At 60.4% G+C, this 69015-nt stretch overlaps 1 protein-coding gene across 1 annotated transcript; it reads right to left on the minus strand.

The window, feature by feature from the left end:
* Nucleotides 1-3216: 3216 nt before the first annotated feature.
* On the minus strand, nucleotides 3217-54678 carry Runx3 (RUNX family transcription factor 3). The gene is made up of 6 exons (XM_027936971.2): nucleotides 54212-54678; nucleotides 28633-28901; nucleotides 26645-26801; nucleotides 19297-19401; nucleotides 9744-9902; nucleotides 3217-5832 (listed from the first exon to the last, which is right to left on the minus strand). The coding sequence occupies exons 1-6, from the start codon at nucleotides 54267-54269 to the stop codon at nucleotides 5309-5311; spliced, it is 1272 nt and encodes a 423-aa protein (XP_027792772.1). The 5' UTR covers nucleotides 54270-54678; the 3' UTR covers nucleotides 3217-5308.
* Between the last annotated feature and the right edge of the window lie 14337 nt (nucleotides 54679-69015).

Consider the following 69015-nt stretch of genomic DNA (forward strand, 5'->3'; position numbering starts at 1 on the left):
ATGCACCAATTAAAAACAAGTGTGTGTGTGTGGTGGGGAGAAAAGAGTCAAACTGAAAAAAGTCTGAAGGAACCTTAGGGTACACTATAAAAAATAATAATAAAAACCATAATGCATGGAACTTGGGAACCTTGGGTGCTGTCTCATAACTTTATCTCCTCAAATCCCAGAGGAGAGTGAGTGGCCAGCCAGACTGTGAGCCCCAGGCTCTCTAGGCTGAGGCTGCCTGTGACCTCGGGTGTGGTCAGGGGTTGTCCTAAAGAAATTGAGGCAGGACCTAAGGCTTCCCCCAATACTCTTGGGTGGGGTGGGGGGTTGGTGCAGGCAAGAGCTGACTGTGGATTAACTGGCTACTATTGAAATCTTGTCCCCAGGGGCTCCTTTTGAAGCCACTACCCACGAGGGAGTGGGAGGCATCTACACGGGAGTTTGGGGCACGGTGTCCTTCCTGAGACCCGAGTGCTAAGGGTCTTTGAGGCCACGGGAGCTCCTTCTCCTGTCAATTTGCACTGATGTCACACTCCTGTGCTCCGATTGTTGCAGTAGCCCGTGACCAGGTCTCCGCATGCCCACACCCAGGCCTGCGCCTGCACACTCTCCTCAGCTCGGTTCCCCGTGCTCCCTGACCTGGACTTGTCCCTTCCTCTTCCCCACAGTCCCTTACTCCTCCCGGCCCCACGCCTCCAGCGCGGGCCCCACTCAGGCTGCCCAAGGCCCTCTTGCCGCTTCCCTGCTGGGCCGATTTCGAGTCACCTCCTCCACCTTGTCTGGGGGAGGACGCCTCTTCTGAGGAGCCTCCGGGCTTGCTCTGCCCTGGCCTCCTCTTCCTGCCTCTGGCACCCGGGGTGAGTGAGTGAGTGAATCCTGGCCAAGGTCTGGCGCGCAGAGGAGGGCTGGTGGCCCAGCAGCTGCCACTGTTGGGACACCAGAGCGCTCTCCTGCTTCAGCAGTGACGGTGGCACATGGGAGGCCGCCGCCCCCTCCGCAGGACGGCTCCTTTGGGCCGGGGTGAGGGGCAGGCTCTCGGTGGACGTAAAATGTCTGAAGCCATCAGCGGCTCTGAGCCCCCAAACTAAAAATAGGAAGCCGGGGGCCTCGGGGCTGCGGTGGGCCTGGACCACACAGGTGCGGCGGCGGCGGCGGCGGATGTCGCGGGCTGCGTCCCCGCCCCCCGCCTGCGGCCGCGGAGGCGGAGGGCTCCTGGACTTCTGCCAGGACCGGTCACTCCGGCTCGCGGCCTCTGCCTCCGCCCTCTCCTGGGTGACAGCTCGTTTCATTTACGACCCCAAAGTGGGGGGCAACCGGCCCACGAGCTGAGGTCCCCATTCAGGTGGCCGGGCGAGGGCTGCCCCTGGGCTTGCTGGGGCTGCTGTGTGGGGCAGGGGAGGGGACAGGGCTGGTGAGGCGCTCCAGGGGCACACGCCTCGGCCTCCGCGCGCAGCCTGGCCCTCCCCTGCTCCTCCCGCGGCTCCCCGCGGTGTGTGTCGCTGTCACGGACCGTCACATCCTGCCGGGGTGGCCCTTCCCAGAACAAGAGCCAAGGCCGTTCCCGCGGCCAGAGCCCAGCCGTCAAAAGGGGGCTGGCTCCGGTCTCGGGGCCACGTCCCCCTCGCACGCTGCCAGGCCCAGGCCAGCCCAGCACTGTCCCGCTCCGGGGACCCCTGGGGCACGGCCGCTCAGCCTCCCACCGGGTCAGCGCAGGCTGCCCAAATCAGAGGGGTCCCTGTGGCCTCTGAGATGGAATTCCCGGGTCCCAGGGGGTGGCAGAAATGGCCTCTTCGCCCTGGACTGGCTGCCGGTGGCTCAGGGGACTCTGAAGCCAGCCCTCCCCTCTAGCCAGGTAAATCCCGGCCTGAGGCGGGGGCTTTGGGGTTTAGGGTCCTGTGACTCAGCCACAGCCTGGCACGCGGCAGTGAGTATGGGAGTAAAGAGGGCAGCTGGCGGCCTCCCCAACCCTCCTCCAAGGAGGCTCTTTCTGGGCCTCGCAGGGACTCTGGCGCATGAGGCGGCCTCTGCTCACCCTTCTCTGGGGGTGTGTGTGTGGGGGGGTGTGTGTGTGGGGGGGTGTGTGGGGGGGGGCGCTGGCTGCGGCGCCACCTGCGACCCTGCGCTGCTGCCCCCTGCAGGCAGCGGCGGCTACTGCGGCGCTTCCTCCCACAGGGGCCACCTCCAGCAGCCGGGGCTTCTCTGGGCTCCCGCTGCCGCCTGGCAAGTGGGACACAGGGGATGGAGTCAGAGGCTCTGGAGTCCACAGCCTCTGCCATCAGCTGCGGGGAGGGCCATCAGCTCCTACAAAGTGACCCCCCTCCCCCAGGAGGAAAAACCCACTATGGAAGCAGCGCTGGCCACGTGGGCACTGCGCAGAACCCGCTCTGCTTACCCCTGGGAGGTGCCGCGGGACACGCAGAGAAACCGCAGCTGTGCCAGGACCTGCTCAGGGACCTGCTGGTCCCTGCATGCTGGGGTGAGGGGTGATCAAGGATTTAGGTTAGGGAAATGGGAGCTTCCTGTTGGGTGCTGCGTTTAGGTCTCAACCCACTGAACAGGGCAAAATTTTGGGATTAGTTTTAAAGTGGGCATCATTCAAAGGTCTGTTTATGAGCGTTCCCTCTGCACATCCCAAATGGCTGGCACAGGGCTGCTGTTGGGTCCTGGGTGGGGGAGGCTGGGCTTCCTTGCTGGCAGGGCCAGTAGGGGTTTGTGGAGCCAGGTCCCTTCACATTAGCCCTGCGGCCCCAAGCAGACGTGAAACCCTAAGCACTCCCTCAGAAAACTTCAGGCCCTTCTTCTACAAAATCGGGGTGCCCAAGAGCTGCCTACTCTGCCATCTCATTGCTGTGCACTAGCCACAAATCCCAGAGGGGGCTCTCCCCAGGTGCCCCCTCCCTAAGTCTGCATCTGGGGAACAATCTGGGACAAAGTGCAGTGTCTTCTATGAGGTGAACACATGCCACTGAGAGGGGAGGAGTGGTGGCACCTTGAAGGCTTGCCTGAGGTTCTTCATGGTCCTGGCCACACCCAAAGGGCTGGCAGCTGTCCTTGGGCCGCAGGGAGTCTCTGCCACCATTCCTGAGAGAGCTGGATGGGAACAAGGCGTGGGCCCCAGGCTCCCCTGAGCAGCAGCCTTACCCTGCTTCCTCCTGGCCAAGGACAGGAGGCCCCTGCCCACCCTACCCCCCATGCCAATGCCCACAGCCCTAGAAGCCTGGCACCGGATCCTTCAACATATCTGTTATATTATTGTAACAAATCAAAATTCCATTTTACAGTTAAATAGTACAGAAGACGGACAGTTTACTGTACAAGCAAGTTGTGCATGAAAAACAAACACACCAAGCAAACAATAGTGCAAAGCAGTTTCTCTCCCCCCACCCTCCCCTCCCATTCTGGGACAGTTTTACACAAGACATGAGCACAGCAGACACCAAGGCCTCAGCGTGACAATATGTCACAAAGGATCTGTACCCGCTGCCCACGCGCTTACAGTAACATTGGCTCAACCCCTTCCCCTCCTTGTGCTTTCCAGTCAGTGTGTTCTCGCCCAGCACAACTTTAAACCAGCCTTGCAAATAAGGACCCATCTCTGCCAGCCCGGTTGTCTGTACCCATTGTGGGCTTGACAGATTCCACCTGGCTGCCGGCATTGCTCGTCAGGGGTGGGGGTGGAGATCAATTTATTTCCTGTCCCTGCCCCACTCGGGGCTTGGGTACCAGGAAGGGGTAGTCACTTGGGGTGGGGCTACAAAGTGCTGGGCACTGGGAACCCAAAGGTGCCTCCCCCACTGACCTGGGCCAGTTTATGACCACAGAATGGGAGTGAAGCAGGTAAGAGGGCAGTGGACTTATAGCTGCTTCCTGAGAAGGGGTGGAGAGGCCCCCCTGGGTGCAGGGAGTTTGTAGGACACCCCCAGTCACTATTCGAAGAGATGGAGAATGCCTTTATTCTGGTGAGGGCAGGACAAGTGCTATGATAGAGACCATCACAAAGGAGCAGGATAGGGGACTTTTCACATCCACAGATGATGTGGCAGAAGCAGTCATGAAAAATCACCTGCTCGCCAGCCCTTGTATGCTTCCTGTTCCTTTCCTTGGTCCTTTCCAGAACTAAGGAACTCCGATGTGAGGACCTTGCAGCCTGAGCCCCTGAGCAAGGCCTGCTTCCTGTCTGCAGATTCCAGAGGTGACCTCCTAGCACAGGGTGGCTGAGCCAGGACTGGGGAGTCGTCCACCACTGTTCTGCTGTCACACAGCCAGTGCCACCCCCCCCCCCCCCCCCGCCTCCTCCAGGACCAATGTCTTTGAACACAGATGTGAGATTCCAGCACCTTTGGAACTTCACCGGGTTCTCGCAGGGACCCCCTGGGGAAGGTGCAGCTGTAGGATCAGGACATCTGCAGGTGGTAGGATCCCAATGACCCCACTCAGAAGGCAGACAGGGGTGGGGGTGCTGTTCCCAGCCACAGTGCTTCATCTGTAAGAGACCTTCTGTTTGAAAATGTTTGACTAAAGCTTTTTTCTAAAATCAAGGTTAAAAACTGGTTTTTGTTCAAGACTGTTCACTTCTGCAGTGCAACAGAGGGGCGTGGCCGGGCCGTCCCAGACCCAGCTCACAGGGCCGCGAGGCTGACCCTACCGCCCCTCTCCTCAACGCTTGCTGCTAGGACCTAGGACCTATCTGGGCCCTGAGTTCTCTCCAAAAATGGAAATTATGAAACCAGCCACCAAGAGGGCAGAGGGTGGTTGCCTTGGGCTGGAAAAGTGCACCAGGGGCCCGTTTGTAAGTGCGTCCCTGTATAAGGGACCTGCTGCCACAGCTCATCTGCTCCCTGGGACCCAGAGGCAGCTGGGACCGGACGGGGCGGGGGTGGGGTGGGGGTACTTCTCGGCTGTAGGAATTCCGGGAAGCGGGGTCGGGGCACTGGCTGGGGTGTGTTCTCTGCTCCCTGCCCGCGAGGTCCAGCCCCTCCAGTGGGCAGTGAGGGGACCCTCCGGCGGGGGCGGGGCCTCCAGTTCTGACTCCTGTTAATGCCGAGGGCGGCCGGGCCTGGGGGGCGGGTGTGGAGGGAGGCCGGCCCGGGGCTCTTCCTCTGGGCAGGGCCCCCCCACTTTTCTGGATCGGAGATGGCCTCCGGCCCAGGAGCTAGCCCTGGGCACGGCTGGAGCCGGGCGGTGGTCCCGGGAGACGCAGGAGGGCGAGTCGGCTGGGCCTGGGCAGTGTCCGGGGGTCCCCGCCCCCTCTGTACAAAGCCGTGGCTGGACAGGCGCGCGGGGCCGCGGGCCAGCGAGGTCCCGTCCCCCGGCGCGGCGCTCAGTAGGGCCGCCACACGGCCTCGTCCATGCGGCCCGGCGTGCTGAGGGCGGTGGGCGAGTTGCTGTGGCTGCCGTCGGCCTCCACGCCGTCGCCCTGGCCGCCCAAGCTGGGGTTCATGAGGTTGCCGGCGGGCGCGGCGCCGCTGGGGCAGGAGGCCAGCATGCGCGTGGGCGAGCGCTCGCCCGCCACCATGGAGAACTGGTAGGAGCCCGAGGAGGCGCCGTAGTAGAGGTGGTAGGGCGCCGCGTTGGCCGGGAAGGGGCCGCTCTGGCTCTGCGGCGCCCCGGGGTAGGGCGGCGGGAGGTAGGTGTGGTGGAAGCGGCTGGCGGCCGGCATGCCCGCCACGCCGAGGCCGCCCAGGCTGGAGCCCGAGGGCGCGGCGCTGTAGGGGAAGGCGGCCGACATGGCCCCGGGGTAGTGCATCCGGGGGTCGGGGAAGCGGCTCTCCGAGAGCGGCGGCAGCGCTGAGAAGGAGCGGTCGAACTGGCGCGGGTCGGAGAAGGGGGTCAGCTCCGAGGTGCCTGGGGAACAGCAGAGGAGGGTCAGGCGCGGCCAGGCCACCCGGGGCCTCCTGAGTGTGACCCGGGCTCTGGCTCACAGGGCTCACTAGGGGACCCCCGCGCTGGGGATCCCTGGGAAGCGCAGGGGGCGGGTGCCTGGGCCGCAGCCGAGGACGGGGCCTTGCCTTCCCTGAGCAGGTGGCCACTGAGGACCTGGCTCGGGACGGCTCCCTGTCAAGGGCTGACAAGGCCGCGGGGATGAAAAGGGCCTGTGACCCCCTTTAGGGGTCTGTGAGACTCCGATGGGAACCCTGCTTCTGAGGATAGGGAGACTGAGACAGAGAGACACAGAAGGAACTGGACCCACCCGGAGGCCCCAGCCCTCGGCATCCCGGGGTAGTGTGAGTGCCCAGGTGCACACTGGGCTCTGCGCCCAGGCTGCGGGCCTCAGCTCACACCCGGGATGGAGCTGGCGCCCTGCAGCTGTGGGTTCTACCTGCCCGCTCTGTGCCCCTCTCCTGCAGGCTGGAGCTGACCGTGGCCACACAATGACCAGCAGCTACCCACACCTGCCTCCACAGCAAAGGAAAGGCCAGTTAGAGGGACCTTGGGGTCCAGGCCCCCACTGGGCAGTGTCCAGCCTGGTCCTGTGCCGGCTCCCCTGGGAGTATGGCTCCTCAGTGGGCTGGAAGACAAGGGCTCCCAGCCTCTACCCTACTTTTGTGGTCACAGGCTGTGGAACCTCACATTCAAATGGACTCTGGGACTGAGTCTAACCCGACTGGTGGAAAAATGGAGGCCCAGAGAGGGCGAGGCACGAGGACCCCACAGTACATTGGTTCTGGCATAAAACCCCAGGGTTCCTGGGGCGGAGCCCCAACATACGCCTTCTCATGATCAAGGCAGCAGAGCTGAGACATCCAGCTGTGTGTCCCTGGACAAGTCACTTAGCCTTCTGTACCCGTTTCCTGGGGACCACAGCCTTTTGTAAGGTTTCAGTTGATAGAGCCCTTAGAACAGAGCTGGGCACAGGGTAGTTCCTGTGGGGCTTTGCGCTGCTGCCATTGCTCGGACATCTCTTGCTGGCCCCCAGGAGAATTGGCCTTGCAGGACCCTGAAGAGAAGGGCCTGACCCAGACCCTTCCTGCACTCCAGCAGCAGTGGGGTGGGGGAGCCTGGGAGTGTCCAGGAGCGAAGCCCATTTGGCGCCCGGCCCTCTGTCTCACCCACCATGGCAAAAAGCCAGGAGAGGGCCCAGGAAACCAAGCTCTGTCCCCTGGCCCAGTGGGGCTGGTGCCACAGCTGGTGGGCACTGCTGACCAGGACTGAGGCCTGGCTGGGGACAGAGCGCTCAGGCCTCCTGCTTCCTCAGGTGAGACTTGTCCCTTCTGAGGCTTTGGGGTCTGCTCAGGCAGTTGGGTACACATCCCTCGGCAGTGTCTCTGGGCAGCTGGAACCTTCTGGAATGTCCGACACCCTCCCCAGTGGTCACTGGCTGGTCAGTCTGCCTTGGAGCCTGGGAGGTCAGAGGAGCCTGGTGGCAGCTTGCACCTAGGACCCCAGGGGAGCAGGCCCTCCAGACAGCATGAGGTGGGCTCCTCCTTGCTGAACAGGGTGGAGGTAGTTCCCATCCTCAGGGCAAAGGAACCCCAAATGGAGCCCAGTAAGGGACAGCAGGTCTGGGGCTCTGGGAACACGAGGTCCTGCAGTGGAGGGCCTGGGCCTGGAGTGTGGCATCAGAGTCCACATGCACGGACGACAAGCTGGGCCTGCCTGGACCTGCCACTATCCGCCCTGCCTCCCTCCTCAAGGGGTGGGAGGTACCTGCCCTGGGCACGCCTCGGACCCCCCAGCAGCTTCCTCGAGTCTCCTGTGCCACCCCCAGCCTTACCGCCCCGGGAAACCCGAGCTGGCGGCCACTGTCCAACAGCCAATCCCAACAGTGGGAGGAAATGTTTATTTTTTTCTCCAAATTGCCCCAGCTGCTGCGTGGAGGCTGAATGGGCCCTTTGAGTGGTGAGAAGCCCCCATTGTGGGTGGCTGTGGCTGGGGGGCCAGGCTCAGCACTGCTCCCCGTGACCAAGGCCAGGGGGTCAGAGCTATTAACAGGCACCAGGGAAGTGGTGGGTGTCCTGAGGCCATCCCAGGATGCCTGAAGGGAGAGGCTGGTCCCACCCCAAGGGAGGGCCCATGAGGGACAGTCCTCATGCCTGGGCTGCCAGCATCCTTCTTTCCACTTTATAGATGAGAAAACTGAGGCTCAGAGAGGTTTGGTGACTTGCTGAAGAACACATAAGAACACAGAGCCAGTGACAGGCATAGCCAAGCTCGTAGCCAGGCCCACCTGACTGCACCGGTCCTGTCCCTCTGCTGGTCCTGGTCAAGGGCTCTTTCTCTCACCCCAAAGGGGACAAACCTGAAGAGGGGGACTTTACGGCCCAGTGTTATGGGTGGCTAATGAGGGGCCAGGGCCCTATTTCAGGATGTGGCAGGAGGAGAAGGATGGGTCAGCCACTTGCCCTGCACAGTTTGCTGACCTCCTCTCCCCCCGACCCCCCGAGGAGAGGCAGGGGCTGTGCCTGCTGCGGGGCAGGCCAAACCCCTTGGGGCTGCGTGGAGGATGGGCAGGTCTGCTTAGGGACCCATGGGCACCGATTCCCAGACAATGCCCCTCCGACTGTGGCAGGGCAGATTCGGTCCCCAACACGTTAGGCCAGGCTCTGCCCGAGGCAGGGAGAGGTCAGCTGGGTTGGGGCTGCTGTGACGTTGAAGGCGCTGGCTCAGGGGGACGTGAGCAGAGAGAGCGACAGGGCAGGGTGTGCAGGTACCTAGCAGCCCATCTGGGGGCCAGACCCGCTCCTGTGCTCCCCAGGGCTCAGGGGCTGAATGCTGGGTGGAGGGGACTGAGTCCAGGCTGGAGGGGCCGCATCCAGCCCCCAGCTGCTGCGTCAGGCCTAGAGCACAAAGCAAGGGCTGGGCCAGGCCTCTGGCTCAGCTGGAGGAGGAGGAGGAGGAGGAGGAGGAGGAGGAGGAGGAGGAGGAGGAGGAGGAGACAGGTGGGAGCCAGTCTGCAGTCCTGCTGCAGCCCCTTTCTTGAGGCCTCCTGAAGCATAGACCCTCCTGGGGGCAGCATTGTGGAGACTAGACCTGGTCACTAGTGGGTCGTGTGACCAGGGTGACTCTTAACCTCCTCAGCCTCAATTCACTCGTCTGCCAAATGGGCCTCATGCAGCTCTGCTAACTGGGAGAGAAGGCCAGAGTGCTGTGGCAGCTCGCCCCCGCGCCCTGCTCTCCAGCCAGAGTCCTGCCCCTGCCCGGCCAGTGCCAGGCGGCAAAAGCCCCCAGCCGACAGCAGCCCCCAGCTGACACGCTGGCTGAGTCCTGGAGGCCAGGACAGGCGCCCTGTCCACTGCCTGCGGGCAGCTATACACTCTGGAAGACCTACCTGCAGTCCCCAACTGGGCAATGGGGACAGAGCCCCGGTCCTCAGTGCCCCTGTTTGGGGTAGTCTCTGGGCAGGGGGGAGGCCTTTCCCCGACAGTGCCACGTGTCTCACGGGCTGGCGACTCATGTCACAGTCTGAGTGCAATTGAGTCCTGTGGCCTGAACACCCCCCAGCCCTGGGAGCCCCCTCACCTGACTTTCAGATGGGAGGCTGGGGCCAGGGGAGATTCCTCGGGGCACAGAGGGGACACATCACCCCAGTTTTCACTGGTCCTCTGACATTAACCCCATATCCTGGGCTGTGTCCGCTCACGCTGATCCCGGGGATGTGGTTTGCCAAGTCAGGAGGTGGGTGCTGGGTGGGGGAAGGGGGCCCCGGGGAAGCACCCGCAGGAGCGAGCTGCCCAGCGCCTCCTCCGTGAACCAAGAGCAGCCAGAGCTTCTCAGAAGGGCCTGGCTGGGCAGGCAGGCCACGTCCCGGTTCCTACCTTGGATGGGGGTCTGGCCTTGGCTGCCGAAGTGGGTTGTGGTGGTGAGTGAGCCTCGGGGGCTGGGTGTGCTCGGTGTCACCCGCATGCGCAGCCGCTCCAGGTCCCCAAAGCGGTCAGGGAACGCCTTGGTCTGGTCTTCTATCTTCTGTCGGTGCCCTGGGGAGCATCAGAAGCCATCAGCCACTGGCTCCCTGGAGTCTCAGGGAACACAGAAAAGCCTCGCTCTCCTGGGAAGTTCTTCCTGAGTTCTAACCTCAGGTCTGCAGAGAGAACCCTGAGGTCACCACCAGCCTCCTCTGGGGTTTTCAGAAGACTCTCTGAACAGAGCATGGTGGTTCCATGCCACCTGGGGCTGCCAGGAGCTTGCCGCTAACTGCACAAATCAGGGAGGTATTCTAAAGCCACCAGTGGGGCCTGGACGGGGTCAGTTAAGCTGTGAACCCAAGATCCAAACTCAGGGTTCACATCAAAGTCTGTGGCCTAATGCTCCCCACCTACTGTGAGGCAGAGGGGGACACAGAGGCACCAGGCGCGGGAGGCCTCCGTTCCCAAGGGTGGCAGGGAGAGAGGTCAGCAGTGCCCACCTCCGACAGATCAAGAGGCCCTGCTCCAGCCCCAAGGCACAGGGACCCCCTCGTCCCTTCAGCCTCAGGCAGAACGCAAAGCCACCAGGATGCTGGGCAGGGCTGGCGCACCTGAGGGAGGGGCAGGGCTGAGCTCCTGGAAGCTGGGGTCAGGGGACCAGCACACCTGGCCTGGGGCGTCACACTTGGAGAAAACTGCGGGCGCTTCCCAGCACCCTCTGCTCTGGGCCACAAGGAAGAGCCCCAACCTCACCTCCCAGGCCCCAGGGAGCTGGCAGGGTCAAGGTGGCCATGCCCCTGCCCTCCTGCAGCCTGCTGAAGGCCAAAAGAGCTCTTTTTGAATGACATCAAGCCTGTGGGGACCTTCCCCATCACACACACACTTTTTCAGTCACTCATGTTACATTTCGCAAGCAACAAATCAAGTTTCCAAAAGTCAAAACACTGCAGATGAGGCGTTTTGACCCATCCCAGGACCCCTCCAGAAGCCCCCACTGTGGAAGGTTTTCTACCCACTCTTTGCTTTTGTTTTATGTGCATGGAATACAGGAAGACTCTCATGGAATTTTCTAGAATGATGTCACCTTGGACATATCATAATGTCCCTTCCTTTTTGAGTGGAATGTCTGGGAGGACAAGCTCAGTTTCCTTACCTGTGAAATGGAGCATAACCAGTCTCTCGGAAATGCCCGATTCCCTAGGGCCTGCCCTGGGACTTTAGCCTCAATAACTGTGTGAGGACTGCTGTGCCTACGGCTGTCCCTCGCTCTGTGTCACATCTGTCGGAGGTGCCCGTCACCTCCCTGATGAAGGTGATCAGGTCCTCTCTTACAGATCAGAGCACTGTGGATCAGAGAGGCACGCAGGCTTGCCAGAGGTCACAGAGCAAGAAGGGGTGGTGGGATCTGTTGGACCTGGGCCCCTTTAGAAAAGTGGGGAGAAGGGGGGCTGGGGTTGTGGTTCAGTGGTAGTGCAGTCGTCTGGCATATGTGAGGCACTGGGTTCCATCCTCGGCACCACAATAAAAAAATAAACTAAAGGTATTGTGTCCATCTACAACTAAAAAAATATTTGAAATAAAATAAAAGTGGGGAGAAGGGAAAAGACAGAAGAAGTTTGCCCGAGTCCCGAAGTGACGTGGAAGTTTTCAGGTTGACAGAGGAGAGAAGTGGGGGGGGTATGACAGTCCCCTGCTGTCCTTGCCGGGGGCTGGGAGTGGGAAGCAACCACCCACCACTGCCGGGAACTGAGGGCAGAGCCGGGAGCCCCAGGAGAGGCCTCACTTCTGGTTTTTAAGATAGGGACACAAGGGTTCTGGTCCCTGAAGACCCCTGAGCTCCCTCCACAACCCTGCCACAAGTTCCAATGGGCATCTGCGAATCCTAGGGGCCCTGGGGGCTCAGCAGGCCACTGAGACCCAGGGAACCCTGTGTCCTGTGACAAGGCCCTTTCCAGAAACCGATGGGACACCTGGTGGCAGGAATAGGACCACCTGGCTTCTGGCCAGACCCTCTCACAGCTGTCCCCTGTGCACAAGGAAGGGGAAAGCAGGGCTGGGGCCGAGATTGGCTGGGGCTGCGAACTCAGATGCCTGGGCAGGGCGCTGGGTGAGTCACGGCAACGGGGTGAAAGGGATGGGTGGGGAGTGGGGCAGGTGGAGAGGGGGCCGCGGGAGGCACCTGTCGGGTGGCCACTGTCAGCCAAAGCCCTGACAGGGCTCCAAGAAGATGCCATTGCCCGGCTTCTGAGGCCACTGGACATGGCAGGGAGGCACGGATGAGGTGGGGGACAAATGAATTCAGAGTAATCTCAACAGGCAGGAAGGCAGCCGGATGGATGTGGAGACCGCAAACTGACCTGACAGCAGCTGGGTGCGAAGGATCTGGGTGTCTCAGTCAACCACAAGCCTGAAGTGAGCCAATGAGGCTACACAAAAGCTGCTGCAAAACCTCAGGCCATGTCACTGTTGTCACTGGGGAATAAAGTCCCCGTTTTCTGAGTCACACCATGTACAGAGAGTGCTTACAGGTACCCTGTGGCTGGCGGAAGGAGGGCAGGGTTCACAGCAGCCCGGGTTTGAGGCCCGGCCCTACGGCCTGCAGCCCGGGGCCTGCTCAAGGCGCATGCCCACCCCAAGCTGCAGGGTCCTCACCGTGCCGCCCTCCTGGGCCGAGGTGCTGGCCTAAAGGCTTGGCTACCGTCCACTCCCCAGGGTCCCTGCCCTCACAAGTGTCCCTTCCGCCCCTGCTGGTGTACCGAGGGGGTAGGTAGGATGGAGACAGCCGGCCCAGGCCAGGTGCTGCCCATGTCTGGAACGCAGGGCGAGGAGGCAGGACCCGCCCGGCCTCTGCGCCCAGCTCTGAGGCTTCAGAGCAGGACCAGTACCAAGTGGCTGGTCAGCTGGGAGCCGGTGACCTGGCCCCACAGTGGGGCTGCTCTGTGGCTGTCCTGCCTTCGCGGAGGAAGGACTTCCTGGGGGAGGACTTTCCACAGCCTGCGGGACCTGCTTCCCGGTGCTGGGTGGCACTGCCGGGGAGGGGCAGGGGGCAGTGGGGCGGCCTCACGTGGCCAGGGCGCCAGAAAGTCTGGGAGCCATGGGGCTGGGGCCCCCGCACTGGGAGCCAAGGAAACGGAAGTGCCTGAGCCCGAGGAGAGGACGGGGCGGCAGAAAGGGCTTCTTTCATCGAGGTTCCCACGGTGGGAGCCGGGCAGGGGCTGGCCCTCGCCGGGGTCACCTGGGCCCTCCCCCGGGGGTTTCATGGGCCCGCGCTGGTGCCTCAGTCCCCCTGCGCAGCCGCTCGCCGAGCCCCCTCTGGCTACCCCGACTCAGGTCTGCATGGAGCAGCCCCTGGTCAGCTGCCCAGAGGCACCCGGGAAGAGGGCGGGGCTGCCTCCCAGGCCCCTCTCCTGCTGCTGCTGTGGCCAGCTTCTAGAATGTTCTCCACCCCACCCTCCAGAGCCTCAGCTCAGAACAGCAAGGCCCTCTTGACTGTTGGGGCCAGACCCAAGAGCCCTTCCTCCAGGAAGCGCCCTTCCTCCCGCCACGGAGCCCGCGGCGGCCCTGGTGTGGGAGCTGGAGGAGTGGGAACCCCACAAACTGCAGCCGCTGTCCCCCGAGTGCCTGTCCCCACAGCGGGTGAGCAGCCCAGCACTGCCTGCCTCGTTCTGCGAGGTCCTGTGAGCAGTTCCGCCACCGTCCCTGACGGCCAGTCCTGCGCTCAGGGTCACACAGAGCCACCCGCCCACCTGGTCTCCCTGGAGCCTGGGGCTTGACAAGGGGTGTCGGCCCCAGCCCAGGCCAGGGCACGGCTGCTTCTGCACATGCAGGAGGACGGGCCTGGGCAGGGCACGCTGGGCTCTCTCAGGGGACCCACCAGGGCTATGCCATGCTCTGAGGCCCGGGATGGAGAGGCAGGTCCACGGTCACACCCGGCTCGAGCCCGCCAAGTCCCCCACTCTAGGCCTCAGTTCCGACATCCACAGTCGGACCGCGGCTGTGGGGGAGCAGCGCACAGGGGCTGCCGAGTGGCCTCGGGTGGGCAAAGGCCTGGCGACTGGGGCTCACTGTCTTCAGACGACAGAGGAGGAGCCTGGGTTCAGAGCACAGCTGTTTAGAAGTCGAATTCCTGGGGAAGACAGAGACGCTGGGGAGAAGCCCCCGCCCCAGGGGCCCGGGTGGGCTGCCATCAGCAGCCAGTAGCTGGGCTTCCCCACATGCCTGGAGTAGTGCCCAGGGGCCTCCCAAGGGCCTGTGGCAATCTGCTCGTCGTCCTGGGCAAGGCACCTCCCGCTCTGGGCCTTGGCTACCTCATCTGTGAAGTGGGATCATGCAAACTGAGCCCTGAGGGGGACGATGGGTCCAACAGGGGACAGTGAGCCAGGCATTGGCTTCAAGGGAGGCCTCTGTGGCCCCAGTTCTGACAAGGACACCTTCTCCAAGGCAATTAGGTCCGCTAGGATACAGCTGGACAGTGGGGTGGCCAAGGTCACAGGTCTGTGATAAGGGTCAAGGGTGGGGAAGAACACTGGGGCCCTGCAGGCTGGGTGACTCGCCAAGGGTCATGTGGGGTCCTGACCCTGTCCCCAGGACTCCGCTCATCACCACCAGTCAGGCCAGCACGGGGTCCCACTCCCTGCCGGGTGTCCATCAAGGCCAGCCCCCTGCCTCCGTGCGGCCCAGCACACACCCCTGCCAGGGAGGCACACGGCCCACTCGTCTTAGGACGACTCAGGCAGTGTCCACTGTGGCGTCGCACACGATACCTCCGCAGCCACAGCCCTCGAGAGGTGGTCACCGTCACCCCCTCTTAAGGACAGGCAAGTGGAGGACAAGGTTAAGGCCACACAGTGACATTCAACCTGGAACCACAGCTCGCCACGGCGCTGGGCTGGAGCAGAGGGCCTGGCTTCCCAAGGCTCAGCCAGGTGGGAGGGGCGCAGGAAGCCGGGGAAACAGGGTTGAGCAGGGCCCAGGGGACCAGGGGACAGAGGGAGCCGCAGTCGCCAGGCCTGTGCCCACCCGAGGCCACTCGCAGCCTCGGTCGCTGCGACCCAGACACAGCGGCCACTGTCTGCGGCGGGGCTGCGGCCTGTCAGGAGATTTACACGGGACCCTCTCAGCCGCAGAGTCGAGCGGCGCTGCCCGGGGTGGTCTGCCGTGAATCGGCCCCCTGTGAGCAGATGAAAGCAGGCGGCGGCTGGCGGGGGGCCAGCGGGCAGGGAGGCGGTGGCGCCCTCCCAGGGCTGCCATGGGGCTTCCAGCGGCCTGGGCTTGATTAGGGGAACCCGGGAGGTCTGAGGTTAACCCCTTCCCTCCTGCGGGGCCGGCGCCCTGGCTCCCCTGGGCCTGCCCCAGCTCCTGGGCTCCGGTGGCCTTGGTTCCTGGGGTCCCGGGGGCACTGGCCTCTCCCAGCCCAGGCCTCCCTCCCCCGGTCCCCACACCCAGAGTCCAGGATGAGGCTGTGGCCACTTGAGCCTTTGCCAAGGCCTGGCTGCAGGCTCAGTCACTGCTCCTGCCCCTGCCGAGCCCCCCGGCAGCCACACGGCCCCCCGGAGGACCCCCGGCCACCCCTCTGCCCGGCAGCTGGCCCCGGCTTTGCTTTTCATCGTGGGGTCTCTCGTTACCTGAAATTAAATGAAGAATTTACAAGTTTTGGTTCATTTATTCGCCAAATATTTACTGAGCACCTGAAGTGCTCCTGTCTGCACCCGGGGGTCTCAGCCAGTGCCCGGCAGGACAGAGAAAAGAGCCCCTCCTCCACAGCGAGCATCACCCAGGGTGGCATGGAAAGTAAATGACACAGATCAGTGAGCTGGAGGGCACAGTGGAGGGTGATGAGTGTCCGCGGTAGGATTAAGGCTGGGCAGGACCCGGGCAGGTGAGGACAGCTGGGTGCATGGCATGTAAGATGGGGCAGTTGCTGAGAAGGTTGAGCAGAGCCTTCAGGGTGGGGAGGTGGGAGCCGGGCGTCACTCTGGGGGTATCTAGGGAGCAGCAGCAGTGCAAAGGCCCTGAGGCAGGAGTGTGCCAGGCAGGAGGCCAGGGTGCCCAGAGTGGGGGAGGAAGAGGGAAAAAATTAGGTGCCATGGTGACAGCAAAACTGTTTTCCACCTCTCCCCTCTGGGGCGCAAGTCCCAGGAGGTGGGAAGCCATCAGCCTGGGTTCCCAGTAGTGTCCCCAGCACATGGAATGGCACCTGACGTGGCATGGGTGGTCTGGTGTGGGTGCCCAGGGAAGCATTTGTTGGACTCATTTCAGGTACGACTTGGGGAAGAGGCGGGTCCTGGGGGAGATCCTGAGTACCTCGACCCGCAGCTTCCGGGAGGATTAGAACTCGGGTCCCACCCTTCGAGGGCCAGCCCTTCTGAACAGGCAGGGGGTCAGCTGTTCCCAAACTGTGGTTCCCAAACTGTGGTCCCGGCCCACAGCTGCCACCCACCCGCCCTGGACCCAGCTCAGCAACCTGTGTTCTCACCAGCCCCAGCGACTCGGAGGGACACCAGCCCCGAGAACCTCAGAAACCAAGGCCACACAGGCAGGAAGCCACCAAGCCAGCCTCAGACCCAGCCGGCCACCTGGCTGCAGGTCGGGCACGCTCTGCAGGGCACCAGAGGGGAACGACCCGGCCACAGAACCCACAGCCCGGCCTCAGGGACGGCAGGCTCCTGCCCCCTGGCCCCCAGGACCAGCCCCGCTCCTGCCCGCCGCCCCACAGAAGGCCCAGGCCTCACAGGGCTCAGGGCTGCAGAGCAGAGCCCAGAGAGGAGACCCCGGCACACGAGGCTGGTGACAACCCCAGGGCTGCTGGCACTTCCTGTGGGCCAAGCGCCGGAAGCTCGCGGAACCTCGCAGCTCCCCAGAGCAGGAGAACACCACACCACCCGCGGCAGAGCCAGCGCTCGGGGTGGGAGGGCCGGGCGGCCCACACCTCCCGGCCCCAGCTGAGCCCCGGGCACCAAGGGAGCTGGCTCTGCCTCCCTGGGCCCGTCCCCCGGCCATGGTGAAGGACATCCATGGAGCCCAGCACACAGAGCCACGGTGGCCAGCAGCTTTGGAACTGGCCTCTTTCCTCTTCTAGATGGGGAGACTGAGGCCGGGGAAGTGGGAAGGTGTGTCCAGGGCCCCAGACTGAAGGCCAGGCTGGGCCAGGGCCAGGGCCAGGGGCAAGCCGGGCCCGAGGATGGGGACCTGGAGAGCTCGCCCCTCCCACTTCCTGCTATTTCATAAATGAGCTTCTGCTAAGATTTTGTTTGAACAAGTCACATTCACACTGCCAATCTGGCCCTTGCTCTGGCCCAGAAAGGGATACCATCTGCCTCAGGTCACACAGCAATCCTGGCCTCTGACGCCCTCTCAGCCTGCTTCTTTCTCCTCTTTTTGTCTCCCTTGAACTCAGTGCTCTCTTCTGGGCCACTCACCCAGAAGGGGCCATCTCAGGCTGGGGAGACCCCAGGAGAGAAGTGCAGGCCAGGGACTCAACTGGGGGCTCCCTGGGACAGGGCTGCGCCTTTAGCTCATCCAGGACCTCAGTAGAAGAGAGTGGGGGGGGGCAGGCTGAACGGGGATCTGAGGGATGCCAGGCCCCCCCCAGGGGAGTTTCTACCAAACCAAGACCCCAGAACGGGGTGCTTCCTTCTTTTAGGAGTGGCCCTAAGTGCTGTGCACGCACACACACGTATGCACACGCATGCACACGCACGCACACGCATGCACACGCACAGAATCCAGCAGTGGCTCCTGTCCATCTGATCCTGCCTCTGGGGACTTCAGCAGGACTGTGGCCACCTTCAATGGAGGCTACTGCGGCCCCTCTGAGCAGGGCCTGGTTCCTGGCAGCCGCCCTATGGCTCCTGGGGAGGCTCACCATCCAGCGATGGTGGAGGAGGGGGTCAGTGGGGGTGGGCACCAGGAAGAACAGAAGGCCAGGGTCCTGGTGACTCATGAGGATTCTGACAGAGCCATTTGTTGTTCACATGTTGCCTATGGGGGGTGGGGGGAATCGTCCCACTTCACGGGTGGAGGCCCAGAGAGATCAGTGACTTTCCTTAGGTTGCACAGCAGATGGAAGCCCTGGCTAAGGCAACGGAATACCTGTCAATCCCCTGTGAGAGCTTTTGCCCATTAACCCGTTATCTTCCCACAAGAGCACCATGAGGTAGCTGCCTATGTGAACCCATTTTTCAGACAAGAAAACGGAGGCATGGAGGTAACTGGCCCAGGGCTCGACTAACCACACAGGCTGGCTTGGACTCTGCTCTCTGCACCATGGAAGACCAAATGGGCTTCCCAGTGACCACTACCCTGAGACTGCTGGGCTCACTGACCCAGTTCACAGGAGACAAAATCAAGCCAAAAAAGAGACGTGACTGGCGGCGGGTCATGAAGCCCAAGGTCAAGAGCGTCGACCTGTCCATGTCGGATCCCAGCAGGCAGGAATTCTGCCAGAGCCGCGGGGAGCTTACCCTCCTGCCCCGGACAGCTCAGCCAGCCAAGGGAGCTGCCCTGGAAGCCTGAGGCCTGGCACGAGCCCCTACCTGGCACCCCACCTGCTCGGGGCTGCATCTTCTCCTCCTGGAACGAGCTGACCCTTCAGCTCAGCTGTCATGAGATGCCGTGCAATAAGGAGCAGGAAGGGCTTTGCTAAACTGCAGAGGACCATGCTTACAAGAAGGCGAGGGACAGGCCAGCTTTCCACACCCCGGGTTGAGTGTGCCAGGGAGGGGCCGTGAGCAGAGCTCGGGAGCAGCCTGAGTTCACTCAGAGGCGGGCTATAGTGCATTCACTCATTCAGCAAACACAGACCCTGGCCTCCCACCAGCTTCCCCAGCTACCCGCGGACTCCAGGCCCTTCAGCAGGCAGAAGGAGTCAACCATAAACTCTGGGGGACCGAGACCCCTGGACACAGCAGATGTCAAGACATATCTGCAGAACATATCTGCACTGGTCTCATCTGGGTGGGTGGGTCCCAGGACAGTGCCTGGGCTCTGTGACTTGAGAGTCAGATGCTGAGGTTTCAAGAAACAGTTTGAAAGGGGCACTGGCCTCGCTGCCTGCCTGACCCCTGCCTTTGGGTCACTTGCCCCTCAGCCACTGGTAGAGGAAGCGGGAGTGGGGGAGAACCTGGCCAACCTGTACCCCAACCCACCCGGGCTCCCACGTCATATCTGAAGCCTCCTCCGAACAAATTTTCCATTCCTTGTCCCCCTGCTGTCCACCCCTGGGCAAAGGGTCACCCAGCTGGTCCTTCGTCCAGCCCCAGCCTCCCATCTCCTCCCCGGCCTCCCACAGCCTGGCACTGTGCCCACAGGGGAACTTGCCGGCAGATACACCGTGTGTGGGGCATGTGTAGAGCCGGGGACCCCGGCCCCACCTGTGCCCCAGGGGCCCAGGGACATCTGTCTGACCCTGCTGCTGCCTTTCCCCCACTGGCCCTTGCTCCCGGGCCTGGGGCTCAGTGACACTTACGTCTGGGCTCGCGGGGTCCATCCACGGTGACCTTGATGGCTCGGTGGTAGGTGGCCACTTGGGTGGGGTTGGTGAACACAGTGATGGTCAGGGTGAAACTCTTTCCTGGGGGGACAAAGGTAGGAGGTTGGCACCTGAACTCAGCACCCTGGACTCCCACGCAGATCCCGCGCCAGAAGCCCCCCAACTCTCGGGAAGGGGCAGGTCTCTCCCCTTGAGTCCCGGGCAGAAGATGAGGCTCTGGATGAAATCAAGCTGCTGGGTTTGGCTTTCCTGGTCCCTAGGAGGCTGGCACGAGCCGTCACGTCCCCCATCGTCACCCTGGCTCCTTCCTGTATCCTGGCCCTTCTTGTGCGACTCCTTCTGTTCAGGGGCCCACATGATTTTGGAGTGGGGGGTGGGGCAAGGAGACACACACTCACACTCACACACTCAAATTGTTTTCTGAAAGCAGTGACCTTTGTGGAAAATTCTGAGCACAAAGAAATCATTAAAAAAAAAAAAGCAGCAGGCCCTCCCCGTCACTCCACTACCTAGAGATCACCACCGTCACCACCTTCTCCGCCAGGCCTCTCTGCGTGACTCTGCATATTCACACGGTGGCAGTGGGACCCAAACAGATGTTTTCATCCCCAGCGGTTTTTTCCCTCTTAATTTGACACCTCATCAGAAGCACTTTCTCGTGTCATTAAAACTTCTTCCCAGGCTTCCTTCCTTAGTGGCTGCAGAACACTTTGGAGTCACGGAAGCCGCACCTCCTCTCTGTCCCCCGACAGGTATTCATGCCGCTGCCCATTCTTCGCTGGCAGGCGCAGCCCCAGCTGGGGAAGGACAGACCTGGGAGCTGCAGACATTTCATTTTGTAGACACAACTGTTATTTCCAGAGCCCTGTTCTATTTTTAGACACACATTTGGCTCCAAAGTCTCCATTCAAAATTCCTGAGAGGGGGAAAAAAACCTTTAAAATAATACCGAATAATACCTTTTTTTTAAACCATTTAAAATAAAACGAAAATGACCTTCTGTTTAGAGAAATCTTTGTCTGCATCTCAGTTATTTCCTTAGAATAAATTCCAAGAAGTGGCGAGCGATGGCAGCGCCTGGGCCGGCCGGGGACTGACGTGCTTGTGGGCGCTGGTCTCTGCGCGAGATGACTCTCCGGCATCACGGAGGTGGCACGTCACCCGAGGGCCATCCGGGCAGCGACCCTGTCTATCAAGATGGAAGATCTCCAAACCCTCTTGCTCTGTCTTCTGTGATTAGTGAGAATGAAACTGAGGCGGCTGGTATCCAGGATCCCACAGGCCGCTCTGGCTCCCTCTGCTCTCCTGTGAGCGGGTTTTAGCGCCTTGAACAATCGCTGTACATCAAGGTCTAACATTTTCCGTGTCGTCTCGGTGGCCCTCAGCCCCCCGGCGGCTGGCTTCTCATTTCGCCAACGCTGCGCCGGCCTCGGTTTCCAGCTCTGTGCCCCCTGGTGACTTCGGCGGGTTCCCAGCAGAGGCACGGCCTGTGCTTTCTGGAGGGACTTCTTGGATGGGTCTGGGGTGGCTGGCTGGGGGTCGAGGGTGAGGGGCTTCCTCCAGGGCAACCAGTTCTTATAGGAGTCTTCTACCCTGGGCTCTGCTAAGCTCCGAAGCGCCACGCGACTCAAGATGGAGGGAGCTTCCTGGTTCCCCAAGTCAAGCCTCACCTCTCCTCTTCCGTGTGCCTACCAGTCGCAGGCCTGGGAAGTCCCCTAGGGAAGGGACCGAGGGCCAAGCACACCCTGCCCCCCCAGCTGGCCTGCAGTGGGAGCCAAGGGTTCCCTCTGTGTCCTGCCCACAGCCCTCGAGGCCAGCAGGCAGGTTTCAGTAGGCCACCCCCAGGTGGGGGACGAGGCAGGGTGAGCAAGTCCTCGTGCTCCTGGGGTGGCTGGTCCCGGCTGGCGAGTGAACTTGTGAATGTCCCCCCACCCCCCCGCCCCAGCCCAGGAGCAGCCTGAACAGAGTCAAACCAGGCAGGTGGCAGGAGCCGGGCCCACGACCCCAACAGCTTCAGATGCAAGGGAGAGTTCAAAGCCAAAGAGTGGCCGGGCTGGGGGTCCACCGGGAACTAGGGGCTTCCTGGATGGGGTCGTGGAGCCAGGGGGCTGAGGGGATAGAAATACTAAGGCACTGCCCCCCGGGTCCCTGAGGCAGAACAACCCTGGACCCCTACTCTCGGGCCACAGGGGCACTTGGCAAGATTTCTGCAAAGAGCAAGTGCTGACCATCTAGGGAAATGCAGGGTAGGTGGCCGCAGACTCCTGGACACTTCTGCCCCTCGCTGTGAGGTCATCTCCACCCTGGACCCCTTCCCCACAATAGCCAGGCATGCTTTGGGGGTCTCAGATTCTCCAGTCGTTTCCCAGCACCACCTTGATTGCATGGGTCCTTGCTGATGGGGACCTCAAGTGGACACCTGGAATGCTAGTGGCCTGACCGGACACTGAGGACCCACGGGTCCCCATCCTCTACTGCTTGATGGTTTACTAAAGTGCTCCTTCAGGTCTGGACTGAAAAGTCACCTTCTCAGTGAGGGCTTCCCTCGTCACTTTCTTGGATGTAGGCTCTTCTAGGATGTGGCTCAGTGGCAGAGCACCTGCCCAGCACGCGCAAGGCCCTGGGTTCCATCCCCAGCGCCACGAAATACATACATAACAATAAAACAGGCATCTTTAATTTTAGCCTCCTTGGGGGACCTTCTTACCACTGAGTAGGCTTGTGAACTGGGACAGGAATGGTATTGTCCCCAACCTCTAACTGAAATCTAGCATCTCTCAAGTAAGAGCGTAAGCAACAAACCGCAGAGTTGCAGGCTGTACCTGCGACCTTGTCACCAACAGACAGCAGACACTCCCATCTCACGTTACAGCCCGTGCAGATTTCTCTAAATACTTTCATGCTCGTCACAACTTCAAAATCACAGTGGTCATCAGACCCGGTGCTAGCTCTCAGCTCTCGTCATTTGACATGTTGAACAGAGCACACGCTTATCACAACTTCTTAAGCACCTTGCTGTTTGGGCACAGCGGGTGGCCCTGCCATCTATTGTTTATTTCACACCAGAAGCTGCTCAGCCTGGTCACTGCAGCCTCCCCCACCCCCTCCATTCCCTGCACCTGTGTGAAATTCCCCGGGACTTTAATAATTTAATAATTATATAATTTAATATATATATATATATATAATTTAATAAATAAATATATAATTTAATAATTTTAATAAAATTCCCCATCGGCTTTAATAACCCATCTGCTTATTTATTTTTCTTTGTCTCCCTGTACTAAACTGTAAGCTCCTGGGGACGAGAATTTATGCCTTGTTCACTGCTGTGTCCCCAGCCACTAGCATCGGGCACGTAGTTGGTGCTCAATAAATATGAGTTAAGTGCAGTAAGCACAGAAATGACTAGACGAGAAAACTGGGCCTCACAGGGGGGCAGGGAGTTGACGAGGTCAAGCAGAACCCAGAAAGGTTAGAATGTGCTAGAAGCTGCCCCTCTACACAGGTAGTAAAGACCCACTTCTGTGGAGCCCCAGCCCCATGGAGTAGCAAACCACATGCCACCAGAGATCACTGCACGCCTCTGCAGCTTCCCCCCAGCTTCCAGACCTGTCACCACCACCCTCCAGGTATCCACAGAGAGGAATGAGAGGACACAGGGTCTGGGGACTGGGAGCAGTCTCTCCCTGGCCCTGCCTGCTGGGGCAACCCCGACCTCTGAGCAGGAAGCTGAGAAGACAGAAGATGGACACCACTCTGGGGGACCCCAACAAACCACAATCAGCCAGGAGTCCTGGGACTGCAAACCAAGGATCTCCTAGAGCCGGCCCAGTGGGTGGGGGGAGTTCGGGTGGGGCTCCCTCAGGACCCAGGCCCTGGAGCTATGGGAGCTCAGCTGGGTCAGGCAGTGGGTAACTCCCTGGGCCCCTGACCTGGGGTCCTGCCTGACAAGCCCCATCCACGAGGGCTGCATGGGCACCAGAGGGGCCGTGTCTAGTCTCAGGGGACCTCTGGGTCTTCTCCACATTGGCCAAGCAAGACATCCTCGTCCCTTCCCTGGTTAGTGGCTCCCAGGCTGCACCCACACACCTGGCCACTCTCTCCACACACTGCTGTCCCCGGCAGCCAGTTAGTGGCAGTTCAGGGGCTCATGCAACTCTCGTTTGTGCTGAGGCCAGTGGTCACTTCCTAGAGGACAATCTGGGGTGGTGCATTGTCCAGGAAGCACTACGGACCCTTGGAGGTGGGGTGGGGGCAGCCGTAAAAGCCCAGTGCTGCACCAGACAAGAAGAAGCCATTTTTTTCTAGGAGAAAAAAACTTGCTAAAATTCCCTGAGCCCTGAACCCAACTCAATTTTCATAGAATAAGAAAAATAGTTATTGCACTTTCAATATCTATGGACTTTTCTAGAAGGGAAGATAGTTTCTTTTTTTTTCCTTTTTTAGCGGCAGGGTGCTTGCCTAACATGTGTGGAGCCCAGGTTTGTGACTTGGCACTGCATAAAAGAAAAAAAAATTGTCCCTAACTTTGCCAAGAGTGTTCACATCTATAGATAATCGGGGCATGGACAGTGAGGCTGTGTTCAGACATGGAGTCCTTAACCCTGAGCGCTCTGTTTCTGTGGCCACCATGGGGCCAAGGGCCTTCTCCACCCTAGACAACTGGAGTATGGCCTTGACACTTACACATTCAAGTCAATATTTTATTATAAATTACTTTCCTATTTTTCCTGCACCGTAGCTATGGTACGATGTGGATTTTGCAACCGTAAGTAGGTAGACCGTGGTGTCTGCCGGTGTCAAGCAGGAGAAGGGCATATTACCACAGGCCACCCTAGGAAAGGGGCCTGCGCGAAGCTGGGCCTGGTTTTCTTTCCAGTCCTTTCCTGGTCCACACCTGCAGCCCGAGGTCGGAGCTCTGTGGGGTGTCTTTTTGGAAGCTATTCTCCCGGGAGTTCAGACAGAATCCAGGGATTTTAAAAATGGAGGAGTGAAGCAGAATCTTCCACCTGAATTCTTAGTCCTGGCTAAAGTCAAAAGGGTCAGGGAGGGGTCCTGGGTCCTGAACCCCAACCTGTCCTGATTCAAGTGGCTCAGACTCCCTGTCAATCACAGTTGGTCCTCTGGTGGGAATTTCCCAGTCAGCAGGATGGGCACAGCAGGGGTGTGGCTGCAGCCTGAGCCCCGGGACCCTGAGCCCTCCCTCGACACCTCCACCTCTCCCACTGAACACTCACACCTTCTGGGTTTCCCCCACCCCCGCCCAAACCACACTGTAATCAGAGAATCAGTGACTGTCACCGCTCAAAGGGACCTCAAAGGCTTCCTCCAGTCCCATGCATTTGAAGTAACAAAATCTCTAACATGTATCCAGGTCTCAGTGGGAGCCCACGGACACACTTACATCGATTCCCTTAATGAAGCGGCTACCATTTTCAGACCCATTTTACAGACGAGGAAACTGCAGCACAGAGAGGTGAAGCCACTTGCTCACGTCCTCCAGAAAGTCACTAACATGGCTGGGATTCAATCTGGGGCTGGCAGGTTCAAGCCCAGACTCTTAAAAGACCAGGAGCCCCTGAGGGCTGAACCACAAGTGTTGAACTCCTGCAGGGGCTCCCCACCCCTGCTCAGCCCAGGAGACTCCTCAGAGACTGGACGTGAGAATGATTTATAAACGGCTTCCAGCACCTTCCGGAGCCACAGTACCAGCCCCAGCCTTGCCCACTCCTAGAGCACTCAGGTCAACGGTAATCTGGAAACCTCTCTCCTTCCCTGTAAGCCTCGAGTGACGGGCACAGGTCTGTGGGCACGGGAGCCACTGAGAAAATATTTTCAGTGTGCAGAGAGGCCGGATGAGGTCTCAGTAAATCAGAGACTCACCACCTCTCTTCCTTCCATATCTCACCTCCCAGAATGTGGACCAGGGAGGGAGGGAGAGGGAGGCAGCAAGTCCCTGATGCCCTGCTGGGCTCCTGAGACCGACCTCCCTTCTTCCGGCTCCCTAGGGAGGCAGCCACAGTGGCCCAAAACCACCCCCAACACACACCTGGGCCAGCCTCGCCCCGCCACCAACCTGCCACGGGGACTCTTCACTCAAGGCCCAGGCTGGGATTAAGTTGCAAAGGGTTTGAGAGATTGGGGATGACAAAAGGGGCTTGGAGACTAATTAGGAGCAGCAATGAAAGCTTAATTCATAAAAGCAAACATTTTCCATCCGTCAACCTGCAACCAGTTAAGGGCAACGTTTGAAAGAAATCTGTGCGCGGGGAAGGAGCCAACAGGAACAGGAAATGTCTGAAAGAATGTAAACTATTTCAGTTTCATAAAAAGTAACAAGTAAACAGTTATTACATGCAAATAATGCCCTGGTTTTAATTAATGCTGAAAAGTCAAAATATGCTTGACGTCTGCGTGTATACATTGAACGGCTGGAGAGGACAAAATGGTGCCCAGATGCCCGCACGGGAAGGGCTGGCGGCTCCCAGGGAACTAGGACCTTGAGAAGGCCTCGCTGATTGGTGATGAAAAGTACAATTCGGCTCCAGCCGCGGCTGCAGCCCGGGAGTCGGGACCCGGAACCGGCTAGCGCCTGAGCTGGAGGGGCTGCAGCTCAGCCCGCTCCCTGGGCAGGAGGATCTTAAAGGGCCAGCAAGCCTCTGTTCGCCAGGGCAGGGATTCTAAGGCTTCTCCACCCTGGAGTTAAGTGATGATGGGTTTCAGGTCCCGGCAATCTCCCCTCAACAGCCCCAGGCGGCAGCCACTGTGGCGTCCTCCACTGCCCCGGGAGATGAGACCGCAGGGTGGCAGGGACCTCAAGCTGGGCTCTCCAAAGTTCGGCATCCTAACCTCATTTTTTCTCTTCTGTTTAAAACACCTTAGGGCTCAAAGAGCTGCTGGGGAGACGGCGGGAGAGCTCCTGCCCAGGGAGGGGCACAGTGGCTGAGACACCAAGGGTATGTCCTCCAAGCCCCCAGCCAAAAGGCCCAGAGCTTCCTTTGGGAGCCCCGAGATCCACAATCTTCCCCCAGCTTCTTCCCTGAAACCCGTGGTGCTTAATGGGGAGAGAGGCGGCCTGGAGGCTTCAGGAGCTAGCAAACCTCTGAATCTGGGAGAAAGCGGGGTCTTTTTCTGTCGAGAGACCATTACTTTCCTTACCCCCTCAAAGGGGTCTGTCACGCCCTAAGCCAGGACCGACTGCAGCTTCAGACAGCAAGGCCTGGAGACCTGCTCCTGTGGCTCCGGGGGCCCCCACCCCACGGCCTCTCTCTCACCCTCCGAGCCCCACCCCTGCCGTCCCTGGTGAGAGCCTTCCCCTCACCTCGTCCACTGCGGCCCACAAAGCGAAGGTCGTTGAATCTGGCCACCTGGTTCTTCATGACCGCCGAGGCATTGCGCAGCTCAGCAGAGTAGTTCTCGTCGTTGCCGGCCATCACGGTCACCACGGTTCCGTCCGGCACATCTCCCAGTGCCACCACCTGAAGACACCAGGCAGGAGGGACAGCTTAGAAAGGCAGAGGAAGGCAAGGGATGAGAGGAGGGGCCGGCCGCCAGCAGCTCCCCAAGGTCCCCGGCGGCGCACTGCGGATTTCTCAAATGCAGGGAGGGAAGGGACTTAAAGCTGATGAAGACCTTCCCTCAACTAGGACAAAATCAAGGACGTAAAGTCTGCCACCTCCCACACCTAAGTCCTAAGTCAACTGGCTAACCCGTGTCCCAAGAAATCATCCCTCCAATTCCATTAAACCCAAGCACGATGCCTTCGGTTACCGAGGTGGGATGTAGTTCCCCTGTTGTCCTCGGCTGGAGCAAAAAGAGGAATCAGTATGCGCCTAGCAACCAAGTCTCTAAGTAAAAAGAATATCAACAATAATAACAGAAGTGCTCCTCGCACTCCGTGCACGCAAGAGCTGTTTGGGGCATGCAATTTGGTCCTGAAATGTGGCCCAGGCCCGGTGGACTGGCTTCTGCAGAGCCTGGGTTCGTTAGGAAGAGAAAATACCAAATACAAAACAAACTGCCGCTTTGAGAGAGGTCACCAGAAAGCCCCTTTAAAGCAAGAGAGGGCTTCTGAGAGCAGGAAGATGCACCTGCTGGGAATTGCAAGACGGTTGGAGATGTCCTCCAGTACACCAGCCCCCCCAGCCCCCACCCCAAAGGAGCACGGAGAGGCAGATGCCTTTTAAAAAGGAATCAGACTCCAAACAGAGTCACAGCCATTTAAACGTGGCTGCCGCGTGCAGGGACTCCGGGATCCAGATGGTAAAAATTTCAAGGAGAAAATGTTTGGGGTCTGATTAAAAAGGCCAGATTTCCTGTCAACATCCTGTCTTCTTTTAATTTCAAAGATTCCTTTTAAGCTCCAAGTGACAGTAAAACCTCCGATCTGACGATTACAGTCACACGGGCCTCCTCCCCCTCCTCCCCGGGAGATTTTCCCCGCTGGTATTTTAAGATGTCACCCGGGAGACCTCAAAGAGCCACTCATCCTTTTTTCCCCCCCAATTCGGAGTCGTCTTAATGGGAGTAGGGACGGCCTCAGCTGCCAGCAGCTGCTGTTTCCAGCCACCTCGGGCACCACCACCTCCCTAGCCGCCGGCCCTTCCTGCCCTGCCCTTTCTCACGGCAGCTGTGAGAGGTTTAGGGGAAAACCAAGGCGTTTTTCGTTTCATCTCGCTGCCCCCTTAAAAAAAAATGAAAATGAAACAGTCTCCTACTCTCTGGCATAGAGGAAAAGACTCTCCAAATGACTAGGGGCTACCAGGGGTGGGAGCAAGCACCCCACTCCAAGCCTATCACTGGGGATGAAAAGATCCCCGCGACAATCCTTTAGGGTGCAGTGCCCCACTCCCAGACCCAGGGTCGCCCAGAGGTTGAGGGTGTGAGCAGGAAGTGTTTCGGTAGCGGCGCCCAAGGCGGGGTGCTGGCAGCAGAGGCTAGGCCCTGTTCACCCTCCTCGCTCCACCTCCGGTGCCCTCGCCGGGTACGGGGTCCTCTTCCCGGCAGCCCAAAGGACTGTATCCGAGGGACCCCGATTCAGGGGAACGAAGCCCCATTCGGCCGTTTCCGCCCCAACGTCTCTGCGTAGAGCTCCACCAAGCCCAGGTGGAGGGGAGCAAGCCCCTAGAAGTCACCGGCTCAGGGCGCAACCCAAGGGGAACGCCGAAGTCTCCGTGCCCAGCGCACAGCCGGGCAGCAGCTGCCCAGACCGCGGCCGCAGAGTCTGGGCCACATCCCTTCCCCACTCCTTGCAGCTGGGACGCGCGGAGCCCCAGGGCCGCTGGATCCCGCCCCAGGCCCGGCACTCACCTTGAAGGCGACCGGCAGCGTCTTGTTGCAGCGCCAGTGAGAGGGCAGGACGGAGCAGAGGAAGTTGGGGCTGTCGGTGCGCACGAGCTCTCCCGCGTGGTCCGCCAGCACGTCCACCATCGAGCGCACTTCGGGCCGGGCGCGCCCGCCGGGCCCCACGGCCGCCTGCGCGCTCAGCGCGCCGCTGTTCTCGCCCATCTTGCCGCCGCCGCCGCCGCCGCAGGGGAAGGCCGTGGAGGGAGGTGTGAAGCGGCGGCTGGTGCTCGGGTCTACGGGAATACGCATAACCGCGGCCGTCAGGGCTCGGGGCGGCGGCGGCGGCGCGGGCGCCTCCTCGGCCGCCGCTGCCGCGCGAAGCGGGAAAGCAGAAGCGGCGCGGCCGCGGCCTCAGGGCACAGGGGGCGGCGCCCGTGGCCGCCCCACCGGGCCGGCCCGCAGCGAGGCCTCGCTGCCCCGACCGACGGCCGCGCGCCGCCGCACGCTAGTCCCGCATCCCGGGCGCGCGGCCCGCGTGCGGCCGCCCCTCGCAGCGTCCGGGCCGCCTGGGCCACGGCGGGGCCCGTGCGGGCTGTGCCGCCGCCTCCCGCCCCGCAGCCCGCGCGGCCGCCCCACCGATCGGCGGCCGCAGCCCAGCGCAAAACCTAGAGAATCAAGTGGCGGCGCCCCGGCCGCCCGCGCGGGGTTAGTACCCCGGGGCCCGCGGGGCGGGGCCCGCCCGAGCGACGCGTGGCGCAGCCAATCGGAGCCCCCATCGCGGGCACCTCGGCGGCGCTCGCGGGGGAGGAACGGGCCCGCGAAGGCTGCGCGGCGGGGAGGGGCCGAAGGCCCCGCCCCGCGGAGGACGCCCGGGGTCGAAGGCCCCCGGGCTGTCGTCCAGGCCCCCGAGAGTTGTGAGCAGCCCGGGACAGTGGTAGAAATCGGTTTGGACCGTCCGGACTGCACGGAAGGCTCTCTGGCCCTTGTCCCCAGGTGGCATCTCCCTGACGCGGGGCCGCAGCCCTTCCTCCTCCTCCCCGCCTGTCGCGGCCGGGCTTCCCCTACTCTAGCTGCTTTGGGCAGGTGACGCCTGAATCCTCAGCTGGGCGCCCAGAGACCCCAAGACTGGTGACACCGCGCGGGAAGCAGCCCCAAAGAGATCACACGCCCAGTTCTAGCCCGCAAACTATTTTGATCTAAAAGCCGCCACCGCACACGGGTTCCATGTGCCCAGCCAGTGGCCTGCGCTGCTCCCAGCCCTGCGCAGCTTTGGTCCCTGCCTCGGTGGCCCCGATGCCAATCTCGAGGCAGACGGAAGGGAGTTCCCCACCGGCCCCCAGCCGACCGAAGCTGACCACCCCGTTTTTCTCTACTTTCCACTCAAAACAAGTTTCAGGATGGCGCAGGCCTCGTTCTTCTTTCGTTGTGGCGACCCGTGGCTCTTTGAAAAACATGGTGGGGCCTGCAAAACGCATGCTTTCCGAATTTGTTTCCTCCACGCAAGTATCCACCGTCCTGCATCGTGGAAAAGGACGCAGGTCCGTGACAAGAAGAAAACTGCGGAGCGGATGCACAGCTAAGGGCCCCGCTTCCAGAGAAGGGGATTTTCTTTCTCCCTGTGATGGAAAGTGGTCCCCGCGGGAGGATGCGCTCTGGGCCGCTCTGCGAGGACCTCCGCCGTGCTCTGGCCCTGCCTACCTCAGGGCTGGGCGTCTCTGCTCTCACTCCCAACTACTCTGGGCTTCACAGCTAACAGACCTTTCCTCTCCCCGCTTCTTAGGCCAAGAATTTGGGCCTAAGACGGGATACCGTGGGGAGGGGAATCGGAAAAATCAAGCCCCCTTTCAGTCGGCATCATCACCCCAGATGCGCTCCCTGGGCTCTGGTGAACGAACGCGTGCTGAGCCTCCCGGCGCTTTGGAGACTGGGCTGGATATTCGTTGCCTCTGGCGCTGGACAGGTGCAAAACGACACATTCCCAGCCTCCGCAGGAAAGCATCAGAGAGTCTGACGGAGGTGGTAAGATCTTGTCCTGGACCTGACCTTTGCCCAGCGCAGGTCATTTCGTCCTCGCCAAACGAAATCAAGCCGCCAGTGCTCTCCAGGGGGACGGGCTGTGGCCCAACCACCAGCACCACCTGGAGAGCTGGCCGGTACACCGCTCTCTGGGCCTCATCCTAGCCTTTCAGGCCCATTCCGAAGCAATGGACAGTGGGTGGTCTCTTACTGGACCTTTATAGAGAGACGACTCCTTGGAGTTGTCGGTGGCCGGGGCGGCCCAGCCGCACGCGTCCTCGGAAGCGCTGGCAGGAGCCGCAGAACCGAGGAGAATGCGTTGCCAGACCCTGGCTGGTCAGACCTCTGGAGCTTCCAGGAGAAAGGCCCACCTGGGCGTGGCCAGGTAGGGCCCTGGGTCTGCCGCCCATTCTTCCCCGGAGCGGCGGTGGAACCAGGACCTGCCGCTTTTAGGATTTGTAAATTCCATTCGTGGAGTGGTTTCTATTTGCAGCCATGCCCTTTACTTGTCCCTCCGCCTGATTTCTCCCTCTCCCTCTATGGAGAATTAACAGACGGTTTCCAGAAAAGGGGACTCTTGTGGGTCCCAGCACCCGGCCCAGGACCCGGCACAACTCCATCGCCCGGGAAGGCGCTCTGCTGGTGGATGCCAGAACCAACTGACTGAGGTGGCTGGCACTCCGGGTCCCCAGCCAGAGGTCGCGGGGGCCTCCAGGGGAAGGATTAGTGGCTGGAGCCACCGCTAGTTGGCGCCTGCGCCCTGCCAGCCGCGGAGTTGCCGGGCCTGGCCCTTTGCACAGATGTGTGCCAGCTGCGGGCTTCCTCCTGTGAGCTGCCTTTTTGGATAGACTGCCCATCTGATTCCACGCCAACTGTGCGACCACGTCTTGGACAAACGGTGGCTTAGTGTCAGACGGAAGGCCGCCTTCCCCACCTCCCACGGACAGATGCTATTGCCTTCGCATCTGGAGCCTCAGGAGGGTCCCGCACCCTCCCACCAGCAGAACTCCCCATCCCCCACCAGAACGCACCGCTCTTTCGTTCTGGGAGCGGGGCGGGACCACGGAGAGACAGGCCTGCTGGTTCTCCATTTCCAACACCCAGGCTGCTTCCTCGCCTCCTGGAGTTCTCTCCACCAACCCCAGGCGCTCAGCACCCCCTCTCTCCATCTTACATGGAAGTCATCTCCTCTCCCTTCTGCCCCACAGATGGACAAACAACCCACTTTGTCTCAAATGGCCCCTGCCTAAGAGCACCCTAGGGTCCATGCACAGTGAGGAAGTGCAAGGGCCTGTTGCCCCTGAAGGAGAACTTTGGCAAGTCCAGTCCCCTCTGCTCTGTGGGACTCACACCTCCCATCTAAGAAATGTCCAAATCTCACACTCAAAGCTGGCCAGGACTCACAGAGCTTGGTTTCCCAGGCTGACTGGGGAGGGGAGGACCATCTGGTTCCAGAGTGCCACGGGCCCCTCCCCCTCTCCTTCCCCAGGAGGGACCAGGTCCATCCTAAATATCCCAGGAGCCCTGGCCAGTGAAGAGCGCAGAACACTCTTCCCAAAAGGCATTTCTCCAGTCTGGCCTCCAGTCCCCCTCGGGAGGGACCCATGGTGGAACCTGTCTCCTGCCTAGTGCCCTGTCACTCCCTGAGCCTCAGACTCTGTTAGTGGAGGTAACTCTAATACAGCTCCAGTTCAGAGTGGAGAGGAGTAGAGATTCCCTCTGGGAGGAGAGGGACTTTGTGTTTCAGTGTATCTCAAATGCCATTATCATTTACTGTGAAAGAAAATGTGAGCAAGTAAACTGGGACTCCTGTGCAGCCCGGTTCAGATACATGTATTCACATAAATTTGGATTATACAGGAGCATAAAATATATTGTCTAACATCTGTGTGTATATATGTATAAACACATTATATACCATACCCTGGTGTACATATATGTATGTAAATTTAAGACTTGTGAGAAATAGTAATGAGAATAGTAATATATCTAAGTTGAGGCTTGTCTCCTGCACGGTGGAATCAGCTCTGGGGTCATCCCTCCTGGGTGCCTTTTTGGATAGACTGCCCATCCGATTGTCTGAAAGGATCCAGAGTCTCGAGAGAGGACAGCTGTGCTTTCCAATCACAGTTTGGATTTGTCTGAAAGGGCAGGACTCAGAGGGGAGAGAACCCTGTTTGGAACTGCTGATCCCACTGTTGATTGGCTGTGTGGCCCTGGCCCGGTCCTGCACCCTCTGGTGGTGGGGGGCAGCCAGGCTTGCTGGGTCTGACCACGTGCAGGTGTTACGCTGGGGCTGGGCAGGTGCAAGCCTCACCCAATGGGCGGTGGTAGGTGTCTTGCCCAGTTGAATGAAAAGGCATGTGGCCCCAGTCCACCAGCAGGAAGGACCAGAGTCAGATAAAAAGCCTGCTCTGACTCCAGTGTGAGGGCTGGGGGCCCCCCGAGGTCCTGCATGTCACTCTCTCGTCCCCTGGCTGACTGAATCCAGTATAGAGCTGAGAGGACTCACGCACATGAGCCATGGAGGTGGTGGTGACCAAGAGGACCCTGGGAATCAGCAGACCCTTCATGCCCGTTGGAAGACAGGGTTGGCCAGGGTCACCAGGGGGGGTCCCAGGGTGAAGTCTACCCACGACCGCCCTCCTTCTGCCTTGGGACTTCTGGAGAGGGCACAGGCTGTCACCCACTCTGTGGATGGGGACACTGAGGCAGGGAAAGTGGGGAGAGGCTTGACCAGGGTCCTGACCCAATCCTGAGCAAGGCCAGGGGCAAGCCCCGTGGCCAGAGCATGGGCTGGCTGGGCCTGCCCCGCTGGAGCTATGCCGTGTGGCCTTGGGCTGGATGGGACCCCAGCACCTGGCGCTCCAGGGGCAGGACGGAGCCTACCGCATCCCTCTGGGCCTCAGTGTCCCCACCTGAACAATCAGGCTTCTCTGTGACCTTGGTGGGAGCCTCTGCCCCTCCAACACACCCAGCACCTTGCCACCTCCTGGGGGCGTCAGCACCCTTGGTCCCTGCTGCCTCAGATCCCCTCCCCCACTCCTCCCCCCCCACTCTGGGTGTGACCTGAGGGGGCGCTGGGCCTCAGGGATGGGAGGGGGAGGGAAGGGGAGAATGGCGGTCACCTTGCTCCTGCCCCAGCAGAGCACGTGGGCCCCACTCCTCAGGACCCCGGAGGTGGCTTCTGGATTCTGCTGCCCTGGTCGGGCCTAATTGTCCTCTCTGCTCCTTACTTTGGGGATCTATACGTTGAGAAAATAATTCTAGTTGGAAATGACCTGGTCTATGACCTCAATTATTGGTCTGTGGCTGATCAGTGCCCTGGTTTTTTTGAAAGTTTTTTTTTTTTTTTTTTTTTTAATATTTATTTATTTTTTTAGTTATCGGCAGACACAACATCTTTGTTGGTATGTGGTGCTGAGGATCGAACCCGGGCCGCACGCATGCCAGACGAGCGCGCTACCACTTGAGCCACATCCCCAGCCCAAGTGCCCTGGTTTTTGGACACCCGATGGGTGCGGAGTTTCGGACCTCGGGGTGCCTCTGCAGGGCAGGCTTTACCCTCTCCACTTTAAGGAGTGGGAAACTCAGGCTGGCAGTAAGGTGCATCTCCTCTCTGGACCCCAAGCCACAGTTGGAGGATGGTCCCTGGAGCCTTCCCGCAGTGGGCCTCCCTGAGACAGCCTCTACCTCTGCTGGCTGGGGACAGAGCTAACAGCTCCATCCTGGGCTGGTGCACGGCCACCTGGTGGAAGAACCCTTCCACTGGGGGGCCTGGGACTGTGAGAGGTGGCTCGGAGCCCAAGGGGGCTTCTGAAGAGATGTGCCGTTTCCCCAGTCCCAGGAGAGGGCAGCTATGGCAGGCAGGGAGAGAAAGGGCACCTCTGAGTGGCAGTTACCTCTGGCACATCCCACATTTATATCCATGTGTGTCTCACGGGTAGATACAGTTGCTGCCACCACCCATTTTTACATATGAGAAAATGGAAGCCCAGAGAGGTTAAGTAACTTGTCCAAGATCACGCAGCTGGGAAACCGTGGAGCTGGGATTCCAACCAGGCAGCCTGGTCCGAGAGCCCACATTCCTGTGTTCTCTTCTCATGGACCAGAATCAGATGCTTGAAGTTACCATCATGGAACAGAATTAGAATCCTGGCATAGGAACCACAGGCAGGAGTTAGAATTGTGCAGTGTCCCTCAAGAGCCCTGGGATATCAGGTCTACATCCCCATATTTCAAATGGCAGGAAAATGAGGCCCAGGGTCACAGCCTAGGCCAGGGCAGAGTCTGGACCCCTGTCTCCGCTGCTGCTACCTCCCCCTGATTCTGGTCCCGCACCCTCTTCCCTGGGTCTCCTCGGCGGGCCTTCCTTTCCCTACCGCCCACCCAGCGGCTCCGGGCCCAGCGGGTCCCATTAGGGATTTTCCACCTCCCCAAAATGTCCTAAGGACTGACAGTCCTTGTGAGGTTCTAATTAACCTCAGAGGCCGAGGGCTCGGAGGAGCTGGGCTTTGGCCTTGCGCAGATGAAGATTACGGCTGCATTTCATGTGGCGGGGAAGGAACGCCTCAGACATTCCTGCCAGCAATAAAAGCCACATGGCTTTCTAGCGTCGCCCTTGGAAGAGAAAAAAGCGCAACGCTTTGCGGAAAGAGATCCACTCTGAACTGTGCGCATGGCAAGAGATGAAAACAGGCACAAGGGGCGGAGAACAGGCGGTCTTTTATGCCGCCTCCGACGGCCACCACCAGGGCCAGGGCCCAGCGGTCGCGATCACAGCTGCCGAGTGGTAGGGCTGGAGGGCGGCTCAGCCCCTCACCTGAACTGGGTTTGAACCGCTCCACGTCCTGGGCCTGTGACCCCTGCTGTCACCCAGGGCCTGCTCTCAGCAGCTTCCCGGAAGCAGGGGTGGACGCTCTTGTTGGACAAGAGGCCTGCATTTATATTCGCACTGGGGCACCCGATGACATGGCCAGTCCCGACCACGGTCCCCCACCAGCCAATCTCCACAGCTCTCGGGATGTCTCCCAGGCCTGGGAGGCCTGTTTCCTGAGCACCTATTATCCACTTGGCTTCTGTTACCTGAGCTGGGCTTGCAAACAACCTGTGAACGGAGCAGACGCAGAACTGAGGCTCCGAGAGGCATCCTTGTGGCCGGGAGGCTTAGGTTTGGACTCCTCTGAAACCCAGAGTGAAGGCTCTTCCCCTCTCCAGGCTCTGCCGCCCTTCATCTTGGCCTGAGGGTGGCGAAGGGCGGACTCCTTCCATTTCCAATCCCAGCGGCACAACAGAGGCCTGAGAAGTGAAGGTGCCCAGAGCCTCTCACAGATCATGGAGAATCGGGGACCTGGGCAAAGGTGGGCTGGGGCCCAGTTTTATAGCTTGTGGTGCCACTTGTGAAGGGATTAGCTCTCCCTGTGGGGGTCTGGCCTGGGGGTAGCTAGAGCTCCACTTTCGCGCCCCTTGATCTTGGACTTGCCCCTTGCTGCTGTTGTCTATAAAGCACCCCGTCTCAGGTATCTTGTTACAGCAATGCTATAGCTACAGCTGGAGGGTGGCAGCCGGACAGGCCCTCGGCAGGCAGAACAGGTCACCTCTCTGAGCTTCACCCCGTTCCCTGAGAATGGGGATCATTCCTGAGGCTCAAAGCGGGGCAAGGGCGGGGGTCGTGGCCACAGAACCTCAGTAATGGCACTGTCCCAATCTGGCAGCCTTTGAGGGGAGTCAGTGCAAGCCCCTCTGCCAAGGCCTACGTGACACCCCCAGGGACCATGTCACATGATGAGCTGTGAAGGCAACCTGGGCCTTTGTCCTGCAGAGAAGCAGGCCTGGGGAAAACAGCTCCACTTGCAGATTTATGTGGCTCTCACTGGTGGCAGGGCCACAAGGGAGCCATAGCCAGAGGGAGTTGAGTTCCACCCAGGGAGAGAAGCATCAAGGATCAGCAGGAAACAGAACAAGCCGGGCCCCCTGCAGTAGAGAGCTCCCCGTCACGGGAGGTATTCAAGGTGCGATCGGTATCTTAGAGGAAGTTCAAGTGCTAGATAGGGTAGGACTTTTAAAAACTTTTAAAAAACTTTTTTGGTTCTGGGGTTGAAGCCAGGGGCACTTAACCACTGAGCCACATCCCCAGCCCTTTTTAATTTTATATTTTGAGACAGCGTTTCGCTAAGTTGCTTAGGGCCTCACTAAACTGTGGAGGCGGGTCTTGAACTTATGATCCTCCTGTCTCAGCCTCCCTGTCCCTGGAACCACAGGCGCGTGTGTGCCAGTGGGCCCGGCTGCTCTCGGCAAAGAAACGAGAGAGCAACACCTGGCACCTCCACCTGCCAACTGGGTGACTCTGGGCCTCCTCGAGCCTGGTCCTCGTCTGTAAAACGGGAGAACACGTCACTTCCCACATTCCTGCTCCAGGGCAAAACCTTCCACAGCTTCAGCAGCTCGCCTTCCCATGTGAGCCTGTCCACTGCCCCCAAGTCTGTGCCCTCACAAATACAAAATGACCTCAAAAGCAAAAAGCCTCCAGCCAAGCAGGAGTGGTGCATATAAAACCTGAGAGCATTTGGAGGTGGCCCCCACAACGGAGCATGCTCCGTGACTCCCTGCACCTCCAGGCCCTGTCCTGGCCTACGTCACCGGTGAGTTCAGTAAGTCTCTGGGACCCAGCCAGGAAGGGGCAGAGCGGGGACGTGAACCAAGATCTGTTGAGGTTGAAGTTCCAGTCTGTTCTCTGCGGGGGCCTCACGCCGGACACCAGACCCTCAACTCTCACAGCGAAGGCCGCCTACATTTTCACATTTCATTCATCCAATCCTATGTATTAGACACCGTCATCATCACCTCCTGATAACAGCCAGAAAAGTGAGGTGTCCACGTCCCTAACAGACCAGGCCCGTGTCAGAGCTGAGCAGGACTCCAGGGAGCAGGACAGAGCTCAGAGAGGGCTTAAAGACTGGAGCCCCTTTAGCTCACCGAGGCCTGGGCTGTCCCCATCCCCAGCCTGTCCCCAGGGGAAAATCTTCCCAGTCCTGTCCCCAGGGAGCTCTGCGCTTAGATGGGGGAAAGGATGAGATAGAAAGGGGAAGAAGGAAGAAACAGAGCAGGCGGCACTGGATCCATGCAGCCAGCAAACACTTACTGAGCACCTACTATGTGCCAGGAGTTATTTTAGGTGCTGGGGATACAGCCAGGGATGCGATGGCCTTGGCCCTTTGGGCACTTTGATTCTAGCAGGGAAGACCATCGACCAATGAGGCAGTAAATAAACATGCCCATGCTTGGTGGGGTCTTGAACTGTCCTCGCTGAGAACTGGGGTAAAGTGACTGGCCAGGTGCTGGAGGAAAGTGGTGTCAGGAAGGGCCTTGGGAGGAGGTGACGCTGGAGGTGAGCCCCGAGGGCGGAGAAGGAACCGGATAGGGGAGGGGGAAGGGACCCCATCGAGGACCCCTGCTCAGGAGGATCATCAGGCGGGGAAGCCTGCCTGGGGCCCAGTCTCTTCTCAATCAAGTCCTGTGCCTCTGCCATATCAGCCCCCAGGGCCAGAAGGGGGCGTGCAGGAGACCCCCCTGGAGTGGGGACACTCGGCTCAGGAGCAGAGGAGGGACCTCCCCTGGGGGCTCCCCCAGCTCTTGGCTTCCACGGCCCAGGGCCAGGCGGTGCGGCCCCTGCAGAGTCAGGCTGCGGCCACCTCTCCTGAGAGGTCACCGGGCTGGACACGTGGACAGCCAGGCTGGACAGGGAGGGCGGGGGTCCCCAGCAAGCGGAAGGCGCCCAGCCCTGATTGGAACAAGGTGGCGGCCCGGGAGCCCGGCCGCGCCTTGATCTCGCCCGGTGTTCCAGCCACTGGGCGGGGCGGCCGGGCAGGCTGCCGGCTTCCCCAGGTGTGGGGACACCCCGGGGGAAGGGCTTTTCATGTGGTCACGGGGCAGCCATGCCACCCAGCACGTGGGGCAGGCCGGGCGGCAGGGGCCCGCTGGCCGTGGGGGCTGGAGCCGCAGAAGCCCACAGCCAGGAAGGTCAGGCCCTGGGGACACGGGATGGGGCGCCAGGACGGGGGAGCCCTGGTCTGATGGCCGCCATTCCCTGCTGGGCACTCGGTCACTCAGCCCCAGGAGGCGGGTTTTAGGCCCATCTCCGCTGGCAGACGGGGGCACTGAGGCCCTGCCAGGTTGAATGGTCTGTGTCACATACACACGAGGACTTTGTCCTAGATCATAAGGTCCCCGGAATCACGTCTTAGATGTGCGGACCCTGGCCGGGCAGCCCTGGAAGGGCCTTTAGAGGCCTGGGTGTTGGAGACACAGGTCTAAGGTGCAGAAGGCGGAGGATGGCCAGAGGGCACGGGGAATCCAAGGTCAGACCTCATCACTACTCCAGGCCCAGCTGGCCCCTGAATGTGAGGTGCCTGAGGACAGTGGCTTCCTTGACTATCTAGTCAGGACCTCCTCTCTCAGATGTCACCAACTTTAATAGTTTCCTGCTGGCGCACTGAAAGTCCCTATAAAATGTCTAACCTGAGTCCTCCATGCTGCAGGGAAACTTTCTTCTCTGAAGATACTTGGAAGAGTTTGGTCTGGGATGTCAGTCAAGACTGCAGATTCCCTGGTGCCGAGGGAGGGAGAATGTGCCCCTCCCCGCCCTCCAGTGCCTTCTTCACCTCTGCCACTGTCTGGAACCCTGGAGCTTTGCAGCAGGTTGACTAACACTGAAGTGAGGCCTCTTGGAGTTGATATAGGTTGGAGGCACAGGGTGGCACTGGGGGGCAGAGTGGGAGGCATCACTGACTCACTGGGGCTCTACAGGACCTGCCACCCTTCCATCTCTCTGTCCTCATCTCCTTCCTCTACGCCCCTCCCTCCCGGCTCCAGCCACCCAGGTCTCCAGCTGCCGACCACAGGGCCTTTTCACATACTTCCCTCTGCCTGCAAGTTCTTACGTCCCCATCTCATCCTGGCCCCCGTCACTTCCTCCAAGAGGCTGTCTCTGAGCCCCCTGTGGTGGCAAAATCACGGCCCCCATGGGTGTCCACAGCCTATCCCCAAACCTGTGAATATGTCACCCAGTGTGACAAGAGGGACTTCGCAGATCTGATGTCCCTGGTTCTGGATGGAGAGGTTTTCCTGGGTTATCTGGGAGACCCAGTGCCACCATCTGGGGCCTTCCAGGTGCAAGAGGGAGGCAGGTGGGGGGGGGTCGGGAAAGCTGGGGAGAGGCCCCGGGTGACAGCACTGGGGCTGGCGGGTCGGCTTCGAGGGGAGGGCGGCCGTGAGCAGCCTTCGGAGCCAGGAAAGCAACATGAACCCCCCCACGGGCCTCGGCGGGGAGGCGGCTGGCTGCACCTGACCTGGGGTTTCTGACGCGGGAAACGTGAGGCTGTGCCGATTCAACCTTTGGGGTTTGCCGCTGTCATGATGGTGGCAGTGGGACCCCACGGTGTCCCTTCCCTGGTCCCAGCCCTTCAGCACACTTCTCTCCCTGAAAAGCACCACTGGCTGCTGGGGTCACCTCCAGGACAGGCTGTCAGATGCGTTTCAGATGAGCCAGGGACACTTTCTCAGGATAAAGTCGTCCCGAGACAACTCAGATAACTGGGGTGTCCTGCACGTGGTCCGGCAGCTTCCCCCCGGGCCGCGGGACACATCCCGGGCACATGCTGGGAGCCCAGCAGACACCCGAGTGACAGGTCAGTACACGGGCACCAGCCCTCCCCCCCAGCTGGACGCCTCTCTGCCTTCCGGGAAGCTGATGGGACACAAGCGTCAACCACAGCCAGCGACGAAAGCACAGTTCAGGCAGTGACCCCATGAGGTCATGCGTCCATTTTTGACACGAGGTGTCGTCACTTGCTCGGAGTCCCACGCCACGGAATGGCGGAGCCCGTTCTAAACCCTCAAGAACCAGGTTCACGGCCGCTCCAGTCCCGCCTTCTCCCCCCTCCCCGCCCCCCCCCCTTCCTCACGGCCCAGGGTGTCTTTCTGGGTACAGCTCCCCCATTCGGTGACCGCCAAACTCCTGCTCCTACACCAAAGCCCTATCCTCATCCCCCTTTTGTGAGACCATCTCTGACCCCCCCAGAGCTCCGCGCTCGCGCCCCGTGACTCCTTGTCCCTATGGACGGTAGGGACTGGCTGTTGCGTCCTTCTCTCCCCCAGACTGTGACTTCCCTGAGGACAGACGTGGGTCACTCTCTGTCCCTTTGGCCATGGAACTTAGAGCCGAGCCTGGGGTGGGGTGGGGAGGGTCCCGAGCGTTTCAAGATGAGCCAAGAGTGCGCGTGGGCCCGCCGCCGGCCGCGCCCTGGACGCGTCTCTTGCGCTTGGTCCTGAGCGTTCGAGTCCTTGAAAAGGGAAGCGGGGGCCCTAATCCCCTCATCTCTTAAAACAAAACACATATTTTTCTGAGTATGAAAATAATACAGACTCATTAAAGAAAAATTGGAGAATAATAAAATTAGGAGGAAGAAAATGAAAACCACCCAGGATCCTGCCACCCAGAATAATGGCAGGGATCCGGCACCGAGCCCCCGGTGAACTGTGACGCGTGGGGTCAGCTCCTCCTCCCCGTCGCCCCCTCCTGTCCTTCCCCGTCTTCTGTGGCGTTGGAACACATGCACAGGCCACTCTGAACCTGCTCACATGTGAGATCCCCATGTCACGGGGTCCCCTTCCCGATGGCAGCTGAGTGGGCACGGGGGACTGGGCTGGGGCACGGAGGGGCCCCCAGGCTGGACCACCCTAGTGTTCCCTCGAGTCTGCTGTCGGGTGTTTGTGGATTTCTGTCACTCTGCAGGGACGCCCCTGTATGGCGCCTTAGCCTGTTCCTCATTCCTCCCTTAGGACAACCCAGGGACTGGTGCCGCAGATGTCAGGGTGGCCACCGTCAGGCTCTGGACGTGCCGGTCACCCCGCTGCTGCTGGCTCTCCAGCCCCCTCCCGCCAGCAGCCTGGACGCCCGGCGTGGCAGGAAGCGAGGACCCCAGAGGGGAGCCGGCCACTGCCCATCCAAGGCCAAGACACCATTACGCAGCCGCGCGGGCTCTGTTCTGGGCTCAGCTCCCTGTTTCCTGTCAAACGCGCAGTCTCAGCCGAACCCGCCAAGGAGGTCACCACTATCTGAGGGCGCTTGTGGCCTCAGGGCCGTGAGACATCGTGCTGTCCGTGGATCATTGACTGGGCTCAGTGGGTGCCAGGCCCTGGGCATCTGTGTGTCCCTCGCAGTAACCCCCAGAGGGAAGGATGGGGTCTCCCACCTCATGGAAGAAGATACTGAGGGTCTGAGGTACTGCATGTCCTGGGCAGGTTCCAGAGGATCTTGGACTCACCCAAGTCTGAGTCCTGAATGAGGCTGACTCCGACATCATGGGGTCACCCCGGATATGGCCTCTACTGCCCCCAGGGAACCGTGAATCCTGGGCCTGAGAACCGGGGTGCAGAGATGCTGCCCCATGACACCTGCTGTCCACCACTGGGCGGGTGGCCCAGGCCTCACCAGGAGGCCAGGACAGGCTTGGGCCTAAGCCGGCAGCCAGATCCTGGCTCTGCGGTGGCCCGGAAGGTCGCAGCCCTTACCTCCTTCACCTGCGCCGTGTGAGAGCGGGGTTCAGCCCAGCTGCTCTGAGCGGGGAGCCCCCGGTGCTGAGTCAAAGGGAGAAGGACCTTCGCCAGATGCCCCTCACCGCAGGCAGCCGGCCTGGTCCTCAGGGGCTGGACCAGGCGAGTCTGGGTCCCAGGCCGGGCTGGGAGGGGCTGACTGGCCCAGATGGAGGCGGCCCCCCAGCGCTGGTGGGTGACAGGCTATTTTTTAACCAACCCCACAGGAAGAAGAGGCCAGAAATGAGACCAGGGGTTGACCCAGGGCCCTGGGGACCCTCCCTATTTGCATCTTCTTCCCCCACCAGCAGGGAACTGTGTGGACTCACCGGAGCTGCCCGGGCCCCAGAGGCTCCCACAGAGCCCCCCTTGCAGCCGGAGGCCCCGTTTGAGGGAGGTCCGGCCAGGACGGCCTCCCGGCCGCCCCCCCACTGTCGCATCAGCCTGTGGACAGGGGCCAGCGGCAGGTGTCTGGGGCCCCCAGGAAAAGGGAGGATTTCCTGGCCAGAGAAGCAGGGACCTGTCTGGGTGGGGGCCAGGCGGCCTCTCCCTGCAGCATGTCTCGGGCCACACCACCAGGTGTCCCTTGTCCCCCAGGGAGGTTCCTGAAAAGGCAGGGCCTAGAGCAGGGGGAATGGCCTCGGGGTGGCCTGGCCCAGTGTGGGTGATCCCGCATGCACCGGGTGGGCTGGGCTCTAGCCAAGGCGTCCCCAGCTGGGGCTGGCGTGGGCAACCTGGTGGGGACGGGGTGGAGGGAGGGTGCGCTGGGGGAGGGAGCTGTGCGGAGCAGGGGTGTGTCATGGCGGCTGCAGGGCCCCTGTACTGTCTGGGCCTCGGGGCAGTCAGGCGCCTGGGGGAGGCCTGAGCGGAGCCTCTCCTTATTTATTGTGTGTTTAGACAATAGTGTGGATAAGGACATGAATGGACCCCCCCATGGTCCCAGATACAAATCACAAGGAAAACACTTGAAAATTCAGAAGGACAGTAAAAGTTGTTCAGGCCCGAAATCCCCCCACGGGCCGAGGTCCTCTCGAGGAGGAGCGGGGGCTGCCGGTCCTCTGGTGGCAAAAAGGTCGACCCGGCCCGGGGCGCTTGGCAGCCCCTTTCAAAGGCCTGGGTCAGTTCTCCAGTGGCCTGAGAGGTGGCCGCTGGGTCCTCCCCTCGTACAGAGGGAGAACATGGGTCACAGGAGGGCCAGGACTTCCCTCCAGCGGAGGTGGAGGTCGAGATTCGAATCCAGGGCCGGCGGGCTTGCTGAAGGGCCCCGGGCTGGACTCTTGGTCCTGGCCAAGGCCCCAGGGGTTCACTCCTCCAGGGGAGCTCCGGATGGATGAAGCCTCAGTCTGGGCCCACAAATGACCACACGCCAAGACCCAACCATGGCCACAGCTTGGTTCCGGGTCGGGATTGTTGCTGACCGTGACCTGGTCACTGGCCTCACTCGCTCACCAGGGGTTTCAGAAGCTTTTGATTTGCCACCGTGTGTCCAGCGCTCAGCTCTCCAGGCCCATTACCCCCGTGGGCAGAGCAGGGAGGGCAGCAGAAGCCTGCCTGCCAGCCTCGGGCCAGGTCACCCAGGGACACAGGGATGGCCTGGGGCCTGGCTCAGCTGCACGTGAACCTAGAAGCCGGGCGCCCTTCTTGGCTCAGGCACAGGCCACCCCTGGAGGGTCGGCATGGCTGAGCCCATCAGGCCACAGCGTGGCCACTGGACAGCTCCCACGCCCCCATGTCCTCATGCTGTGGCCTCCTCCTCCTGCCGGGCCTGGACTCCTCTCACTTGGAGCAGAGCCGCAGGCGGGCGCTGTCGGGGTGGACCTGGGGCTAGCCGTGCTAGCCGGCTCTGCGGGTCCCCCAGGGTCTCCCCACTCCATGTCCCCCCAGCCTTTCTGGATGTGGCTAGAGGACACAGGACCCCAGTTCATGGAAGCCACCAGCTGTTCCCAGGAAGAGGGCCCCCAGGAGCTGACAGATGTTCCTCGATGTGGAGAAACCTGAGTTAACTCAGAGCTGCCATGCTGTGGGGAGGCACAGCTCCGGATGCAGGCTGTCTGGGTTTGGCCCCAGCTGGGTGATATTAGGCAGGTGTCACAAACTCTCTGGGCCTGTTTCCTCATTTATAGATGAGCTTCATCATAGCATTTGTCTTACACACTGTGAGGATGAAATATGCAGACATGGAAAGCACTCAGACATGGCCTGGCATACAGTAAGAGCTGCGTAAATGTTTGCAGCTAACGGTGTAACTATTTAAGAGTTGAGTCATCATGATTTCTATTTTCCACACAGTTAATTATTCATTTCTTAGTTCCAATTTTGTACTTTCCTTTTTTTTTTTTTTAAATATATTTAGGATCCGGGAAATTTTCCTTTTAAGTCTCACACAATTTCCTGGGTCCTTGAAAAGATAATTTCCTGGCCTCAGGCAGATTTACGGTATCCCCTAGAACAGCTTATCTCTAAATGGTCTGGGGTGGGGTGAAGCCTTCCTAGCATATCAAAGGCTCTGAGCCCTGCTTGTCTCTGCTGGACACACACTGGGAGATGCCACCCTGGCTCCCTGTCTCTAGGAGACGGCAGACGGGAGCAAGGTCTGTGGGGGACAGCTGCTCACGGCGAAGAGCCTCCCGTCTCTGCAGAAGCCCCTGCAGCAGTGAGCACCCGTGGCTGACCTGGGCCTCGTGGTCTCCGCTTCACTGTCTCATTCATTCCCCAAGCAGCCCAGGAGGCCGGCCATGAGAAGTGGAGGCCCAGGGAGGTAAGTGGCCATGCAGCCGACCAGTGGCAGGTCACGGCTTCTGGTTCTGAACGTCACCTTCCTTCTCCTGTCCACCGAGAGGAAAGGGAAAACCAGGCCCCATGCTGACAGGATCCATCTTCCCTTCTGACCCACTCCTATGATACCCAAAGCTTTCTTTTCCTGGAGGGTCCGAGGCTTAAATGAAGGAAGATCAAAAATTCATTTCCTGCTTCCACCATGGTGGGAAGCCCTTTCAGACACTACTGTTCTAGATTCTTCCTGGCTGTATCCTGACACATAAATAAAACATTGATTGACATCTTCTCCTCCTCCTTCTCCTTCTGGTGCTGGGGATTGAACCTGGGCCTCGTCAGGCTGGGCAAGTGCTCCACCACTGAGCTGTGTCCCCAGCCCTAATTGATATTCTTAATAATGTTCTTGGTCGTATTTCCGTCTGGCCTCCCACGGGGGGGAAGCCACCTCATAGAAACATCTTTTCTCAAGATGCAAGAGAAAAATAGCCCAGAAGGAAACACACCCAACAGCAGCGGCTTTCTCTGGCTATCGAGATCACCGAGTCTATTTTTAAGTCCCCTGGATTCCCTTAGGTGTTCGACAACATGGAGTGCCCCGGGGTGGCGTTGGTGGTTGGATTCGCGTTTCCCCTCATGTTCTTCCTGGTTCTAGAATCTGCAGGGCATGGTCCTGGCCAAGGCCTTAATTTGTTGTTCTTGTTGTTTACATTGTGGCCTCAGGAAGGATGGAAGCCTGCACGGGTCAAAAGAAGGAAGCGGGGAGGAAGGCTGTGTGTGTAGGGAGTAGTGAGAATAGGGCTGGTGCCGGAGAGCTCTGTGGGCGCTGCTCGCACGTGGACGTGCTGCGGGTGGGCGGAACGGCGGCCTGGTCTACTTCAGAGCGTGGCCCTGGGCATGCCCTTTCTAAGAAGCCTTCTCGAAGTTTTTGGGCAGGGCCTGGAGGTTCTGTGGTTAAAGAGGAGGAACATGTCCCCTCGCCTGGGGCCATCAGGGTGGGCTTCACGGAGGTGATGTGACTGGGCCCTAAGGAAGAGGCGGCATCTTCCAGGACAGTCTGGCGGGCTGACTTTGACGTCAGACACACCCTGGCATGAATCTGGGCCTGGCCAGTTACTAGCCGTGTGGCCTTTGCCGGGGGCCTCAGTTTCCCAGCCTGTGGAATGGGACCATATGAACAATGACAGCTACCGCACAGAGGGTGGGGACTGAGCACAATGAGATGCACTTGCAAAGGAGCCACCCCGAGGCCAAGTGCACAGGAAGTCATCGACAAATGTGGTTCCCTCTCCCTTTCTCATTTCCTTTTCTCTTCTGAAATGTACGTGAGCAGGCTGCACCGCCTCCCCGGGTCTGTTTGCGTTTTCGTCTCCACAGTGAGGGTGGTGGTGCCCACCCTGAGCTACGATGAGGACTGGGTGGGTAGAGGGGAGCGTTATAGACGCCCCAGGAGGCTGAGGGTCTGCAGAGGTGGGGTGACCTCAAGGGGGTCTGGGTTGAACCCCAGGGACCGTGGAGCTGAGAGCATGTCTGGAACTGCCCGACCGCAAGACCTGACAGGGACGCCTCTTCTCCGGGCCTCAGTTTCCCCAGCTACAGCGCTGGCCAACTGGAGGGGGGCTTCCCAGAGATGCCCTCTGTGCACATGTGGCTAGCGTGTCCACCCGGCGTGCTCACTCCTGCATGCCCAGGGCCAGCTCAGTGCTCGTGTATGCAGTAGATACGCAATAAATGTCCAATGAATGATTCGTCACGTCACCCAGCCACTGAGGATATGAGACTCCGAGGGAACAGCCTCTTCAGGGACTCACCTCCAGACTCTAGGGACCTCACCTCAGGCCACAAGCATGTCCTGAGCACCTGCTGTATGCATGGCTCTGCCCAGCCCAGGAAGAAAGCAGCAGCCCCAGCAGCTGGGGAGAAGCCGGAGGGGCTCTGAGCGGAGGGCGGCCAGGGGCCTGGAGCCCTGGATGGGGGGAACTGGCGCCCTAATCCTGGGAGGGTGGGGCCGCCTCTTCCTCTTTCTTTGGAAAAAATAAAAAAGCGTTTCCCTCCTAAATCTATAAGTCCTACGTAGTCAGTGTTTCAGGGCCTGGAAAACACACAGTCGCCAAGAGTTTCAAATCACACTCCCCTGCGCAGTCGCACCCTACAGCACGGACTGACTGTGGTCTGTCCAGGCTCCTAAGGTGACCTCGTTCTCAGAGGTGGCTTCCTTCGCCCCTTGGGAAGGGCCCTGGCCCCTGGGTGGGGACTCAGGGTGCAGGGCTGGGCTTCCCACGGGACCCCTACCCACCTCCCTTGCACTCTCTCCTCCACCTGTCCAGGTGCCTCTTCCCAGGATGCCAGGGTGCTGTGGTCACAGGTGACGCCTCACAGATCCCCCGTGTCCTGCGGAGGTGGCTGGGCAGGCTCAGGCTCCCCGAGGGGCAAGTCCTGAGGACGGACAGGTGTAGGGGCTGTGGACTGTCCTCGGCCACGGGCACCCAGGTGAGTTGAGCTTGGAGACAGGGGCATGCCCAAAATGGCCCCCCTCCCAACCTCCCCGGCTTTCATTTCGCCTCCTCCCCCCTGAGCTCCCTTCCCCATTTCCCTCCTGAGCCCAGCTGAGCCCAGCCCCGAGGATGTGGCCACACAGGTGGCCCTGACGGCAGGGGACCTGCCTTGACCGGAGCCCGGATGGGCAGGGCCTCACCCTGCAGGGCCCGGTGCTCACAGGGGATCTCAGTCACCAAGTCCCACGGGGAAGGGCACCTGGGGGGCTGCGGTGGCCTCCCCGCACATGGCAGCTCCCCGCGCCGCCTTCCCACCCACACGTAAGTCTGAAGCTTTTGCCAAAAACCCTTTTCCCAGACTTGAAAGAAAACCCCAAAGAGGAACCTAAACCCTGAGCCGCGGCCCCGATTGGCCGGGAGGCCCCGGGCTGGTCCAGGCAGGCGTTTCAAAGAAAAACCAGACAGCGAGGGGAAGTGGGGGGCTGGCCGCCCGGGCTGACCAGCCGGTGGCCTTTATGTCCTTCCGTCACTCACCGCTTTCTTCTTCCTTCCCTCCATTCATTAGCGAGAGAAGCCACATGTCACCCGGGAGCCTGCCCCTGCTCCAAGGACCAGAGGACCCCCAAGATCTGGGGGAAAGGGTCAGGGCTCCCAGAGGGGACGGTGAGGGCAGCTCTATCACCTCCCCGTCTCAGCTCAGAGTCAGAGAGACTTTTTTCCCCACAAGGGAAGGAAGGATACTGAGCAGCAATGATCTCTGGCGTCCATGGAGCCTGGACGCGGCCCCCGCTCTGTATGAATGATCTCATCGAGTCCACCCAACGAGCCTCCAGTGGGTTCTGTGAGTTATGTCCATTTTACAGATGAGAAAACAGAGCACAGAGAGGAGAGGTGCATCTCCCAAGGCCACACAGCGAGGAAAGGCAGCCTGGCCTTTTATGTTGTATTTCATGCCACCTCCTCACCACAGAGCACCCTCTTCTCCACCTTCACCCCTGGGAGCCCTTGTCACAGGGCCTGACCGTCTCCAGGTCCCCTGCTCAGCTCTGTCTAGTGGGGAAAGCCCGGAGCCAGCGTTGGAGAGAGGGGCCCAAGCCATCAGGAGGTGGCCTGTGCTGACTGAGGCTCGACAGGCCAGACAAGGCAGGTGGGGCTCAAGGCGGGGCCATCCACTCTGTGCCACCACCCTCTGTGGCCAGTGTCACTAGCCCTGTTTTATGGAGGAGGAAATTGAGAGCAAAGGGTCTAATTAGCAGGTCGGGTCTACTTGCTACTGAGCAGCTTGGACCCGAGTCTGTCTGACCCCTAAACAACAGGGAAGGTGGGTGGCGGGTCCTTGGTGGCTGCGAGAAGTGGCTGTCCTGTTGCCTGATGGGTCTTCCATAGACCACACCCCTCCTGGACCCCAGGTTCCCTGTCTGTGAAACGGGGAAGGGGCTCCCTCTGCCTCCCAGCTCCGACAGTCCCCTGGATGGGCTCCTGTGCCTTCTCAAGACCAGAGTCTTTCCACCATTGCACCCCTGCCCTGTCACCCCAGGGGCCTCCTTCAGGGGGCGCTGCTTCAAGACCAGTCCTGGGAGGCCCAGGCTGCAAATCCACTCAGCCCTTCCCCCCTAGTGTCTGGGCTGAGCCTTGAGGCTGGCCTTGAGACCAAGCTTTGAGGACAGAGCTCCCTGGTGGCTGCAGGTGGCCTGGGGAGACTCCTGGCAGAGGGGCTGTTTGAGCTGAGCATGGAAGATCGGGAGGACTCCCGGCCACCCCTGGACACACTGGTGGTGGATTCAGTGGAGGGCCTGCAGGTGAGGAGTCCCCAGGAGATGCAAGGCCCGGATTTCAGCTGCCCCACTGCACCTTGAGGCCGGCCTGCCTCCCTGCCTCTCAGGAGCCTGGACTGGCTCTGAAGCCAGGGTTCCCTCTAGTCATTGTTCCCTTCCAGCCTCCAAGAATGTTCTGGAAGGTCAGGTTTCAAGCCCTGCTGCTCAGGGGCATCTGTGTCCCAACCCCCTCCCCCACAGGTAACCAGCAAGCTCGGCTTTGGTGCGGCCAGCTCAAGGCCCGGGTGTCAATGGGCCCTCTATGTGACCAGCAGGGCCGATGGGGCTGCCGCTGGCTGTCATGGGCACGGGCGAGGCCTGGACACACAGTCCCACTGTGTGGGGCCCGGCTCATGACCGGCCTGTGGGCAGTGGGGGGCTCCTAGGAGTGCCCTTCCAGCCTGGGGGGCACTTTGGACAGGCAGGGTGGTCTGGGGAGATGGCGTGTGCCGGGTGGCCTCAGGAGCCGCCATCAAAGAGGCCCGGCAGACGTGGCGCCAGGCAGGCCCTGCAGCAGGTACGGAATGGCTGCGGTCAGCCTGTCCATCCTGAGGGCGCTGGGGGGCGGAGGAGGCTCCACAGCAGATATACTTGGGGTGAACAACCTTCCAGGCTGCCTGGGGTTCGGGGACTTGCAGCTAAACCCTGGAGAGTCCCCCACTGTGGGCTACTGCCTGGGGTTCAGGACAGGACACGGCACTGATCTCACTGGCCCAAGCAGCTTCCTTCCTGTCCGGTGGCTTCTGAGTCACCGGCTAGCCCTGTCCTGGCTAGACGTGCCCGGGGCCATTTCGTCCACCCGCTGCCCCCACACAGGTCCAGTCTCCATCTCTCCCGGGCGTCTCTGGGGCAGAGTTGCTGGCCAACCCCATCTCTAAAGAGAGGCCCACGGCCACACCGGAGAGGCCCCGCTCAGGCCTGCAGCTGGCCCTCCGGCCCTCCCCGCCCTGCACGGCCCTGCAGCCACCCGAGGCGCCCAGGACCCTCCTGCCTGCCTTCTGCACCCGCCGCCGGGCTACTCCTTCTGCCTGGGCTGAGCCTCTCCTCCTGGTCACCTCCTCACCTGCAGGACTCGGGGGACTTGCCCTCTCCTTCCCCGAGGCCGGGGTCAGGGGCTCTATCTGAGCTCACAGACCCCGGGTCTTCCCCCTGGTGCACTTTTCTGTGGGCCCGTCCCTTGTCCCACCAGACGGCGAGCTCCTAGGATGGAGAGCCTGGCCCAGGGTCCCTGAGCAGAGCTCAGCCCAGGCAGGTAGGGGAGGGAGCAAAAGCATGCTCTGAGCAAGGACCCTGGGCCTGGTGCTCCAGGCACAGTGGTCCCTACAGCCCATGGGGTTGCGGCCATCGTCACCCCTTTCAGATGGGGAAACTGAGGCACAGACACCTGCCCAGGTGAGCGAGGGAGGGCAGAGGCAGGACTTGAGTGGCGAGGACCTGAGTCAATGAGTGGAACTTCCGCCCTCTCCAGGGGCCCTGGATGCCACACGGGATGGTTTAGGTCCCTTCCCTCCCTGGAGGGGACCCCCTCGTGTCCTCAGGAGAGAGCTTCTGCCTGCGGGGTGTGGTTCAGAGGTGCTGACGGGGACCTGGCCATGGGGGGGCTCAGGAAGCTGCTGGCCCCTCCTAAGCTGGGTGTACCCCAGGGTCTTCAGGGCCACTGCCTGAGTTGTCAGATGGGGAAACCGAGGCCCAGAAAGGGACCCAGAATGTGACAGTCATTAGGTCCCCTCCTATTTGTCAGGTAGGAGGGGTAAATACCCCTTGTCCTGCCTGAGAGGCTTCTGGGGACCTGTCACCCTCCCCTGTCTTCCGTCTCAGGGACACAGGCCACCATCTGTGTGCAGCCCTTAGGGTGAGGCTCTGGCCTCGCCCTGGGCAGGGCAGGGACCCCCCAAAGACTCTCCACCTTCCTCCCAAACCTCCTTCCTCCCCAGAGCCGGGAGCCGGGCAGAGGCCCTGCTCGTACTCGGCAGAGAAGCCTCGGAGCTGGGTGCCGACGGGAGGTGGCCCCTCAGCCTGAGCCTCCAGGTGGCTGTGGCTCTTCCCCATCTCAGGAGGCCTCCTGTCACCAGTTGTGCCCGATGCCCACAGCAGGGACGAGGCGAGATAGGATGCTTCACCTCCAGCCGGCCTTTGCCACAGGAAACTAAGACAGAGTCAGTCGCACTCTGGCCAGTGGGGTCTCTGGGGAAGCTGGAGCTCTGTGACCGTGCTGGGGACCCCCTCTAGAGGTGGATGGCAAGGTAGAGCATCCCACAGAGGCTGGGCCACCTTGGGAAACAGCCAATAAGCCCACTCCTCCCCTTGGACCCAGAGATGTCACCCAGCACAGCGGGGCAGAGCCAGGAGGAGGAGCTGTCCCCGAGCTTGCCTGAGCTGCACATGGGAACCTCTTTGGGGGACTTACCCAGACCCAAACCCAAGAAGTTCTGTTTCCACAGTCTGAGCTGAGAACCAGAAGTGCAATGTTTAAAAGCTCTCCAGGGGTGGTGACACGGTGGCTCCTGACACCTTGCCCAGGGCCTGGGGTAGTGCAGCCTTTGGAGGCGGCAGGAAGGAGGAAGAGGAGGACAAGCAGAGCCCTTTCCCCTCCATTAAGACCCCTGGACGGCAGCATCCCCGTGTACGATGGTGAGACCCGCAGCTCTTGACCTGTGTAGGGCTCAGGGGTCCGTGAACTTGGGCCACCTCTAAATGAAACGCAGCATCTTTCACCGTGACCGCGTCACCAGTGGAAGTCACAGGTGTTTTTCGACCTCAACGGGTCGTCACAGATCATCCTACAACACTGTTCTTGCTTATCGCTGTGGCACCATGGCCTTGCCACTCAGTGAGTCCCTAAAGCAGTGCAGGGTCACCACCCACCAGCCCGCCTCTCCAGGGCAGTGTTCTCGGGGTTGCTTGGACTTGGTTTTGGAGCCTCCAGGCTTCCTGACACTCCCGAGAGGTTGGTCGCTCCAAACAGGTGGGGGGCCCTGCGTGGGCCATGTAGGGTCAGAGCCCTGAAGAGGGGACCCAAGGCTGGAGCACGTGGGGGACAGAATTGGCACCTGCGGCCCTGTGAGCCTTAGGGACAGCGTGTGGGACACAGACCCCTGAGAGAGCGTGATGTAGGCAGAGGGCCAGAGCCGCATGGAAGGAGCTTCACCGAGGGTCAGCCCCGGCCCCGGGGCCTCGCCCTGGACCACAGCCTCGGGGGCACCTTCTGCGCCCTGTTGTCCAGGATCGGCCTGCTCTGCCAGGGGCTTCATGTCCTGGGCACACTCTGGGCCAGAGCCTCCAGCTGTCCCCTCCCTTTGCCCTTGGGCTGTGAGCGGCCACCTCCTGGGCTCATCAGGAGAGGACCCGGGGCCAGCTCCAAAGCCCTGTCTCCCGAGGTCCCTTTGTCTTAAACCCTGCGTTTCTCCATCTTGTTCGCGGAGGGAGAAGCACAGATCACAAAGCCCCGGCAAATGGTTTTTATAAACTCTTATTTTCTTGCCACAGAGCTGCCTTTAATTAGCTCCGAGGACTACAAAGGGAGTGTTATAACAGCAGCCCAGGGAGGAAGGAGCCCAGGGCCGCGGGGCTGCTGCTGCCTGTCACCAGCCACAGCAGGGTTTGGCGGGAGTGCCCCCCCACCCCGCCGCCACAGATCCGAGGGCCCATGTCCCCCACCCCTCCATCAGCCCTGGGGACCCCCTCTGAGCCTCAGCCCCAGCAGGGAAGCGCCTCAGCTGAAGCTCGTCGCCAAGCACCCAACTGTGTCCCTGGCCCCAGAGCCGGCTGCCCCAGGACCGGCCCTGAGTTGCTCTGGTCAGCCAGCAGCCAGGCAGGAGAGAAGGGCGGGCGGCCCGGCTGACCTGGGCTGACCACCTCGGCTCAGGAAAGGCGGTGAGACCCCCAAACCCTGACCGTCGGTCCCCCTCAGCCATCCTGTACTGGAAGACACGGGTCCCTTAAATAACGCGGCGGCGGCACAGCCCCAACCACAGCCCTCCCTCACCTCAGACGATCAGAATGTCAGAATCCCAGGGGACACTGTTGGGGTCACAGGGAAGTCAGGTAACTTGCATACGGTCACTCAGCAAGGAAGCCACTGGTCCCTGGGACTCAAGCTGAGAGGCTCTAGACCCCCAGTCTCAGGGCCATCCCCTCATCTGGGCTCGTGCTGGGGAGGAACAGTGCCCAAGGGTCGCACGACTGCCCTAAGGACCAGACACAGGCAGGGAACCCCCCTGGGAGTCTGGACCCCAGTCAGCGGCTCCAGGGGGCATCCTGGACTCCCATCCTTGCTGCGGAACACAGCCCAGAGCTCTGGGACCCTCCGGGTCATGAATAGAGGCAAAAACCACCCCAGAAACACTTTCTTCTCCACCGCGACCAAGTCCGCCACCTCCCGAGACCTTCCCCCCGCTCTGCAGACGCAGCTTCGGCGTGGCCCTGGGCAGGACAAGTTCTCCCAAAAGCCCGTGGCCTGGTCCTCCCGGAGAGGAGGCTCAGCCTCACCCTCACCGGCCTCCTCGGCTGTCCTCTGAGCCGGCCAGCCCACATCTGGTGGCAGGTCCAAGCTCTGGCGGGCCAGGGGCTGGGACAGCAGGGCCTGGAGCCCGTGAGTGGGGGGGGGGGGCAAGGGCCATGGATACTCCCCCTGGTCCTCCCCACCCCAGACCCTCTGGGCCTGGCCCTGGAGGTCATGCGGCACTCCTTGCTGCACAGTGTCCCCACCTGCTGAAGGGGGAGGTCCCACAGCCAAGGGACCATGGGGGCCAGCAGCCCATCTTGCCCTTGGGCTGCGGGAGGCCAGGGGACTCAGGTAGACAACCTGGCCCTCGAGGGACAGCAGGTCTGTTGGTGGAGGGATGCAACTGGGGCCGCAGCTCCCCACCCGCCAGGACTGGCCCAGGACAGGGAGCCTGGGCCGTGGTTACTCACCGCGGACGAAGGTGGGCGAGTAGGTCGGGAAGGAGTCGAAGATGCTGTTGGACGCCATGCCGCGGTCCGCAGGGGACAGAGGCCAGCCCTGGGGGGCTGGGCTGGGGCCGCCTGGTTAGCTGTCCTCGTTTTCTGGTTTGTTTGTTTTAATTTTTTTTCTAGCTACTTTTGAAAATAAAAGGGGGGGCGGGGGGGCTCTTTGTTTGTTTGGGGTTTTCTTGGCTGTGTCCCCCCCGCTGCTCAAAAAAGAAAAAAGGAAAGAGCCCGAGCCTGCGCGGGAGGGTGAAGAAAGTCCCCGAGGAAAGTAAGTTGCTGTTTGTACCCAAGAACTCGGATTCCCGGTCCCACAGGAATGTCTGGCCACAGACTCAGCAGCGCGGCGCACGCAGCCTGGGTCATTAGACGGCGGCCGGTGGAGGCCGGGCTGCAGCAGCCGGCCAGGCCCGGTGGCCCGGAATGAATGAATGAGGCTGGCCTCCCGGCCACCGAGCAGGGCTGCAGGCGGCCGGGGGTGGGGACCACCAGGAGCCAACCAGCTCCCGCGCAGGGCCCGGAGGCGGCGAGGGCCTGGCCTTGTGGTTCTGTGGTCGAGGCCCGGGCTTCGCCGTGTCACCCAACCTCAGCCTACAGGATGCCGAGGCCAGCTCGCGGCCTGGGCCCATTGGCTGGGCCGCGGTCACCTGGGCCGTGATGTCAGGCCTCTTAGAAGATCTTGTGGCTGTCTCTCTCTCCCTCTCTCTCTCTCTCTCTCTCTCTCTCTCTGTATTTTTTTTTTTTTTTTTTTTTTGGAAAAAGAAAAGAAAGAGAGAAAATTAAAGAAAGAAAAAAAAAAAAGGTGATGGTTTTTATTTGTGGGACCGGCCTCCGCACGCGGCCCAAGAAACAGAACTGAAAGCAGCTTGGGGCGGGCGTCGGGCCGCGGTTTGGACGCCGTGTGGAGGCTCCTTCTTAATTAAGGGCAGCCCCAGGCCTCTCACCAGGCGCCAGGAGCCCGGGTCCACCAGCGGGCAGAGGGCTCCTCACCAAGCCGCCTCACGCCCTGCTGCCTGGGACGGTACCACGTGTGCGGCTGGGTGGCACTCGAGGGGGTTTTAGGGGAGCTGGGATCCCACACGAATGGGAAACACATGAAGCGGCCGCAGCCTGCCCACCGAGGCAGCCTTCCTTGGGAAAAAGCCGGCCACATGATCATGCCAGGAGGCCCTCGCAGAGCTGGGGTCTAGCCTGAGTGTGTCACTCCGGCCCTGTGCCCAGCCGGCCCACCTGGGCCTCTCCTCGGGGTTCTCTGCTCCAGCCTGATGCTCAGAGCTCCCTGCCTCTGGGCCTTTGCACATGCTGCTACTCCACCTGAGGGGCCCTTTGCCAGCCCCATTTTGAATTTGTCATGTCCTGGGGGATTTAAGGGCCAGGGGGACTAGAAAATACAAAGGACCCAGGAGATGATTCAACCCTCCACTTCCACGTTCCCAGAAGCTAAGTCAGGCTGGGGAGGCTGTGGCCTCTTCCATCTCCTTTGTAGACTCTACTTTCCCGTTTCCCAGGGCAGACCACTGAGGCCCAGGGGAAGGAGCCAGTGTGGTGCCCTCCAATACCCTTTAAACGAAGCCCCCAGACCTCAGGAAGTCCCTGCACAGTCTGGCCCCCACCCCTACCCTCTCCCAGGGAGTCCAGGCTTGGGGCCGGGTCCCAGCACCAGCCTTGGACTCAGAGTGGCCCCTGTAGGCCGAGAAGGAGAAGGGGCGACGTCCAGGAGGAGGATCGGCTTGCTCAGGTCACCGGGGCTGGTTTCCGTCCCCACTGGGTGACCTGTGAGTGGACACGGACCCTCGGGGCCTGCCCTGGAGACACGGAGTCCAGCCTCCTGTCCCCGCGAGAGCCCCAGCTGGGCAGCGGGGAGCAGGCTCACAGCAAGGCCCCCATCGGGTCCGGTGCCGGCTCCGTGGAAGCGGAGCTGGAGCCTAGGGCACGTCCTGGGCTTCTCTGGGACTCAGTCTTCTTTCCTGGAAAACGGGGAGGACCCCTCTGTGGGAGGGCGGGCCCCGGCTAAGGATGCGGCAGACGCTGGTTTCCTTGGCTGGGCCCCGGGGCGGTCGGGTTCCCTGATGAGTGAGCTCACGACGGTCAGCAGCGGGGAGGCCGTTCCCACCCAACGCATCCTCACCGGGGGCCTGGGGGGGCATCCTGTATGGAGTCTGCGTGCTGTGGAATAGGTCAGGGTGACAAAGCCGGAAGACCCCCCATTTATGAGAAATGGAAACCGAGTCCCCTAGAGGAACAGACTCATCTAAACTCACCCGGTGACTCAGTGGGACCTGTCCCTTGTTCCCAGCCAGGGGCTGTTTCCATTGACACCGCCTCTGGTTTCTAACGCACCACCCCACACGCTTCGCTGTTTTTTCCGCACCTATGGGTGGGCCCCCCTAGGCTCTAGGCCTCCCTGAGGGGCTCTCCCTCCCCAGAAGCAGAGTCCGGGTGCAGGAGTGGAGGAGGGGTGCTGTGTTGACTCAGGTGTGCAGTGCGTCCTGGGGACAGTGCAGCAGATGCTCCAGCGTCAGGCTTGGTCCTTGCACCTGAGGAACTAACAATCTCCACATGCCCCTTGATAGGCATGTACCAGACTTTGAACAAACCCCAGGAAGCCGCCCGGGGAAGCAGAAAGAACATGGGGGCTGGAACCAACCATACCTGAAGCCCGTTTTGGTTCTAATGAGCTGAGATTGTGGGCAAGAGGCTTTCGTCTTCTAAGTCCTGAAATCCTTGACTGTGAAATGGAGCCAATAGCAGGACTCACTTCCCCAAATTGTAAAGACAGTTAGGTGAGAAAATGATTGTGCATAGACTTGGCTCACAGTAGGTGCTCAATTCCATGGGGGGTGGGGGGTGGGGGGGTGGGAGGCTCTTTTTCCTTTGACTCCTGATTGTGTGTTCTCTTGGCATCCAGTTGGCAGACAGATTTATTTTTATTCTCCACTGGAAAAAGAAGCTAGATCTGTTTAATAATAATAAAAAAAAAAGATTGAAGGAGAGAATCATAAAAAAAATAGGAATCATGAAAATACCACCTTAAACCTTTTATTTTGCTTTTAAATCTAACAATTGTGCATGGAGTTGCTTTCCTCTCATTCTCTGGCAGAAGTCCACCCACAAGGTCTCTTTCTACTGTCCAGCTTGGACATGCCCCAATCTTCTACAACCGTCCACTCACCCTAATCATTATTCTTATTTTTATTTTTAGCAACTTGCTTTTGCCTAGTCTTTCTGAAATATTCAACCTCATTCTCATAAAAACAGAGACTCCAGCTGGGTATCATAGTCTCCTGCCGTCCACCGTGAGTGGAGTCCGGCCAAGGAAACCCGGGAGCCAGGCCGGGGACTCAGAGACCCCTGTGCCCCTGGGGGGTGGGCAAAGCCAGCACCGAGCGCCCCCATCGCCACAGCAGGAAGCCACCACCACCTGGGGGAAGAGGCACCCAGGACGGTGGTTTCCTGAGGGCCCCGCCAGCAGAAGCAGGACCATGGCGGCCCCGGCTGGCATTTGCTGGGACCACAGGGGTGACTTGGCCACTCTGGAGATGTCACCTGACACAAAGGGCAGAGACCTGGATTGTCCCTCTCCCCGCGGGTGACCCGAGGACAGGCAGGCCCAGGATTGGCCTCATAGCAGGGAAATCCTGTGACCATGGAGACTCCACTGGAGACACACCTGACTCTGGGGGAGCAGAAAGGGTGAAGCCCAGACGGGCTGTGGCGGCCAGCGCCCTCTGAGACGTGCAGGTGAGTCCCAGGAGCTGGCTGGGGGCCGCTGGGAGAGCCCCTTCCTCCTGGGACCCGTGATGAGCCCGCTCCCCTCACCCGCCTGCACACGGGTATTTTCACCCTGACCTTGGGTACTGGGCCCGGGGAATTGAGTCGCCAATCATGAGCCCTGGCTGCAGGGCCCCATTAGGAACGTCACAGTTCACTGTGACAGCAGCCCCTGAGCCCATCAGGGTGCCCCCAGCAGCAGGGGGGACCCTGATGGCTTTTCAGATGAGGATAAGACGAATCCCAGGGATGAGCCCCGAGTTTCAGCCTGGGGGAGGGTGCATTCCATCAACTCGGGCCTTTCAGGTTTGGATGTGAGGTGAGCGCTGGCCCAGGGGTTCCGATCCTGCCACTGGGCGGGGCCCAAAGACGGGGCGGGCAGGGCCTTGGCTCCCTGCCACCAGCTGCCAGGGGAGCCTCACTTCAGGGGTCAGCAGGGAGACACCCAGACGTCTCCGGCCCAGGCAGACCTGCCCCCTGCTCTGGGGTGAGGATGAGGCCCGCAGGGCTGTGGGGCCCACCAGGGACCAGGACACCCGGGCTGAGCCCGGGGTGGTGAACTGAAGACCCCCATTTGGGCGACACCCGTCGAGTGTCTCCAGCCATCCTGGGCCACAGGCTCTGGGAACAGCGGTCTCACACGCCAAACCGCGTCACGTCCCGGGGAGCGCCAGCGGTGGAAGGAGGCCTGGGTCACCAGCTTGTGCACGGCAGACGGGGGTCAAACCCAGCCTGCCCTCCGCCTGCCCTCCGGGCTGCTCTCCCCCTTGACTTTCCTTCCTGTTGTTTGTTTGCCAAAGCTGCCCCGGTGTCCCCTTCACGGCCAAGCCCGCCCCTTCCACTTTCCGGCCTCAGCCCCTGGGCAGGACCCTCCCTGGGCAGGACCCTCCCTGGGCAGGACCCCTGGCTGCTGCCCCAGTTCAGCAGCCTTCCGACTTCTCAGCCCGCAGGGTCAGTGGCAGTGAGGACAATCTAGACGTCCTTAGGGGACCCCAGTAGCTGTGATTCCACCAGCAGCACAGGTTTGGCTCTGAATGGGCTCCGGCCAAGTTGGGGAGCAGCGTCGCCCCTGAGGGTTGGGCCGCCAGGCTGAGCTGGTGGGTCCCCCGCCTCCTCCCTGGGGCCTGCTGACCCTGCTCCTCCATGCCAGGCCTCTGGGCAGGCACCTCGGCCCCGGGTGCCCTCAGAGGGAAGCGTGCGGGAGACAGAGCCGAGGAACCTGAGCTGGGGGATGGGAAGGGCCGCTGCAGGCCCAGCAGAGGGGTCCACCCCAGTCCTGCTGCCGGCACCTGCAGCCACGTCCCTGTGTGACCTGGCCTCCTCCCCTCCCTGATGTCCCTGCAGGAAAGTCCTGGGCGGTCAGTCGAGCCGGGTCAGCCCCAGCCTGGCACTACCCACCCAGGGGGCTGGTGAGAGGGCTCTCGGAACCCAACTGTCCTCACCTGTAAAATGGGGACAATAAAAAGCCCCTGGCTTCTCCCGGGTGAGAAGGCGAGGAGGGGAACCCCGGGAAGGACACACAGTAGGCCTTCAGCCAGGACGAGCTCCCATCTCTGGGTATTTCAGGGCCTGTAGCCTGAGAGCCACAGGCGCAGTGTGTAAGTATGTGAGTGTGCGTGTGTGAGTGTGCGTGTGTGTGTGAGTGTGCGTGTGAGTGTGTGTGAGTGTGCGTGTGCGTGTGAGTGTGCGTGTGAGTGTGTGAGTGTGCGTGTGAGTGTGCGTGTGTGCGTGTGAGTGTGCGTGTGAGTGTGCGTGTGAGTGTGCGTGTGTGCGTGTGAGTGTGCGTGTGCGTGTGAGTGAGTGTGTGTGAGTGTGCGTGTGCGTGAGTGTGCGTGTGAGTGTGTGTGAGTGTGCGTGTGAGTGTGTGTGAGTGTGCGTGCGTGCGTGTGCGTGTGAGTGTGTGTGAGTGTGCGTGTGAGTGTGTGTGTGCCTGTGTGTGCGTGTGCGTGTGAGTGTGTGAGTGTGCGTGTGAGTGTGTGTGTGAGTGTGCGTGTGAGTGCGTGTGAGTGTGTGAATGTGCGTGTGAGTGTGTGTGAGTGTGAGTGTGTGAGTGTGTGTGAGTGTGTGTGTGAGTGTGCGTGTGAGTGTGCGTGTGTGCGTGTGTGCGAGTGTGCGAGTGTGTGTGAGTGTGCGTGTGAGTGTGTGTGAGAGTGTGTGTGAGTGTGTGTGCCTGTGTGTGCGTGTGCGTGTGAGTGTGTGTGAGTGTGCGTGTGAGTGTGCGTGTGAGTGTGTGTGTGTGTGCGAGTGTGTGTGTGAGTATGCGTGTGAGTGTGTGTGTGAGTGTGCGTGAGTGTGTGTGCCTGTGTGTGCGTGTGCGTGTGAGTGTGTGTGTATGTGCGTGTGAGTGTTTGTGCGTGTGTGTGAGTGCGTGTGAGTGTGCGTGTGTCACCTGTGGAGGAAGGACGGGCCCGAACCCCTGCCCGTGCACCCAGCCAGGCCCTGAGCCCCTGCTTCCCGAGGCTGACCCCAGCCCAGGGCTGCCCGAGCCTGGCCCCAGGCCCCCGGGTGCGGGAGAGGCGGCTGCAGCTGCAGGCCTCCTCCCGGGGCCCCTCGGCCCGAGGCCTGCTCCTGGGTTTCTTCAAGGCCTGGACGGTCTCCCCAAGAGCCACTCCCCTCCCGCAGAGTCGTGGCCCCCGGAGGAAGAAAGAAACTCAACTACAGCCCCTTTAGGCTCATGAAGTGATCTCTCTCCGGGTCTTTGGGTGGAAGCATCTATTTTTAGCATCTAAGGGTCTGGGAGGGCCTCCTGGGGTTGGGCCTTCAGTGGCCACACTTGGCTGGACGGCGGGAGCTCCTCGGCTGGGCTGGGCAGGAGGTGAGGGAAGAGGAAGGGGACCCTTGCAGGGCGGGCGGCGTGGGCACCTTACCCTGGCCAGGCTCCTGCCCCGTCCATTCTCTGAGCATTTGTCTGGGGCCAGCACCTGGCCACTCCTGATTCCTCTCTGTGGTTTCTCACCGGAGACCCAGTAACAAGAGGAAGGACAGTCATGAGGGGCGCTCAGGGTCACTCACCGCGTCAGGGGCTCTTAGATCTGTGCATGAACTAACTCACGAAGTTCTCACGACAATCCGTTCACAGGCTCAGAGGTTAGATCACATGTCCAAGTTCAGCACAGAAGCGACAGAGCCAGCATTCGAACCCAGACCATCTCCATTATTATTTAACCCCTTCAACAGCTGCGGAAAGAGAGGCTCAGAGAAGCTAATCGACTTGCCCAAAATAACCTAGACAACTAATGTTGGTTCAGTCTGACCCAGAGCCCTCCAATCTGTGGGTTTCCCTGTTAATTCTTTGGTTAATTCTCCTAACAAGTGGGGTGGGGCAGGCAGGAGGGTCCTGTTCTCCTCCCCTTCTCATTTTATTGAGGAGGAAACTGAGGATCAGAGAGATAAATGTGCTCACCTGAAGTTGCACAGCCAGGAAGTGGGGGAGTTGGTACTCAAGCTGCATCACCTGCCGCCCCCAAAGCCTTTGCAGGAAGCTCCCACCTCGAGCCCAGCTTCCTCCCTCCCTCCCAGGCCCACGCCCTTCCCCGAGGGGATGGGACCCCAGAAGAAGCCAGATTTGGGTTGGCACTTAAAAAAATGATTTGCTCTGCTTCTTTCTCCCCTGTCTTTCTCTTTCGGTTATAATGACCTGTTTGCAGGGCTCTGCTGGCCAGCAAACTTGCTGACCCAGGCAAAAGGAAGGGGGGTGTCATTATGCGGTTGGGAAATGGTGGAGCGTTTCGTATGCCACCGATCTAGCGATCCCAGGAATTCCAGCAGCCCTCCAGGAAATGAGAGAACTAGCTGCCCTCCCGGGCTGTGGCTTCCCCAACTCCGGGAGGCCGCATTCTCCTGACATTAGGTCAGGGTGCTGGAGCATCTGCCCCAGGAGGCAGCCTGCAGGACCGGGGCTGCTGGGTGAGGAGCCGCCGGCGAGCCCTGGGGAGCCAGGCAGGGTGGGCAGGCCCTGGCCCTGGGCCACCCAGCCACCACCCAGCCACCACCCGGCTTATTTGGGAGATGACCTCAGGAAGCAATTGCAGAGAGGGGGGCGAGGGACCCAGGGAGAGGAGGGGGTCGGCAGGTGCAGGGGAGCAGCTCACCTGGGCACCTGGAGCTCAGCTGCACCAGGACTGTGCGCAACATGTCGCAGAACTGCTCCCAGGGTGGGGGGGATCCGAGCTGTGTGTCCCTGACCCCAGAGTCCCCCCTGGGCGCAGCTCACTCCAGGCTGGAACACACTCTCAGGCTCACCTGTCCTGCTAGAGAGCTGTCATGTCAATTCAGGGCTTGGGGCTTCTAAAGACTTAGTCTGACAGGTGAGCATTTGTCATTCCCACGCATCGTCACCAATATCTCCCCTGAGTGGCGGTGCCACCAGGGAAGTGACGCCTTGGCACAGTCAGCCGGACACAAAAGCTCTCCCCCCTGGTCCCGGGGCTTGAGAGTCCCCTATCCATGCTTCATCCTGTCAACCTGGGTTTTAGGGTCCCCTGGATTTCTTGGGTGCCAAGGATGAAGCTGAATAGAAGAGGAGGGACGTCCCCTCCACCCCTAGTTCAGAGAAGCCGGCTCCGCCCAGCTTTCCAATGCACTTGAGCTTTGTTTTTTCTCCAGCCGTACGTGTTCGTGGTTTAAGGAATCAAACATTTCTATGGGGCGCTCCTTCTCCCTCAGAGAAAGTCACTTTCAATTCCTTCAACGGCTCCTTTGAGTATTTCTTCGATCTTTCTAAACAACTGGCTTTCAAGGCTCATTGTGATTCCCCGCTTGAGGCACTAGACCCCCCCAGCCCCATGGAAGAGGACGGGGCTCCCTCTTGCTGTCCCCTCTCTACACTGCCCACTTTCCAGCCTCTCAGGTGGCCACGATTTTGGAAAATGAGCTCCTAGTGTTCCCTCCCAGGCCCTTCCTGCTCTCGTCTCCCCCGCGGTGGTTATTTTTCGGCTTTCCCTTTGCATCCTTTCCTGGGTTCATTCCCCAGCTCTCGGCCAGTTGTCCAAATCCCCTGATAAGAAATTCAGTGACATCGGGTCCTCTGTTTTGCCCTTGGCGCCCTCTCTTCTGGATTCTCTGACGTGACCTAGTGGCTGTCACGGAGGTCTGGGGCTCCGTGGTCCCCTGGGCTCTAGCTCCCTTCAGTGCCACCCTGGGGTTCTCATGCTGGCGGCTTCCCTTTCCGGATCCTTTCTCTGTTTTTGGCTTATTTCCTTGTGGCGGAGCTCGTCTTCCAGCCGCTTCCTTAGAAAGGTGCGTGGAGGTAGACTTAGTCTCATTTGGTGGATAGTTTGGCTGGGTATAGAAATCATGGCTGCCGTGAATTCTCTTCTGATTTGCTTTATTCCTCTACCACTGTTGCTACACCTGAAAACGTTCCCATTCTAAATATCTGAGCCTAGCCTATATGTTAGCCTCTGTAAGATTTGAAGGTATTCTCTTTGTCTCCAGTGTCCTGAAACTCCACGGTGAGGTGCCTTCTCGGGGTTCGATTTCCTCCATCCTTCTGCACCTTTATGCCTCTGTGATCTGGATATTTATAGTGGTCAATCAACCAATCCAGGTCATTTTTGTGAATTATTTCTTTGATCACTTTCTCTCTTTGGCTCTTCTCTCTTACTTTCAATTCTGAAGAATTCTAAAATTCTTTATCTATCCTAATTTTCTATCTCTCTGTTTTCATAGTCTTTTATTTTGTGTGTGTGTGTGTGTGTGTGTGTGTAAGGGTGACATCTTAATGCATTTCTTGAAACTCTACTTAATAGTTTCTCTTTCTATCATAATAACATTTGAATTTGTACTTTTTTTGTTTCAGACTATTATATCTCACAACTGTCTGTTCTTATTACATAAGAATATTCTCTTATGTCTCTGAAGATATTACTGATAATTTTTTTAAAGGTCTCATCTCCCCGCTTATCTGTTTCTTTCAAGTCACTTTTCTTTCCAGTGTGTTTGTCTTGTCCTTCTGGGTGGAGGCTGTCTTCAGGTGGCTAATGATCCTCGGCCGATCCTACTTAATAGTGGAGTCCTGAGCTCTGGACTGGAAACTGGGCCATTGCCTGGGACGGCCTGCCTGTGGACTTCACAGAGAGGGTCTGAGAGGTCATTTCCCGGGTCAGTCTCTAGACTTTTCACCTTAGTCTGCCCAGATTCCCTGAGGTAGAACCTTCTAGCCTGCTCGGAAGGTATTGGGCTGGCTGCCAACGGTCTGGGACAGAAGAGGAATGGAACGTCTGTACACAACGTGCACTTGTTCCTCCATTTTCAGGGTAGACTTCTCCTGTCCTGAGTGCTTCTGCTTTTTTCTTCCCCTCCAGAAAATAAGCCTCAAATATTCTACTGGGGAGAAGAGGATCTGGGGGTCTGACTGCTTCCTAAACAGACTTCCAAATTGGCCTCCTGTTCTCAGCCCCTTCTCACCCTTCACCCTCAGTCGGTCCCTGAGTTTTTGGAGGCTCTGCTGTCCAGGGAGGTGAGTTGTCTCGGATTTCTTGGCGGCTGTGTCTGTAGGGATTTGGGTCTCTAGGGATTTGGTCTGTAGGGATTGGGGTCTCCTGGTCTGCCAGGAATGTGGCTCTCCAGGTTCTGACACCTCATTGCAGTTATCTTTGCATCGGTTCTCTTTGAACTTGTAGGTTTGTGCCCAAACCAAAACAAAACAACACACCACCAACAACCACCCAACCAACCAACCAACAACACAGCCCTTTATAGATAGGAAGCGACGATGCACGTGTTCCGTCCTCAGCCTTCGGTTTTCTAGATTGTGGGGCAAGATCTTGTTTGAGATAAGGATTCCAGATATATCTTGCTTGTGTTTAAGAAGATCGCAGTTTTACGAGGTGCTAGCTCTTCCCCCCAATTAATTCATAAATTGTTGCCATTTCCAATCAACACCCCAACAGGATTTTTAATACTTTTATTTTATTTGTTTTTATGTGGCTGAGGCTCAAACCCAGTGCCTCACATGTGCTAGGAGGACGCTCTACCCCTGAGCCCCAGCCCAGCTCCCCGCCAACAGGATTTTTAATAGAACTTGACAAACTCTAATGTCTGTATAGAAGAATAAATGGGAAAAAAAGCTAAAATAATCCTGTAAAAAGGAGCCAGGAGGGTCCACTCCCCCAAAGCCTAGGACCTAGGATGCATTGTGGTCCCAGTCCGAGAGGAACCGTCACAAAGGCACACAGGAAACAACGTGCAGAGAGGAGCCTCTCCACAGGCCAGCAGAAGGGTCGGTGGCGTGGTGCGGAGCTTGGGCAGGTGAGGGGCCCAGTCTGTGAGGCTCCCAGGGAAACCAGTGGGAAGCCCTTCCCTGCGGCGGGCAATGGCACAGGGCGGAGAGTTCTAGAAACCCAGTGGCTCCGGGAGACAGCCCAGGAGGAATGCAGACACTGCAGGCCAGGTGGGCGAGGAGCGCCATCCTCCAGCCAGAGTCCCCACGACTGAGCCCAGCCAGGGGGCCCGGGGGCAGGGAGACCAGGCCGCAGGCCACAGGCCCAGAGGTTCCAGAAAGGGGAAGAGCAGGTCTGAAGTGGGGAGTGGAGAGCAACCAAGGAGCACAGAAATGCCGGGTCCGTCCACTTGAGGACCCAGGGGTGGTGCCCATGCCGCAGCCCGCAGAGTGGCCTCCCGCTCCCTCTGTCCCTGCAAGAATGACACAGCCGTCACCCTGCCCCTGAGCTAGACCCCAGCTCATTCTCGGCCTGGGGAGTTGGATTTGGTGCAAGAAACTGGCAGGTGTCTGAGCAGCTCAGACCCGGCCTGTCAGGGGGCCCAGGATGCCTCTCCCTGACCTGGGACCCTCCAAAGACCTGATGCCGGGACCCTCAGAAAATGGTCCTGTCCCTGGGGCACAAGCTTCCTGGGGGCTGAGGGGAAGCTGCCCTCCCTCACCGCCCTGTTCCTCTGCCTGCCCGCCTCCTGCGCCGCCCTGGATTTCCCCCTTTCGAGGAAACAGATCAAAGAGCTTGAAGAGCCGCCTGCAGGGCTGGGCCCGGGCAGGGCGGGCGGGTGGGCGGGCGGGCGGGGGCCAGCTCCCTCTGAGCCCTGCATTGCCCGCTTGCCTGCCCCTACCCTCACCTGCCCACCAAGCGTCACTATCTGTCATTGATTCCCGGGAAAAGGAGGCAAGGCTGGCATGTCAGGGGCCCCAGGGTGGGGCCATCCCCAGGTGTCCACTGTCCACGCTTGGGGCTGTTGGGGTCAGGGTGCGTCTTCCCATCTTCCTTTCTTTCCCCAACATCATCCCCAGACTCCAGTCCCCCTGCGTCCGGGCAGTGTCCCCGCTGGCTCTCTGACCCTGAGCACATGTGCTTCAGCACGTCTGCGGACCTCGGAAGGCCCCCACTAAATGACACGAACGTGTGGCTTCCAGGGAGAGGGCGCCTGGCTTTCCCCCAGAAGCTGGAGCCCAGATGAGGGTGAGGAGCTCTGCTCCCGGGTCTTCCAGGCTCAGCGCCTGCGGCTGGGACCAGAGCCGGTGGCCGTGACAGCGAGGGGGCTGGCCTGTGGGGGCCTGGCTCTGAGGGCGACTGCCACTCAAACGCAGTCACAGATGAGCCGGGGCGGGGCCGTCCCTACAGGATGACCTTGATTCCATGGGGCAGGGTCTGTGTCCACCCGCATCTGGACTTTGTGAAAATCCAGACCCAGGGCTTCTGCCCACTCCTGGGCAACCACGGCCAGCTCCAAGGACGCGCTGGTCTCCAGCCCCGAGCCCAGAGGGAAGGGAGGACTGCTTCCTTCCACTCACGGACACTCATTTTGCACCTACTGTATACCAGCATGAATCTCAGTTGTGAGATTCACGGTGAAGGGAATAAGGTCCCTGTCCTCCTGGGAGACGGGGAAGAACAGTAGCCAAGTCCCCAAGTGCCGAGTCAGGGGGCACCAGTGACGGGGAGAATCCAGCAGGGAGAGGGACAGCCAGGAGGGAGGGGGCCTGTTACAAGTAGCTGGTCAGAAGGGGACTTTGCTCAGCAGGTGACGTGAGCAGAGGCCCAGAGGAAAGGAGGTGAGAGCCTTCGTATGGGTAGGGCCTGCGTTCGAGGAGGGACAGTGACCACAAGGCTGGGGAGGGGGACAGCGAGAAGCGCCATCCCGGTTTTCCCACCGCAGCTGGTCAGCTCTGCCTGCGCGGGGTCCGCCTCTCCAGCCTCAGCCGAGGGCCTGGTGGAGGTCGCCTGGGATTACTCTGGACCTAGAGCTGTTGGAGATCCCCAAAACCTTTCACTGTTGATCTGAAACTGGAATTTAACCAGCCATTCGTGTTTTATCCAGCAACTCGATCCTGTGGGTCCTCCGGCCTGGACCTCCACAGGCGGGCCTCCAGGCAGCAGAGGCCGACTGGAAGGGACAGCTGGTGTTCCTTGGAACAGCACTTGCACTTGGTCCCACCGGGCAATGGGGAGCCATAGCAGGGTGTTGAGCAGGGGAGGGTGAGCTCTGATCTGCATTTTAGAAAGTTCTCTTGGGAGGGCGGAGGGGTGTGGGTGAGACCGGAGATGGCGAGATGGCCAGGCTTTGGTGCTGCCCAGGAGTGGACGCGGAGGGCTGGAACAGGACGGTGTCTTCATGGATGGCAGTGAGGTGGGTTCCGGAGGCACTTGGGAAGGTGGGTTAGTAAGTGGAAAATGACTGGGGGCTGGGGGCCAGGCGCACAGGGCCAGCATCCAGTGCAGGGATAGCACTAGGGCAGAGCTGTGGGGGTCCAGGTGGGCCCTGAGAGTTTGAGGGGGGTCTCCTGGGGGGTGTCAGGCCAGGAGAGAAGACTGAGGAATTGGGGCGTCCACCCCTTGCCGGACATGGCCATGGGAAAGGGCGGGGGCCTGGCGGCTTCAGTCTTTAGGGTTGGAGGGCGTGAGCTCAGGAGGTGCCTGGTAGGCTGGGGGCCCAGGGCTGACACAGGAGAGCCTAGAGGGACACATTGTCCACGGAGGTAAGGTGACATCAACGGACTGGTGGCCAGGTGTGTGTGTGTCAGATCAGGCACATTCTGGGGACAGAAGCCAGACCAGACTCACTTCCTCACCCATTCATCTTCCTCCAGGGCCACAGGCGGGGAGGGCTGAGGGTGACCGTGAGTGGGCTGGGAAGGGTGGGCCCACAGGAAGAGGGTGCGGTGGGATCCAGGGGTCCGTCTGGGGCAGCATCTGGATGCCACCCTGATGGTGGCGTGGACAGAGGGTTAGGTACTCCTGGAGGACCGTGGGAGGCCGTGTCCCCGAGACAGCCAGCTGGGCAGGCGGATGTGAGCAGGGCTGTCCTGCAGGCCTGGCCGGGCCTGTGGGGCTCCGCGGCAGAGTGTCGAGGGGGGCAGGGGGACAGAGAGGCGCAGGCAGCTCTGGGGATGGCAGGGGAGCTCCGGGCCAGAGGGGCAGAGCGTGGCTTCAGAAGCCCCAGGGTCCCCTCCTGCCCCTTCCCTTGCTGTCCCCAGAGTCCCAGTGCTGTTCCACCCTCTCTCCCTGAGTCTGCCCCAGGAGCAAGAGAAGCGCCTTCCTGCCGAGCTCTGGCCTCAGGGGAGTGGAGAAGCAGCCCTGGGGCCAAGGGGCTTCAGGAGTGGGGAGCAGAGGGGACAGGAGACCTCCCAGCATGGCACAGCCCCCGTGGAGGAGTCAGGGCCTGTCCCCGTGCAGTCCTAGGGCCCTGCCACTCCAGATGGCCAAAAACAACCGGCCAGGACCACCTGCCCAGCCCCGCGGAGCCCCGCAGCCCCCCAAGGCCCAGCAGCCAGGGGCGCGGATTGGCCCTTCCCCTCAGGCCTGGGGCTGCAGCGAGGCCATCAGACGAGCTCCCTCTGGCCTGTGGTCGAGGTGTCAGACAGGCTGGCTGCTGCCTGCGGCTCCCCTGGCTCTCAGGGCGCAGAGAGCCCACTCATCCACGAGCCCGGGCTGCAGTGGCACCCTCACGGACGCCCAGGGGACACGCCAGCGCCCGTGGCTCCCTAGGCCTGCAGCGCCTCCTCCCATGACTCCGCCTGGGTCCCAGGCCCTCCAGGTCACCCTGTTGCT

This window comes from Marmota flaviventris, chromosome 10 (genome assembly GCF_047511675.1).
Source record: "Marmota flaviventris isolate mMarFla1 chromosome 10, mMarFla1.hap1, whole genome shotgun sequence".
NCBI classification, from domain to species: Eukaryota; Metazoa; Chordata; class Mammalia; order Rodentia; family Sciuridae; genus Marmota; species Marmota flaviventris.

Bases quoted from the DNA above. Each gene is read 5' to 3' on its own strand.
- Runx3 (XM_027936971.2), bottom strand. From the start codon at position 54,269: ATGGCGTCCAACAGCATCTTCGACTCCTTCCCGACCTACTCGCCCACC. The intron at 19,402-26,644 runs GTGAGGGGAAGG...TTGTCCCCCCAG, and splicing joins TGTGGGCCGCAGTGGACGAG to GAAAGAGTTTCACCCTGACC. The intron at 5,833-9,743 runs GTAGGAACCGGG...GCTGTTCCCCAG, and splicing joins AGGCCAGACCCCCATCCAAG to GCACCTCGGAGCTGACCCCC.